This window comes from Bombina bombina, chromosome 8 (assembly GCF_027579735.1).
Source record: "Bombina bombina isolate aBomBom1 chromosome 8, aBomBom1.pri, whole genome shotgun sequence".
Classification (NCBI taxonomy): domain Eukaryota; kingdom Metazoa; phylum Chordata; class Amphibia; order Anura; family Bombinatoridae; genus Bombina; species Bombina bombina.
The window spans coordinates 271689298-271752711 of NC_069506.1; the positions used below are offsets into that span (position 1 = coordinate 271689298).

At 39.1% G+C, this 63414-nt stretch overlaps 1 protein-coding gene across 1 annotated transcript; it reads left to right on the plus strand.

The window, feature by feature from the left end:
- The first annotated feature begins 4025 nt into the window (after nt 1–4025).
- On the plus strand, nt 4026–47810 carry C2CD2L (C2CD2 like). Its single transcript, XM_053691357.1, has 14 exons — nt 4026–4563; nt 23172–23267; nt 23592–23711; nt 23916–24023; nt 27852–27962; nt 28039–28141; nt 39805–39925; nt 40078–40142; nt 40233–40360; nt 40672–40843; nt 42587–42685; nt 42878–43011; nt 44349–44616; nt 46434–47810. The coding sequence occupies exons 1-14, from the start codon at nt 4282–4284 to the stop codon at nt 46640–46642; spliced, it is 2016 nt and encodes a 671-aa protein (XP_053547332.1). The 5' UTR covers nt 4026–4281; the 3' UTR covers nt 46643–47810.
- Nucleotides 47811–63414: the final 15604 nt, after the last annotated feature.

Below are 63414 nucleotides of genomic sequence, written 5' to 3' on the forward strand. Positions count from 1 at the left end.
AGGGAAACACATTTGCAAACTATAATAACACTGAACACTTTATGATAAAACACAGATGTAATTGTGAATCTACTTTTACAGCGTATCTTTTAAGGTACAAATGTGATTTAATTTATATTGAGCGAACCAAAAGAAAGATCAGGACTAGATTTAGCGAACACCTTTATAATATTAAGAATAGTTTTGATAAACATAGTGTACCAAACAATTTCAGGGATGTACATGGGAGTGATCCTAGGGGACTTTACATACAGGTAATTGACTGGATACCACCTGAGAATAAAAATAAATTAAAGGGACATAATACTCATATGCTAAATCACCTGAAACTGATGCAGTATAATTGTAAAAAGCTGACAGGAAAATATAATCTTAGCATCTCTATGTAAATAAGGAAGATATTTTACCTTACAATTTCCTCACAGCAGAGTAAGTTCTGTGTAAAAAGTTATACTCAGTTGCAGCCCAGCTGCAGGTAAAAAAAAAAAATAAATGAAGAAATGAACAGCAGCCAATCAGCATCAACAGTGCTGAGGTCATGAACTCTTTTACTGTGATCTCATGAGATTTCACTTAACTCTCAGGAGATTTCATTGTAAACTTCCTTAAACTGAATAGGGAAATAAGATGAGAGTGCACGTAAGCTCACTCCTTCCGCTGTCCCGGGACAGACATACCAATTTGCTGCTTAGAAGTCCTTTACAATGTGATGTGGCTACTGAGAAACTTTTGAGGTAAAATATCTTTTTTTTTTTACATAGAGATGTTCAGGTGATATTTTCTAGTCAGCTTTTTACAGCTATACTGCATCACTTTCAAGTGTTTCAACATTTGGGTATTATGGCCCTTTAAGAGCCCTGAGACAAAAAGAAACAGAATGGATTTTCAGATTAAAAAGTTTGACTCCACTAGGGCTAAATATGGATCTAGATGTACAAGCATTTTTGTAAAAGTTGCCCTATGGATATATGATACAAAAGATATCTCTACCTGTGTCTCCATGTAAATTTTCATGCCATTTTTCATAAATTTTCATGTTGCTTTTCATTAATTTTTTTAGGCTATCTCTGATGAATTTTTAAAGATATTATTGATTCCGTTTTAAATATATTATCTGTTTTTAATATTTTTTTTTATATTTTTAGACTATAATTATCTATTTATTTTATTGATTGTATGATAAAATTGCTGCTTTTGTAATATAAGGATGTTGAACTTATATTTCTAATTTCTATTATGTAGATAATTAATTGTGTTTTAACCGAATGTACTATTTTATACTGTCTGCGTTCTGTGAATTCAGGATAAAGAATATACTGTAGCGAATGGACTTTAAAAAGGTAATGAAATATCCTGTAAAGTAAGTGGGTTAACCATTAAACGAATAAGCCAATCAAGAACGAGGAAGTTACGTAAATAATATGACGTCCTCGGGTTTAACATTGCTCTTGAGAAAGCCTGGGCGTACTCCGGGAGGAACGTGTTGAGCTAGTTATGTCATACACAAGGACCCGTAGTTGACTGTTGCTGTAATAAGAGTTCCTATTGGTGTAAGCGTGAACGTGACCGGACATCAGGAACCAAGGCGAATCAACTGAACCACATTTGGGCGCCTGTGTTTTTATGTGCACTAAAGAACTTACGTCTAGTAAGTGTGTTATTCGTTTGTACGTTTCAAACTTGTTAATAAAACTACCTTGAATTTGGGTTGTGCTTTCTCCTTTTTGTTCCACATCTTTTAGACTACCACTTTTGCCCGTGGAGGAGAAACCCACGGGATTGGAAACAGCTGCAACCGTACTTGGAAGTCTGGCTATCCTGATTTGCGTGATCCAGATCTTCCTGAGGATCCTATTAGGACTTTATTACACCCACTGAAATTACTGATCTCATATATTCCAATCGTATTGAGACTGTTGTCACCTGGGATGTTTTATGACCATGGGGTTTGTATTTAAATATTCTTTAAAAAAGTATATATGTTTGTAAGTGTAAGCGCTTCTCTTTTTATATATTAAACTTGCCTCAAATATTTTTGTGGACAGGTTTTGTTGACCTAAGTCAAAATGTACCCTGCCCCTTCTTTACCTTACTTCTTGGACTGTATATGTAAAAAGGCAAACCTTGCACATTTAGGACAGCTTTATCTTGTTCTCTTTTGTTGAAAAGCACACCTAGGAAAGTTCAAGAGCAGCCATGCACTACTGGTTGCTAGCTGCTGATTGGTGGCTGTATGCATATACATCTTGTCATTGGCTCGCCAGATGTGTTCAGCTAGCTCCCAGGAGTGCATTGCAGCTTTTTCAGCAAAGAATACCAAGAAAATGTTGCAAATTTAATAATAGAGATAAATGGGAAAGGTCTTTAAAATTGTATGCTCTATCTGATTCATGAAAGAAAAAAAAATGAGATTCTATGTCCCTTTAAGTTTACAAACAACTTTGGAATGTTTGAAATATGTACTCTAGGAGAAGTTGCTCTGTTGTCATTTTAATGTCAGCTTTTATAAGCAGGGGAGTTGTGGAAATTGTTATTTTTACAGCTCTTCTTTTGTTATCAACCATTTAATACTAATTTCTTAAATGGATGGTGTATTGTAATTTTTTCTCTCTCAATAATTTATTTTACTACATGGCTGTATTAAAATTGTTTACAAATAGCTCCTTTACCTCTATTTTGTCATTAGTTGATTTTGCCTGTTGAAACTGCAACCTATACTGAAAATTTCAATACTGCAGTAATGGGTAGAAAAAAGCTATAAACAAGATCTAGCAGACAAAACCACACTCCCACTGGGGGTGGGAGAGATAAGTACTACAATTTTAAATTTAAATTGTTATATCAGGAATATTTTGTGTTTATATAGAATAATAAGTTGAGATCTGTTTTCCCTGTAAGCTTAGCCCATTTAAAGGGGCATGGTACCCTATTATTTTTTCTTTCATGATTCAGAGAGAGCATGTGATTTTATATAGACGTGTGCATTTGGGTGTTTCACTGTAAAACGAATGCCGAATATGGCTGCTGCATATTCTATGCAAATCCAGAACTTTGTGTGTAGCATTTTCAGAAGAAGAAATCCGGGTCCAAAAAGAGGCGAATGCTGTTGGCAGAAGCCATATTCAGCTTTTGTTTTAAAACGAAACATCCACATGCACATTTGTTCTTTTCATATCCTTAGTTGAAAAGTTGGTAGGTTCAGGAACTGCAATATATTAATGGGAGCTAGGTGATGATTGGTGGCTACACAAATATGCCTTTTGTCATTGGCTCAGCAAATGTGCTCATTTAGCTCCCAGTAGTGCTAAGCTGCTCTTTCAACAACGGATACCACGAGAATGAAGCCAATTTGATAATAGAAATAAATTGGAAAGTTGTTTAAAACTTTATGCTCTATCTCAATCATAAATGGAAAATGTTGGGTTTCAGTTTCATGTCCTGGGTTATGGATTCAAACAGCAAAGACAGCTATTTCATATACAAAAGTAAACACAAAAGAACAATTTTCCATACACTTTGCAGCTGGTAATTTTACAGTACACTGTCCCTTTAATCAGCACTAAAGGATGTGCGCATATCAGGAAAACACAGATAACTACAAAATATAGTAAATACAGCTGGTAAACCCAGTAGTCGTACTAATAATAGGCGTGGTTATATGACAGTGGGCGTGGTTAAGCATTAGGGGCGTGGTGGTGTTGACAGGACATGCTTTACAAAAGGGAGTCGGTATTGGTTATAACGGGGTTATACCAGGATGCGGAGTCACGTGTCACGGAGGCGTGTCTATACTGATTTGGGCGTGGTTATATTCACGACATGGTTATAATGACATTGACAAGAGTACAACCAGTGTGTGGAAACTTGTCTTATGCCTACGTCAACACAGGCGTGGTTATGCAAATTACAAGGCGTGGTTTTAATGACATAAGGCGTGTTTATTATTATAGGGGCGTCTTTACTTAGCTATCTTTTGAAGTAAAGAATAGAAGGGGGCGGGATATGGTAAGGGGCGGTGCGCTCGGTTAGGGTGTGCGGTCAGTGTTAGATGTAATAGTGAAAGCGGAGGTGTAAAATGACCGGGCTGAGTCAAGTCCTGGAGGTGTAGGACAGGCTTCAGCAGCTGAGTGCTTTATATTCGTTCTCATTACTTCCTCGGCTGCAGTCCTCATATCCAGGCCTTACACTCAGCATCTTACAGCGGCCCCAGTCGTGTCTATTTCATACCCTTAGATTTATTTATAGTGACAAGCAGTTTATGGAGCTTGTTCTATCGGTCATATGATGGAGCTTCCCCCTCCGGAGCCGGGACTCCCGGCCTCTCCCCCTACCCTCCCCGGCATGTCCTCTCTGTCCTCCGCCGTGATGCTTGTGCTGTTCGCTGCTTCCCTGTTTACAGTATTGGCCTGGTTAATCCAAGTGACCCGCCGCTTCCGTGCTGCTGCACCCCCAGCCCCCGGTGCTCGGAGCCTCCTCACTGCTCTGTGCGGTTTCCCCTCAGTGCGGGACAGCTGGGGCCGAGCCTGGGCCCGGGCACTGAACCAGGAGGCTGCTAGAAGTCGGGTAAGTGTGTGCCTGCTCACTAAACCAGGATGATAACAACACTGTGTATGTGAGAGAGAGACAGATTATGGACCCTGTTACTGTACCAGGAGGTTACCCGGACCAGAGTGAGTGACAGGCTGGGCACAGAATCAGGAGGTGATCGGGAAGACAGTGAGTGTGAGTCTGGGCACTGAACTAGGAGGTTACTGGTAGTAGAATGAGCCTGGGCAATGAACCAGGAGGATGAGAGCCTGGCACGCACTACCAGGAGGTAACATGGAGAGTGAGAGCCTGGCACTACCAGCAGGTAACCTAGAGGGTGAGAGCCTGGCACTGTACCAGCAGGTAACCTAGAGGGTGAGAGCCTGGCACTGTACCAGGAGGTAACCTGGAGGGTGAGAGCCTAGCACTGTACCAGGAGGTAACCTACAGGGTGAGAGCCTGGCACTGTACCAGGAGGTAGCCTGGAGGGTGACAGCCTGGCACTGTACCAGGAGGTAGCCTGGAGGGTGACAGCCTGGCACTGTACCAGGAGGTAACCTACAGGGTGAGAGCCTGGCACTGTACCAGGAGGTAGCCTGGAGGGTGACAGCCTGGCACTGTACCAGGAGGTAGCCTGGAGGGTGACAGCCTGGCACTGTACCAGGAGGTAACCTGGTGGGTGACAGCCTGGCACTGTACCAGGAGGTAACCGGGTGGGTGAGAGCCTGGCACTGTACCGGGAGGGTGAGAGCCTGGCACTGTACCGGGAGGGTGAGAGCCTGGCACTGTACCGGGAGGGTGAGAGCCTGGCACTGTACCGGGAGGGTGAGAGCCTGGCACTGTACCAGGAGGGAACCGGGAGGGTGAGAGCCTGGCACTGTACCAGGAGGGAACCGGGAGGGTGAGAGCAAATTCTAAAGATTTGTTATAATAGTGATACCAGATGTGTACATTTAGGTTATTGAAACATGACTCTTTTTCTTAAAGGGACATTAAACCCAAACATTTTCTTTCATGATTCAGACAGAGAATACAATTGTAAACAACATTCCAATTCACTTCTATTATCTAATTTGCTTCATTCTTTAGATATGCTTTGTTAAAGAAATAGCAATGCACATGGGTGAGCCAATCACATGAGGCAAATATGTGCAGCCACCAATCAGAAGTGACTGAGCCTATCTAGATATACTTTTCAGGAAGAAATATCAAGAGAATGAAGCAAAATAGATAACCGAAGTAATTTAGAAAGTTGTTTAAAATGGTTGTCTCTATCTGAATCATGAAAGAATATTTATATTGACTCTTTGTCATTCAAGGGCGTGTTCTATATAATATCATACATGGAAACACTTATATACATACACAATTATTTAAATGTAGTTTGTGTTTTGTTGATTCAGTTTAATTGTCAGAATCTTTGCGGTTCTGTTTAGTTCTCACAATGAGTCATCAGAAAGTACCTGTGCAGTGCAAAGTGCACAGACAGTTCTGTGTGTTTATGCACACTAGATGCCATCAGTCCTTTTTTTTTTTTTTTTTTTTAATTTCTTACTGACATTTAATTACAGTCTGCTGTGATTTAGAAGTGTTTCTCTGCATCCCATGAAGTGACAGCTTTCTGCATAAAGTACTTTGTATTAGTATCAAGGTAATTGTGAATCTAGATGCGAATATGAATCTGGGGCACTGAAATAAGCTATAATAAAGGGGGGAGGATTGTGAGTGTCTACATTGTCCCGTGCTTTAAAACACACAATGCAACAGCTCAATATGAAAGCAGCAGCTAAAACAACTCTCCAGACCTTTTCTGTAATCCTATTGTGCAGTGCAACTTGACTTTAGTGTCCCTGGTAGCTGTCCAGTAATTAGTGGGCATTCCTAGACAGCTCGACTAGTACAATCTCCAGATAAAGTAACTGCCCAGTTTAATAATGAAAATATACTTTATTTAAAGATTAAAACACAAAATGAGCAGGAGCATGTTTGAGTCTCTGTGTGGGTACAAAGCAGGAGGTGGTCAAGGAAAGGTTGAGCCTGAGTCTATTTTGCGTGAGGGGGAAAGGACTAGCGCCTACTCTATACCCTAAAAGCCTGAGGGGAGGTGATACCTAGTAACCACCAATAGAAATAGAGTGAAAAAGTGGAAATCCCCCAGGCGCCTACCGAACCGGAGGAAAAAAGGGATTAAACGCTGTAAAAACTTCCAATCTAGTGCTCAGAAGAACGATGATAAATTGGTGATATAATTACATAAAATCACTTATTTAATAAACATAAGCATAAAAACACGATATATATACAGTTCATGGATCCATGAAGTAAAAAGTTACAATAAAAATGAAAATGATACAATAAAAATGAAACAATAATAGTAACAGTAGGTATAAAACCAGATGTACAACAACACAGATCGATTGAGATGGAATGTGCCTATCTGTAAGTGCACACGAACAGGTAAGTGTAACCTGTGGGAAATGTGAGTCCAGTGTGCTAAGTATATAAAAGCAACTGGAGTAAGTAAGTCAACGGATGTCCAAAAAAATTAATAAGAAATGTTCAAAGGATCAATGTGAAAAAATCTGGTGAGTCAATAAAATTTTTCCAGTGCAGTAATCAATAAAAACTCAAAAAATTGCAATAATGTGAGTGGCAAATCCTCTTGAAAATAACAATAGAAGTAGATAATGAAAAAAATAGTGAAAATAATAAGTGAAAAATACAAATACAAACAGTTCAGTGAAAAAATTCCAATAAAAAACAAAAAGAGAGTAAAAAATAGTCACCCGGATCCTATATGGATCAGGTATTTCTTGCAATCATCCCAAAGTGTTACTGTATCCTTGAAAATGTTGAGAGAGAGGATGCTTTGCCCACAGGTGTGTGAACCAGATAGTCAGAAACCAGTAAATGAACCAGGATGGCCCAAAGAACGATATCCACCTAAAAATGTATAAAAAATATATAGTGCAGATAACTTCAAACCAATATTACATAAATGAAAATAGGCTTACCAATGCTCAGTTGACGTGTTACGGCCCTAGTATAGGCCTTTATCAAGACCCTTGATAAAGGCCTATACTAGGGCCGAAACACGTCTACTGAGCATTGGTAAGCCTATTTTCATTCATGTAATATTGGCCTATACTAGGGCCGAAACGCGTCGACTGAGCATTGGTAAGCCTATTTTCATTTATGTAATATTGGTTTGAAGTTATCTGCACTATATATTTTTTTTATAAATTTTTAGGTGGATATCGTTCTTTGGGCCATCCTGGTTCATTTACTGGTTTCTGACTATCTGGTTCACACACCTGTGGGCCCAGCATCCTCTCTCAACATTTTCAAGGATACAGTAACACTTTGGGATGATTGCAAGAAATATCTGATCCATATAGGATCCGGGTGACTATTTTTTTCACACTCTCTTTGTTTTTTATTGGAATTTTTTCACTGAACTGTTTGTATTTGTATTTTTCACCTATTATTTTCACTATTTTTTCATTATCTACTTCTATTGTTATTTTCAAGAGGATTTGCCACTCACATGATTGCAATTTTTGGAGTTTTTATTGATTACTGCACTGGAAAATTTTTATTGACTCACCATATTTTTTCACATTGATCCTTTGAACATTTCTTATTAATTTTTTTGGACATCCGTTGACTTACTTACTCCAGTTACTTTTATATACTTAGCACACTGGACTCACATTTCCCACAGGTTACACTTACCTGTTCGTGTGCACTTACAGATAGGCACATTCCATCTCAATCGACCTGTGTTGTTGTACATCTGGTTTTATACCTACTGTTACTATTATTGTTTCATTTTTATTGTAACTTTTTACTTCATGGATCCATGAACTGTATATATATCGTGTTTTTATGCTTATGTTTATTAAATAAGTGATTTTATGTAATTATATCACCAATTTATCATCGTTCTTCTGAGCACTAGATTGGAAGTTTTTACAGCGTTTAATCCCTTTTTGCCTCCGGTTCGGTAGGCGCCTGGGGGATTTCCACTTTTTCACTCTATTTTGTGTGAGCTTGTCTCCTGGCAAAGAACCAAGAGATGCCTCAAAGCATAAGTATTGGTAAGGATTTGGGCACCAAAACCAGCAGTTTTAGCTGGGGCCTGCGTTATGGAGCAGGAGGTGGTTTGGGGTGGATGTGTGTGCTCACTGGGTTGTTAGACAGACAGACACACACCAGCAGTTTGCACTGATCCACACTTAGTCCATACTTTAGTGTTGAAGCAGGGTGAGTGTGAACCAGGATATGACAGTGTTGGTGTCTTAAGAGTTTTTGATCAGTGAACCCTGATTGGAGAAATATAAAACCTTGCATAACCATGCATAAAGAGAAAATACAGATTTAAAGATACAATTATTTGAGGGATCTTGTAGTACTGATAAAGTAACGATTTTTAGATAATCTTGCCAGAACACAGAGCTTTAGAGAATCTGGCCCTGGGTATAAATATTGAATAAAGGAGGCTGCTAGAGTGTGGATTTGAGTGGAGCTATGGGTATAAACAGAATGAGTTGTGGGTCTGACATGTTGGGTGTAAGTAGATCTGTTTGTTTGTTCTGTGTATGTATTATGTCCGTACATTAGGGTTACCAGCTGTCCCTCACAAAAGTACTGGATCATCTTTCAGTGACTGGGCAGGATGGCAGGGAGGAGTCACACGATAACCCCCTCCCCCTTAAAGCTCTATCTTTGTCCTCACTCTTGATCCTATGATGTATATTATCCACAACTGTGCAGTAATTTATACCCCTTGGCTGCCAGTAGCACAAAAAGCTCTAATTTCACCTCTTTTGCTGCCAGAAACATTTATAAACAGAAATTATTTGACCCCCTTAACTTCTACACATTTCCTTGTGCTCCATTTTTGTAATGCATTTAGGCATATGAGTCCTTTTTATATTTAGCTAACCCTTAGGCTTAGCGACTTAAAAAAAACAGTATTTTTGTGAAGATTTTTACCGGACAGCTTGCTAAAATATTGGACTGTCCAGATGAATACCGGACATCTGGCAAACATACCTTACATATATACACAGGTGTGACTGTGTCGTCCGAGCGCTCAATGGAAGAGAACGCTGTAAAGGTCAGTGAGGTGGGCACTCCAGTCTCCCGCTGCAGCACACTGGCTCAATGGAGAGTGGGTGTGTGGAAGTAATAGACTGTGCTGTATGCAGCCAGGGCAAGTCTGCTTGCTACGCCAGAAAAGTATTGAGAGAAATCCAAAGTAGGTGCACAACAGAAAGCAGCGAATTTGCACTCCCGTAGTAAAAATGCAAAAGTTTATTGGGCAAAATTAAAAGCACAGAGGGCTCAAAAGCCATAAAGCACACACAAATAAGAAATGAGTCTTTATATTTACAAAATAATGGCTAAAAAAGTTGCCAAATAACTGTTTAAACATTTGTTCCTTCATTGGATGTATTGTAATTATTGTATAGTTGTAACATAACAGTGTAATTATTGTATAGTTGTAACATAACAGTGTAATTCTTGGCAGCCGACATCTGGTGTAACAAGTAAAATGTATGTATTGTCTCTTTAAATTCTCCTGATAAATGGAGGTGTGTCAGAATACCTGTTATGCAGTGAGCATGCTCACAAAACGCGTCTGCGGAGCATTCTGACACTCGCCATATGACTTTTTTTTTATGTGCTTTATGGCTTTTGAGCCCTCTGTGCTTTTAATTTTGCCCAATAAACTTTTGCATTTATACTACGGGAGTGCAAATTTGCTGCTTTCTGTTGTGCAACAATATTTAAAATAAAAGAACGGTGCGCTAGCAGATATGTTATGGTAGACAATGTAAGAAATTATTCACAAAGATGCTAGTCATACATAATGAACATCGACAAAATCACAGTGACTGTCAATGGTGATATAAAGTCCCAAAAAAACTTATTTTAAACCAAACGAACTCAGTAACTTAGCGGATACTGATGTGTAGGTATTCCCCAATGGAACCAATTATAGTTCAAAAAGGTATATTCTCAATTTACGTCGATGGGTGGCTCAAAGCTTCTTCAAGACTTTTGTTGGTGTCCCAAAAGGAAGGAATCTGTAGAAATGTGAAATAAAAAAGAAGGCTCCACCATAGTGCACGATCAGTGGAATAAACAAGCCCCAAATGCGCAAGTATAGCTGGTACTTACAAGCTCCCAGACACTTAAGAAGTGTCACAACCGCCTTCTGGAACCTTTAGAGTCGTCGAGCTGACTCACACTCTCGCAGAGGTCAATCCACTGGGGTATCAGGAAGGATACCGGCTGTGTTTCTCTCCCAACAGGACCACAGGTCGCAAATATGGTCTTAACTCTAGCAGGCTCTTATCCTGTATTGGAGGTGGCCTAACCCGGTAGGCTGAATTACACAGTTATACGGGTTTTGGTATCACACTGTGTAAAAAAAATCCTCAAAGTGTGATCCAAAATAGATAAAAACAAGTTCGTGGGAACAATGTCTTGTAAAAATAAAAATGACTTTATTTAACAACACAACGTTTCTCGGTCTTAGGTGACCGTTTCATCAGGTACATTTCTGTTGTGCACCTACTTTGGATTTCTCATATACACACATGGCTGGAGAGATCTGCTAGTTCACAGATGCTGTATACAATAATTTGGATCCTTATGTGTAATATAGAACAGTGTGATAACCTCTCCCTTTGATAGGTTTGCATCAGTAACATTTTTGCAACCCTGGCTGTAAATCTATAATTCTATTTATTTGAGAGCAAACATACTTGCACAGATCACTGCTCTCTCCTGCGTGAATTTGTTTAACAAATAAACCTGTCAGATCTCTGCTGCTTGATTTGTTTTCATGCTAAAATCTCTCTGTTCATAGTTGTAATGTTCTCACCTGGCCCTAATGTTTTTACATCATTATCCTCTTGTGCTAGGAGGCAGCTTACCACAAATTCTTATTAAATCTGCTTGTACATTGAAATGGGTGTGGGGCACAGTTAGCAAATTGGAAAACTATGTGATAATATTCATTTGCCGTTAAGGGAGCTTTGATCGGGGGTTGCTACACCATTAGCTGAGGTTTTCATCAGTCACTGACAGGAGCTGTTATAGATGATTGGAGAATTGCTAATGCAGTAATTAAAATAGAAAAAAAGTGACATTTCAGGCAGTTACAGACCTGAGTTTGATTTCAATGGTGAGAATATAAAAAATTAATGCCAAAATGACATGTTCCTTTAACATCATCGACCCTAGTTTATTTTTTTTTTAACCCCCACAAAGGGGTTTAAAACATATGCAACATCCTGCTTGCGGCACCTGAGCATACATATGCCACTCCTGATTGGATGGCTGACTGTGTTCTGCGCAGGAGCTACAATGCTTGTGGCTCAAAAACAGGACTTTTATCTTTTGTGGGGTGAATAATAAGTAGGGGACTGTAATTCAAAACGGCATTTAATTTTACTTATTTGTGGTCCACCACTGTCTTTCCCATTCTGGAAGCAGAGCACTGCAGCCTGCTGCAAATTGTATCGCAAGCTTCTGTAGAGAGCATAGGCCAACCCTCACACTGCCTTGCCTCTGCTCAAGTGTGGGAAGGTGGAAGAGTAAGGTAAGCAATGTTCCCTCTAAATTTTTTTACAGCTGTGCGGAGCTGCTACTGCAGTGAGCAGAATTTTTTTTTTTTTTAAACACAATCTCTTTCTCTCTTTCTTTCTCTCTTTCTATCTCTTTCTTTCTCTCTCTTTTTCTCTTTTTTCTCTCTCTCTTTTCTCTCTTTTTTTTTTTCTTTCTTTCTTTCTTTTTCTCTTTCTTTTTCTTTTTCTTTCCTTTTCTCTTTCTTTTTCTCTTTCTTTTTCTCTTTCTTTTTCTCTTTCTCTTTCTCTTTCTCTTTCTCTTTCTCTCTCTCTCTTTTTCTCTCTTTCTTTTTCTCTCTCTTTCTTTTTCTCTCTCTTTCTTTTTCTCTCTCTTTCTTTTTCTCTCTCTTTCTTTTTCTCTCTCTTTCTTTTTCTCTCTCTTTCTTTTTCTCTCTCTTTTTCACTCTCTTTTTCTCTCTCTTTTTCTCTCTCTTTCTTTTTCTCTCTCTTTCTTTTTCTCTCTCTTTCTTTTTCTCTCTCTTTCTTTTTCTCTCTCTTTCTTTTTCTCTCTTTCTTTTTCTCTCTCTTTCTTTTTCTCTCTCTTTCTTTTTCTCTCTCTTTCTTTTTCTCTCTCTCTTTTTCTCTCTCTCTTTTTCTCTCTCTCTTTTTCTCTCTCTTTCTTTTTCTCTCTCTTTCTTTTTCTCTCTCTTTCTTTTTCTCTCTCTTTCTTTTTCTCTCTCTTTCTTTTTCTCTCTCTTTCTTTTTCTCTCTCTTTCTTTTTCTCTCTCTTTCTTTTTCTCTCTCTTTCTTTTTCTCTCTCTTTCTTTTTCTCTCTCTTTTTTTTTTCTTTTTCTTTTTTTCTCTCTTTTTTTCTCTCTCTTTTTTTCTCTCTCTTTCTTTTTTTTTCTCTCTCTTTCTTTTTTTTTCTCTCTCTTTCTTTTTTTTTCTCTCTCTTTCTTTTTTTTTCTCTCTCTTTCTTTTTTTTTCTCTCTCTTTCTTTTTTTTTTTCTCTCTTTCTTCTGCACAAGGATGTAGATACCACAGGATGATAATACAATCTATATATCTATATGTTGTCTGGGAAATATGCCAGATCTCTACACCTCCACTGGATATGTCTTGGGTCAGTATTCATTAACAAATCTTGTAGATTACGTCCCCTTTTATAGCCCATCCTAGGGGGGGGGGTTTCTTTAAATGGCAACTCTGGGTCCGATGCCAACAGGTCCCAATAATCCTTCACTGACTTTGCAAGAATGTCAACAGTTGGTGAATACATAGTAATGCATGTCATACGTTTCTCAACAGGTTTAACATCCCTGGTCTTAAAGGACCAGTCAACACAGTAGATTTGCATAATCAACAAATGCAAGATAACAAGACAATGCAATAGCACTTAGTCTGAACTTCAAATGAGTAGTAGATTATTTTTCTGACAATTTTAAAAGTTATGTCTTTTTCCACTCCCCTGTACCATGTGACAGCCATTAGCCAATCACAAATGCATACACGTACCATGTGACAGCCATCAGCCATTTACAACTGCATACACACTTTTTCTTGCACATGCTCAGTAGGAGCTGGTGACTCAAAACGTTTAAATATAAAAAGACTGTGCACATTTTGTTAATGGAAGTAAATTGGAAAGTTGTTTAAAATGGCATGCTCTATCTGAATAATGAGAGTTTCATTTTGATTGAGTGTCCCTTTAAGCAGTTGATCCCTTTCTGTTCCCTTGGCTATTCTATGTGCTTGTTGAATAGCATCATATGTGTAGCCTCTTCGTAGGAATTTACTAGACATCTCCTCCAATTGCATATCAGCCTTCTCTTTTACAGAGTTATTTCTCACTACTCTATATAGTTGTGCCAGTGGTATGGCTTTAATAAGAGATCTTGGGTGACTACTACTTGCCAACAGGAGAGAATTCCTGTCGGTGGGTTTCTGGTACATAGTAGTTTCCAGGTGTCCATTACCTTTAAAAATTCTCAAGTCAAGGAAGTCAATAAGACTCTTTATTGGCCACCATCTTAAATTTAACCGGATAAGTAAGATCATTAAGATTTTGTACCCATGTGTTCAAGTTCTCTTCTGTTCCTCTCCAAAGAAGTAGAACATCATTGATGTACCTCATGTATTTAATCATTTCAGGACGATCATATACCATCATTATGCTGGACTCAAAATTCTCCATATACAAATTTGCATATGAGGGGGCCATGTTTGACCCCATAGCAGTCCCCGTAATTTGTTGATAGTACTTTGATTTGAACCTTAAGAAGTTCAATGTTAAATATAGTTGAAGAATCTTGATGATATAATCACAGTCGGGTCCCACATACGGGTATCTCAGTAAGGCATCTTTAACCGCCATCATCCCTTCTTGATGAGGGATGATGGTATATAGGCTTTAACGTCCATTGATACTATATAGTCATCCTTCGAAATATCATGTATTTGTGAGAGTTGCCCCAATACATCAGTGGAGTCACGTACATATGATTTCATATGTCTGACTAGCGGCTGTAGAAACAAATCTATCCACTGTGCTAATGGACTAAGTAGGGATCCTCTCGCAGACACAATTGGGCATCCAGGGGGTTTATCCAAGCCCTTGTGCACTTTGGGTAGAGTATACGACATATGGGGTATTGTACTCGTAACCATTCATATGTCTCCTTATTGATCCAACCATTTGTCAAGCCTTCCAGCAGTGTTGTCTCAATCAATTCTTGGAATTGGTTCGTCGGATCCCTTAGTAGTGGGAGGTATACCTTGTTGTCCTCCAGTTGAGAGAGAATTTCCTCTCTATAATCACTGTAATTCAGGACCACGATTGCCCCACATTTATCCGATTTGCGAATCACGATGTTTGGATCTTGTGACAAGCTCTTGATTGCCATCCGTTCATCATTGGAAATATTTTGTCTGAACTTTTTCTCCGGCATTACTGCAATATCCTGCAAAACTAATCTAGTATATCAATCACTATTATTTGCTTTTTGTTTTTTTATACCATATATACCTGGGAACGATTCTTGAAGAGAGGCAGCTGTTCCAAAAGACATTGCGGCACAATCTACAACTGTGATCCCAAGGGACTCCCCTTGCACTGCGCAGCACTTACCTCATAGGATTGAGGTGAAGGAGTGTAAGTAGACTCCCAAAGGGACCAGTAATCTTAAGTTGTCTACCTTTCCACATGTCTTTTTACTCACAATTGATTTTCTTAACACCAAGAAGATATATATATATATATATATATATATATATATATATATATATATATATATATATTGAAGTGACTCAACTTGTTTTTCTTTATGTGAGATTCTAACATTTGAATTTTATTAGATTATAGATACTTATACTCTATCTTGTATATATTGGTTTTTGTATACTGTACTGTATATTTGAACATTCTAACCTATTGCCATATTATTTATATGTTCGCATAATACTGTATTGGTATCTGCATGCCACAACGTATGATTGACTATATACACGGTTATCGATATTTAATAGCCTTAACAGCTTTGAGATATATATATATATATATATATATATATATATATATATATATATATATATATATGACTTTTGTATTTTCATCCATATATTGAGATTATCTATCTATATACTCTGGAACTATTGAAGCGCACGATAGAAGTGAACCGGCCCTAAGAATAAATAAAATATACTAGATATATGGGACGAGTGTATGTATATGTGTGTATATATATATATATATATATATATATATATATATATATATATATATATATATATATATATATATATATATATATATATATATATATATATATATATATATATAAAAATAAATGCACACTCTAAGTAGTGTTAAATAAACAAGAAAAAAGACATAAACAATGTATAAAAGAAGTAAATTAGAACATATATATGTGTGGACCTCCCAATAAAAGCTGCTAGGAGCACAGAACCCCCAAGAAAGCGAAATATCTTTTCCAAATATTTCTAAAGTGGAGTAATATATAAAAGAGGGATATGGGGGAAGTGCTAGAAGCGCTAATACTTGGTGGTCTGATTATAAAGGCATAAAAATCTAGATGATAGATACCTAATAACTCTAAAAAGTTAATATTATAAATAGAAATTAAAGTGTTAAAATTATATATTGCACTATAATATTATTATCCTCTTATGATCACCAAAATCATACAACAATAAATACAGAGATATATATAGATATATATATATATATATATATATATATATATATATATATATATATATATATATATATATATATATATATATATATATATATACCTCTCAAGATGCACATAAATAATACAACATAGTGTCAAAGAAACCGAATGTACAAAAACACTGGGTAGAGTGCGTCCTTGGTTATACAGGGAGATAAGAAATAGTCTTTATGTCTGTGGGAAACCCAATATGTGATGACAGGTTTTGAAAAAAACAGCAATGCAGTTGGTGTGTTTTCTTTCCGCACCCTTCAAAAATGTTACCTCCACTTCAGGTAAAAGCCCCTTAAGGATGTATACTCACAGAAAGCTTCCTTTTCTCTTGTAAGGTGTATCCAGTCCACGGATCATCCATTACTTGTGGGATATTCTCATTCCCAACAGGAAGTTGCAAGAGGATCACCCTCAGGGATCGTGGACTCAGGAGGAGACACTCCTTCCGACAAACATTCTGGAACTAAGAGCGATATTCAATGCTCTTCAGGCTTGGCCTCAGCTAGAGACAATGAGGTTCATAAGATTTCAGTCGGACAACATCATGACTGTGGCTTACATCAACCATCAAGGGGGAACAAGGAGTTCCCTAGCAATGTTGGAAGTTTCACAGATAATTCGTTGGGCAGAGATTCACTCTTGCCACCTATCAGCTATCCATATCCCAGGAGTACAGAACTGGGAGGCGGATTTTCTAAGTCGTCAGACTTTCCATCCGGGGGAGTGGGAACTCCATCCGGAGGTGTTTGCACAATTGATTCATCGTTGGGGCAAACCAGAACTGGATCTCATGGCGTCTCGCCAGAACGCCAAACTTCCTTGTTACGGATCCAGGTCCAGGGATCCCCAGGCAGCGCTGATAGATGCTCTAGCAGCGCCTTGGTCCTTCAACCTGGCTTATGTGTTTCCACCGTTTCCTCTGCTCCCTCGTCTGATTGCCAAAATCAAGCAGGAGAGAGCATCAGTGATCTTGATAGCGCCTGCGTGGCCACACAGGACTTGGTATGCAGATCTAGTGGACATGTCATCCTTTCCACCATGGACTCTGCCTCTGAGACAGGACCTTCTACTTCAGGGTCCTTTCAACCATCCAAATCTAATTTCTCTGAGTCTGACTGCCTGGAGATTGAACGCTTGATTTTGTCAAAGCGTGGCTTCTCCGAGTCAGTCATTGTTACCTTAATTCAGGCACGAAAGCCTATCACCAGGAAAATCTATCATAAGATATGGCGTAAATATCTTTATTGGTGTGAATCCAAGGGTTACTCATGGAGTAAAGTCAGGATTCCCAGGATATTATCTTTTCTCCAAGAAGGATTGGAAAAAGGTTTGTCAGCTAGTTCCTTAAAGGGACAGATTTCTGCTCTGTCTATTCTTTTGCACAAGCATCTGGCGGATATTCCAGACGTTCAGGCATTTTGTCAGGCTTTAGTTAGAATCAAGCCTGTGTTTAAACCTGTTGCTCCGCCATGGAGTTTAAATTTGGTTCTTAAAGTTCTTCAAGGGGTTCCGTTTGAACCTCTTCATTCCATAGATATCGAGCTTTTATCTTGGAAAGTTCTATTTTTGGTAGCTATTTCCTCGGCTCGTAGAGTTTCCGAGTTATCTGCCTTACAATGTGATTCCCCTTATCTAATCTTCCATGCAGATAAGGTAGTTTTGCGTACCAAACCTGGGTTTTTACCTAAGGTGGTATCTAATAAGAATATCAATCAGGAGATTGTTGTTCCGTCATTGTGCCCTAACCCTTCTTCAAAGAAGGAACGTCTATTACACAATCTTGACGTGGTTCATGCTTTAAAGTATTATTTACAAGCTACTAAGGATTTTTGTCAAACATCTGCTTTGTTTGTTGTCTACTCTGGACAGAGGAAAGGCCAAAAGGCCTCAGCAACTTCTCTTTCGCTTTGGCTAAGAAGTATAATACGCTTAGCTTATGAGACTGCTGGCCAGCAGCCTCCTGAAAGGATTACAGCTCATTCTACTAGAGCTGTGGCTTCCACTTGGGCCTTTAAAAATTAGGCTTCTTTTGAACAGATTTGCAAGGCGGCGACTTGGTCTTCGCTTCATACTTTTTCAAAATTCTATAAATTTGATACTTTTGCTTCTTCGGAGGCTATTTTTGGGAGAAAGGTTTTACAGGCAGTGGTACCTGCCTTGTCCCTCCCTTCATCCGTGTACTTTAGCTTTGGTATTGGTATCCCACAAGTAATGGATGATCCGTGGACTGGATACACCTTACAAGAGAAAACATAATTTATGCTTACCTGATAAATGTATTTCTCTTGTGGTGTATCCAGTCCACGGCCCGCCCTGTCATTTTAAGGCAGGTATTTTTTAACTTTAAACTACAGTCACCACTGCACCCCTATGGTTTCTCCTTTCTCTTGCTTATCTTCGGTCGAATGACTGGAGGTGGCAGTTAGAGGAGGAGCTATATAGACAGCTTTGCTGTGGGTGATCCTCTTGCAACTTCCTGTTGGGAATGAGAATATCCCACAAGTAATGGATGATCCGTGGACTGGATACACCACAAGAGAAATAAATTTATCAGGTAAGCATAAATTATGTTTTTAAACTTTTTAAAATAGTTCATGTAGCCTGTGGTATCCACACCTATCCTTAAAGTTTTTGACCTTGAGGCCAAACTGTGTAAACGCAGCCAGTAGAAGAAATTACACTCCCAGTGGGTTATAAAAGAGATAAGTCGTCCACATATTCTACGGCTTTGCACAAGCCTCCCTGGATATCGTAGTGAAAGGAGTAACAGAGATTGACTCTTGACAAGGAGCTGCAGAGAGTGTTTTCGCCTATATCTTACCTCATAACGATTGAGGGTGCTTTCTGTGAGTATACATCCTTAAAGGGACAGTCAAGTCCAAAAAAAACTTTTATTTTTCAAATAGGGCATGCAATTTTAAACAACTTTCCAATTTACTTTTATCAACAATTTTGCTTTGTTCTCTTGGTATTCTTAGTTGAAAGCTAGACCTAGGAAGGCTCATATGATAATTTCTAAGCCCTTGAAGACCTCCTCTAATCACATGCTTTGTATTTGCTTTTCACAGCAGGGGAGAGCTAGTTCAGGTAAACCCTATAGATAACATTGTGAGCATGCCCGTGGATTGTGGCAGACACTGCACTAATTGGCTAAAATGCAAGTCAATAGATAATAACTAAAAGTCATGTGATTAGGGGTGGTCAGAAGATGCTTAGATACAAGATAGTCACAGCAGTAAAAAGTGTATTAATATAACCGTGTTGGTTATGCAAAACTGGGGAATGGGTAATAAAGGGATTATCTATCTTTTTAAACAACAAAATTTCTGGTGTTGACTGTCCCTTTAAGGGGCTTTTACCTGAAGTGGAGGTCACATTTTTGAAGGGTGCGGAAAGAAAACACACCAACTGCATTGCTGTTTTTTCACGACCTGTCATCACATATTGGGTTTCCCACAGACATAAAGACTATTTCTTAACTCCCTGTATAACTAATGACGCACTCTACCCAGTGTTTTTGTATTTGCACATTCAGTTTCTTTGACACTATGTTGTATTATTTATGTGCATCTTGAGAGATGTATATATCTGTATTTATTGTTGTATGATTTTGGTGATCATAAGAAGATAACAACATTATAGTGCAATATATAATTTTAACACTTTAATATCTATTTATAATATTAACTATTTAGAGTTGTTATTAGGTATCTATCATCTAGATTTGTATGCCTTTATAATCAGACCACCGAGTATTAGCGCTTCTAGCACTTCCCCCATATCCCTATATATATATATCTCCATCCACCCATACCCCAAGGCAGAACATGCAGTGATCTGAGATGTAATTGCAGAAATTGCATAATTTCTGCAGAAAGAACAAGACACATGCAGGAACTGTTAGTGCTTTAACTTTGCAGCGCTGCTCCACATCAGGCTGTTCTTTTCAAACAGAGCTTTGATCTGGCTGCACTGTGTAAGTTTTCCTTAACATAGTGCATCCACAGCAAAGTGCTATTTGAAGTGAACAGTCAGATATGCAGTAGCGCTGTAAAGCACAAGTGTATTTATTGTGACTGGCTCTCAGATTTTTTTAAAAACCTGCCCCCAACCTTTCCCAGTGTGTAAAGCTGTGACTTCTGTATGTAAAACATTTGTATGAGCAATGCACCTTTTTATTACTACATCTCTCTTTCTGTCTCGTGACAGACCATGTTAGAACAATAGATTGCAAAGCGTTTGATGCTGCCCTAGTAGTCTTGTCTGTATAGGAAGTATTCGTAAATAAGGAAGGTACATAAGCATCTCTATATATCACTAGTCCAATATGTATAATTCTGGAGACCATTAGAAAGACATTATTAGGAACTGTAGAATAATACATGATATATTTCCTGGAAAGTTTTATTTCTTACAGCATGACCTTAAAGGGACATTCTAGCATAGGAATGAAAATCTCTGTTTTGTTATAGCACTGTATTTCTAAACATAATTCCTTTTCTAGCCCTGCTGAAGGGTTGAACAGTCATTTGCTCACCCGGTACAGTGCACTGATAAGGATACAACCAGTGAGCCAATCAGGAGTAGCATACAGACTGTATCCTAATTTGGAGCAGCACATCAGCGCACCAGGTGTATGACTTGGACTGTGTAAACCGTAAACACCTTATTAGGACATTTCTGTTATATAATAACATATCAGTCAAGTCCAAACATTTTTGGAACAAATTAACATTGCTTTTACTGCATTTCTTTATCAATAACCACACTCCATCCACCATTTGCCTTATTTGGAGAAGCCAATCTGGGATTTAGTCTGCAGACAACCGGGCTAGCCACTGTCATAATGTTAGTAGAACGTGCATTATTTTTCAGTTATCTGTTAATGGCACTTAAAGGGATCGTAAAGTCCAAATTAAAGTTTCATGATTTAGTTAGGGCATGTAATTTTAAACAACTTTCTAATTTTACTTTTATCATCAAATTTGTTTTATTCTCTTGGTATTCTTAGTTGAAAGCTAAACCTAGGTAGCCTCATTTGCTAATTTCTAAGCCCTTGAAGGCCGCCTCTTATCTGAATGCAATTGACAGTTTTCACAGCTAGAGGGTGTTAGTTAATGTGTATTTATATAAATAACATTGTGCTCATGCATGTGGAGTTATTTCATAGTCAGCACTAATTGCCTGAAATGCAAGTCTGTCAAAAGATCTGAGATAAGGCGGCAGTCGGCAGAAGCTCAGATACAAGGTAATTACAGAAGTAAAAAGTATATTTCTATAACAGTGATGGTTATGCAAAACTGGGGAATGGTAAATAAAGGGATTACCTATCTTTTTAAACAATAACATTTTTGGTTTTTACTATCCCTTTAAGGACAGATATGTAGCAGAGTTAGTATTGAGAATTCCACAGGGTGCATAACAAGTTCTGAGAATTAAACAAAATCTATTTTCAGAGCTAAATTTTAAGGAAAGGTGGACAAAATAAATAAAATATTTAAAGTTGTTTCATTACGCATAACTAAACATTTGATATAAACATCTCAAGGTGCTTACTGTCCTTTTAAACATACCGTGTGAGAAAGTGAATTTGTTTAGAAATGATTTTATTTTTATACTAGAATGTCTCTCAATGATTCATTAAATAACATTCTAGCTTAAAAGTAACATCATTTCTAAACAAATTCCTTTCTCACACGGTATGTTTAATAGGACAGTAAGCACCTTGAGATGTTTATATTGATATAAAATATTTAGTTCTGCGTAATTAAACTTTATATACTTTTTTTTAAATTCCTTCTAGAAGTAACAAAATGCAATATTTAAAGGGATGAAACCCAAATTTTTTCTTTCAAGATGCAGATAAAGCATGCAATTTTACGCAACTTTCTAATTTACTCCTATTGTCATTGTTTCTTCGTTCTATTGGTATCTTTATTTGAAAAAGCAGGAATGTAAGCTTAGGAGCCGACCCATTTTTGGTTCAGCCCCCTGGATAGCACTTGCTGATTGGTGGCTAAATATAGGGCCAGCTCCTAAGCTTACATTCCTGCTTTTTCAAAAAAAGATAGCAAGAGAACGAAGAAAAAATTTACAATAGAAGTAAATTAGAAAGTTGATTAAAATTGCATGCTCTAACTGAATCATGAAAGAAAAAAAAATATTGGGTTTCATATCCCCTTTAACTATCAGGTTTTTTGGGGGTTATTTTTTTGCATGGTAAAGAGCAGTGTCAGCTTGGTATTTGATGTGCTATATGTGTTGTGTGTTGTGATTACTTCAAGGGACTGTAGGAAAGATACACAACGAGGCACCATGATTCAGGCTTTGAGACACGGCAGCAGCCATCTATAAATCTCTCTGGATATAAAAAACATTTTTTGTAAGTATAGCTAAGTAGAAAAGGAAAACAAACCTTCCATTAAATATGTAGTGTTGTCTTTCATTTAAAAGGAAATTATTATTATTATTTTTTATTTTTCATTTTTAAAGGGAAAAAAAAAATACCAAAAAAAATGTTCAGAATTTCAAATGGGACGGTAATAGGATCAGTAAAAATGAGGGTAAGTGCTTATGTAAAGAAAGGGTGACTGACTTGGGGAATAAACATTTAAAAGAGGTGGTGAAGGCAGATTAATAAAAGCTTTAAATATGCACAAGACCTGATAATGCTAGACAGACTTTAGACAGAAATATGGGCACACTAGATTGGCCTTTTGCTATCAATATTTGTGATTATTATGTGATAAACATTGGTGATATCATGTGAAGAAATGGTTGAAAATTGTAACGTTCTATGCTTTCCCTTCCGCAGGGCTCTGTGCAGCTGCAATTTGAGGAAAGTACCCACCTGCAGCCTAACCCGCACATCAGTCATGTGATCTGCACTGAACAGTCACACAACCAAATGGTAAGAATCTGATGTGTCAGAGAGAATGCACAGGAACAGCAGAGTGACTTGCCTAAATAGATGCCTGTTGTATCTTTGGTGAGGGGGGCAGGGTCAGTATAGGAAGGGTTGATGTTGCTGTGTGTGTAGAAGACACGTATATAGCAATAGTAGAGATTATAGTGAGGATTCCAGAGTTCCTGTGATGGCTGCATGTGTGCAGCGTTAGAACAGCAGAATGCTATTATGGGATTGGAATCTGTGTACAAATATCAGGATTATGTTTTCCTTTCATCTCTCCTTCATCGTGCTGTCTCTCTTACCCCCTTGTTTCTTTCTCTTTAGGCGTTTATCTGTCACCTCTCCGCAGACACAGTCAGATTTCCAGTAACTGTCACTCAGGAGTCTCCTGCTGCAGTTTCTATGGAAACGTACCAGGTCTCCCTTACACTCCATCAGGCACAGGTAAGCTGAGGTGTGTTGTGTGGCTCATAGCCTTTGTGTCTGTCATGACCTTGTGTGACAACTACACCGTGGGGTAAATTATAAAGTGTGAACATTTTCCTTCACTGTAGGCCAATTACACAGACATCTTTGTTTCCATTGTTGTGTTTAGCAGTTATTCCACCAAGTAAAAATACTCACTCTCCCATGATTTTCCCACTATAGATGGAGGTGCGGTTACAGGAGCTACCTCAGGAGGGACTTCTTATGTCCTGGGGGTTCAGGGAGCGCCCCAATATCACACTTGAAGTCACCTCCAGGCAGTCTCATCAGGTAGGAGAGGAGTCCAAAAAAACCAAAATGGTATCTGATAATTCTTGCTGTACATTTGTAATGATTGTTTTTCCTGGAAAGATGATAGAAGTCATATTCTGTAATTAAATGTTCTGACAAAAAAAATCATAAAAATCTTAGAAAAAAAAAAATAGGAATGCAGATACTGACAATTCTAAAGCCACTGATATTCAGTAAAACCCAAACTAAACAGTTATTACCCACAAAACTGGTAAGCCGGACCACTAACGCCATAAGAGGTCAGTATACTCAGAGCTGAAATCACATGCAATGGTTCATTAGGGGAGTTACTACTTCAGGAAGTGTCCTAAAAAGGTTAAAACTATTTTGCTTTAAAGATTTACACAGCTTTCTTATTAGAAAATTACTTTTAGTTATTCATACACCTCTTTCTTGGTGTGCAAAAATAAAATAACAGAATATTTAAAGTAGGTGGTAAATATGTAAAGATGAATGGGCAGTCCTAGGCTGCAGGATAAAGAGTTCATTAAAGGGCCATTAAAGTTCAAATTAAAATTTCATGATTCAGATAAAATACACAATTTAAAAGAAAAACTTTCCAGTATGCTTCCATTATCAAAACATGCATAGTCGTTTTATATGCACACCTTTCTGAGGCTCCAGCACCTACTGAGCATGTTAAAAAGGGCTTAGTATATAATTATATGTATTTTGTGATTGGCTGATAGCTGTCACATGATACAGGGGGAGATAAAATTGAAATCACTTTAAAATTTGCCAAAAAAAATATTCTACTGCTCTTTTCAAATTCAAAGTAAGTGCAATTAGATTGTCTTATTGTGTTTGCTAATTATTCAATTCCACTGTATTTAGTGGTTCTTTAACCCCTTAGTGACCAGAGCACTTTTCCATTTTCTGTCCGTTTGGGACCAAGGCTATTTTTACATTTCTGCGGTGTTTGTGTTTAGCTGAAATTTTCCTCTTACTCATTTACTGTACCCACACATATTATATACCGTTTTTCTCGCCATTAAATGGACTTTCTAAAAATACCATTATTTTCATCATATCTTATCATTTACTATAAAAAAAATTATAAAATATGAGGAAAAATGGAAAAAAACACACTTTTTCTAACTTTGAACCCCAAAATCTGTTACATATCTACAACCACCAAAAAACACCCATGCTAAATTGTTTCTAAATTTTGTCCTGAGTTTAGAAATACCCAATGTTTACATCTTCTTTGCTTTTTTTGTAACTTATAGGGCCATAAATACAAGTAGCACTTTGCTATTTTCAAACCATTTTTTTTCAAAATTAACGCTAGTTACATTAGAACACTGATATCTTTCAGGAATCCCCGAATATCCATTGACATGTATATATTTTTTTTTAGAAGACATCCCAAAGTATTGATCTAGGCCCATTTTGGTATATTTCATGCCACCATTTCACCGCCAAATGCGATCAAATACAAAAAATTGTTCACTTTTTCACAAATTTTTTCACAAACTTTCAGTTTCTCACTGAAATTATTTACATACTGCTTGTGCAATTATGGCATAAATGGTTGTAAATTCTTCTCTGGGATCCCCTTTGTTCAGAAATAGCAGACATACATGGCTTTGGCATTGCTTTTTGGTAATTAGAAGGCCGCTAAATGCCACTGCGCACCACACGTGTATTATGCCCAGCAGTGAAGGGGTTAATTAGGGAGCATGTAAGGAGCTTTTTGGGGTAATTTTAGCTTTAGTGTAGTGTAGTAGACAACCCCAAGTATTGATCTAGGCCCATTTTGGTATATTTCATGCCACCATTTCACCGCCAAATGCGATCAAATTAAAAAAAACGTAAAATTTTTCACAATTTTAGGTTTCTCACTGAAATAATTTACAAACAGCTTGTGCAATTATGGCACAAATGGTTGTAAATGCTTCTCTGGGATCCCCTTTGTTCAGAAATAGCAGACATATATGGCTTTGGCGTTGCTTTTTGGTAATTAGAATGCTGCTAAATGGCGCTGCGCATCACACGTGTATTATGGCTAGCAGTGAAGGGGTTAATTAGGTAGCTTGTAGGGAGCTTGCAGGGTTAATTTTAGCTTTAGTGTAAAGATCAGCCTCCCACCTGAAACATCAGACCCCCTGATCCCTCCCAAACATCTCTCTTCCCTCCCCTACCCCACAAATGTCCCCGCCATCTTAAGTACTGGCAGAAACTCTGCCAGTACTAAAATAAAAGGTATATTTGGGCTTTTTCGTGCATTTTTTGTTAGCATATTTACATATGCTTCTGTGTAGGGATCCCCCTTAGCCCCCAACCTCACTGATCCCCCACTAAACAGCTCTCTAACCCTCCCCCTCTGACTTAATGTGCGCCATCTTGGGTACTGGCAGCTGTCTGCCAGTACCCAGTTTAGAGAAAAAAAATGCTTTTTTTTAAATAAAATATGTCCCTTTTCTGTAGTGTAGCTCCCCCCCCCCCCCAAGACCAACCCCCCACCCCTTCCAGATCCCTTAGATGGTAAAAGTAAAAGTTTATTTCATTTTTTTTTTACTTTTACTTTTTTACTTTTCTGTAGTGTAGCGGTTCCCACCCGCTCCCGCCCCGTGCACGCGCCCGCCCGCCACCCCCCGTGCACGCGCGCGCGCCCGTGCGCGCCCCCGACGGTCCCGATCCCGATCCCGCCCCCCGTGACGTCACGCGCAACACCGATGGCCGCCCACCCGCCTCCCAATTCGGCTCCCACCCACCAACGATACCGGCCATCGATGTCCGGTGCAGAGAGGGCCACAGAGTGGCTCTCTCTGCATCGGATGGCCATGTATGGTTATTGCAGGATGCCTCCATATCGAGGCATCACTGCAATAACCGGAAAGCAGCTGGAAGCGAGCAGGATCGCTTCCAGCTGCTTTCCACACCGAGGACGTGCAGGGTACGTCCTCAGGCGTTAACTGCCTTTTTTTGAGGACGTACCCTGCACGTCCTCGGTCATTAAGGGGTTAAGCTTCAGTACATTTTGTTATAATGGGTGTCTCTGCAGCTTTTTTACTTTTTTTTTTTTTTTTTTTTTTTTTTAATGTTTTTGGTGATTAAATCAGCCGCTAGTTTGGCCATGTTTATGTATATATCCTTCTACTACCTTTCTCCATAATCACCAAGGCAATAACTCAACATAGCTATTCTCTCAGCTCTACAATGCTAATGCACTGTGGCTGAGCTCTGTAGCAATCCGAGGGTTGCAGGTTCGATCCCCGGCAAGGTCCACTCAGCCTTTCATCCTTCCGAGGTCGATAAAATGAGCAGCGTCTTGAGACCCTTACGGGTGATTAGGCGCGCTTTACAAGTACCCAATACATACATACATACATACATACATACATACATACATACATACATACATACATACATACATACATACATACATACATACATACATGCACACATACATGCACACATACATGCACACATACATGCATACATACATACATACATACATACATCATGCAGACAGACATACATACATACATACATACATTCATGCATACAGACATACATACATACAGACATACATACATACAGACATGCATACATACATACATACATATACATACAGACATACATACATACATACATATATACATACATACATACATACATACATACATACATACAGACAATATCTGTCCTATGTCATCAGAAGATCTGTTCCCAAAGTTCAGTTTATATCCCACTCTGCCTCCTCTCCGCTTTTTTCTTTTTTTTCTTCTCATCTTTTTTTGGAGAATAGTTTAGTTTACATCTCCTTCTATATTCTCACTCTCCATTATCCCCACTACACAGAGCCATGAAGGGGGTGCCGATCTATGCACTGTACAGGAACTCATAGAGGATGCTCTTCTCAGTGCGCAGCCTGCCATGGTGTTTAATCTAAAGGCCCGTGACGGAGACATGGTGAGACCCTCTTTTGTAAGCCTTTTTTGTCTCTTCCTCTTTCTTTCTTCCAGTCTGATCGGTCTCTCTTCTGCAGGGTCTTTGTGATAGGCTGCTCAGAAGCTCACCCTCTAGACCAGAGGCTCCCAAACTTCTTGTTCGCCAGTTACAGCTAGAGGATGTAATCTTACCACAAACCGGTATTTAATGCTTCTTTCGTCTCATGCTGTTTCTTCCTATTTACCCCATTTTAACAAATTGTGTAGTGTTTTATTTTGTTTTCTTTTTATTTTATTTCCCCTATAGTATTTCTCCTGTCTCTTACTGACAGCCTTTAAATTAAAGGGACATTGTACTGTAAAACCGGTTTCCCTTTAATGTGTTCCAATGACTTTTTATACAAGTTACAGAGTTTAAAAATGTATTTGAAAATGTTCATTTAGTTGTTGTTGTTGTTGTGTTTTTTTGTTGTTGGTTTTTTTTAATATGAAAAAGCTATTTCTGCTAATTGAAACCACAGCCCAATAAAATGTGCTTAGCTTGAAGGGAAAGAAAACCACATTATTTTATTTGTCTAAATATTTGCACAACATACTCCTTATCTTATTTCTCACTGTTTACTCAGAGCAATACTTAGGACCCGATTCTCAAAAACTCATCAGCTTATTTTTACTGGGCATTATACAGGGAGTGCAGAATTATTAGGCAAGTTGTATTTTTGAGGATTAATTTTATTATTGAACAACAACCATGTTCTCAATGAACCCAAAAAACTCATTAATATCAAAGCTGAATATTTTTGGAAGTAGTTTTTAGTTTGTTTTTAGTTTTAGCTATTTTAGGGGGATATCTGTGTGTGCAGGTGACTATTACTGTGCATAATTATTAGGCAACTTAACAAAAAACAAATATATACCCATTTCAATTATTTATTTTTACCAGTGAAACCAATATAACATCTCAACATTCACAAATATACATTTCTGACATTCAAAAACAAAACAAAAACAAATCAGTGACCAATATAGCCACCTTTCTTTGCAAGGACACTCAAAAGCCTGCCATCCATGGATTCTGTCAGTGTTTTGATCTGTTCACCATCAACATTGCGTGCAGCAGCAACCACAGCCTCCCAGACACTGTTCAGAGAGGTGTACTGTTTTCCCTCCTTGTAAATCTCACATTTGATGATGGACCACAGGTTCTCAATGGGGTTCAGATCAGGTGAACAAGGAGGCCATGTCATTAGATTTTCTTCTTTTATACCCTTTCTTGCCAGCCACGCTGTGGAGTACTTGGACGCGTGTGATGGAGCATTGTCCTGCATGAAAATCATGTTTTTCTTGAAGGATGCAGACTTCTTCCTGTACCACTGCTTGAAGAAGGTGTCTTCCAGAAACTGGCAGTAGGACTGGGAGTTGAGCTTAACTCCATCCTCAACCCGAAAAGGCCCCACAAGCTAGTCTTTGATGATACCAGCCCAAACCAGTACTCCACCTCCACCTTGCTGGCGTCTGAGTCGGACTGGAGCTCTCTGCCCTTTACCAATCCAGCCACGGGCCCATCCATCTGGCCCATCAAGACTCACTCTCATTTCATCAGTCCATAAAACCTTAGAAAAATCAGTCTTGAGATAATTCTTGGCCCAGTCTTGACGTTTCAGCTTGTGTGTCTTGTTCAGTGGTGGTCGTCTTTCAGCCTTTCTTACCTTGGCCATGTCTCTGAGTATTGCACACCTTGTGCTTTTGGGCACTCCAGTGATGTTGCAGCTCTGAAATATGGCCAAACTGGTGGCATCTTGGCAGCTGCACGCTTGACTTTTCTCAGTTCATGGGCAGTTATTTTGCGCCTTGGTATTTCCACACGCTTCTTGCGACCCTGTTGACTATTTTGAATGAAACGCTTGATTGTTCGATGATCACGCTTCAGAAGCTTTGCAATTTTAAGAGTGCTGCATCCCTCTGCAAGATATCTCACTATTTTTAACTTTTCTGAGCCTGTCAAGTCCTTCTTTTGACCCATTTTGCCAAAGGAAAGGAAGTTGCCTAATAATTATGCACACCTGATATAGGGTGTTGATGTCATTAGACCACACCCCTTCTCATTACAGAGATGCACATCACCTAATATGCTTAATTGGTAGTAGGCTTTCGAGCCTATACAGCTTGGAGTAAGACAACATGCATAAAGAGGATGATGTGGTCAAAATACTCATTTGCCTAATAATTCTGCACTCCCTGTATAGTAAAGTGTCTCCTTAACATAAAGCATATTAGTGAACTCACCTTAATGAGATAGTGTTCCCAAAGTAAAAATTGCCTTAAAAACAATCCCTGAGAGGCCTTGAAATACTGACGATGCATTTTACAGAATCTCGCAAGTCAGGAGAACTTTACAGAGAACAATAGAAAATGAACATTTTAGTACTTCTCTGTCACAGCCCCCACTGGGAGCGTGATTTCATTTAACCACCTTTTTTGAATAGTTCTGCAACCATTACTTAAGTTCAGAAATGTTTAGTAAAGGTTGGGAATATACTACAAATTTAGATATTTCAAATAAAATAAAGATAAACAAAACAATTCATATATTCTAACAGGTAAAATAGATAATTGAAAACACATCAAAGGGGAGAAAAAAATACAGCATACTATCTTTTTAAAGGGACTTTTGTGTAAAATAAATAAAAGTTATGCTCATCCCATGCTTCCTAAAGAGACCAACAAGCAGATTATATATCCTAGGTTTTCTCAAACTGAGGCAAATTATTTGCAACATTTTGAATAAAACCTGGGATACATAATTAGCTTTTCCTTCCTAAGATAAGGAGAGTCCACGGCTTCATTCCTTACTGTTGGGAAATACAACACCTGGCCACCAGGAGGAGGCAAAGACACCCCAGCCAAAGGCTTAAATATCCCTCCTACTTCCTCATTACTCCAGTCATTCTTTGCCTTTCGTCACACAATTTTTACACATAAAACGCTATAACAGGGTCACAGTGTGGCTCCTTTATACCTTGATAGGATCCAGGGTTAATTTCCTCTGAAGGGGGTTTATTGAAAAGTTGGGGTTAATGAATCGGTGTATTAATTATTTACATGCTGCTTTGTGTGATATATTTTTTTCCTGGGCTGATAGACTGTGTTTTTTTAGCTGGAACAAACAGGTATAACTTTTAAGTTTCACTTTCGTTTTTGAAAGTGTTGCACAGCTCCTATTACTTGCTGTACTTGTAATAACAGGGAAGTACTGTCTTACACTCCATGTGGGTCTATGTTCATTTCCTTCATTCCGGCTGAGACTTGAACCTGAGGAGAGCGTTTCCTCTGTTAACTGTCTGGGTCTAGGAGGTGGTGAGTGCCCCAGCCATTGGGAGTATAAAGGTGCACTTGTCTATAACAAAAAACGTTTTTATTATATCCTTCTGTGGGTATAACCTGAGCATTGCCCTTCTGTTTGGTCTAGCTACTGCTCCAAAAATCTTAACTAAGGTTCTGGGGGCTTTTCTAGCCGTTGCCAGAACTTGGGGTATTGCAGTAAGCCCCATACTTTGACGATATTCTGGTGCAAGCACCATCCTTTTGTCTTGCAGAAGAATTCTCTGAGTCCCTTCTCAGTCTTCTTCGATCACATGAAAGGAAGATAAACTTGGAAAGTTCTCTTATCCTAAGTACCATGGTGGAATTCTTGGGTATTATAATAGACCCCATATCCATGAGGATATTCCTAACAGACCAGAGATGTTGCACGCTAACTTCGGCAAGTCTTGCCCTCCGGACCTCCTTGAGTCCCTCTGTGGCTCAGTGTATGGAGGTGATTGGTCTCATGGTGTCCTGCATGGACATCATTCCTTTTGCCAGGTTCCGTCTCAGACCAACTGTGCATGATGAGGCAGTGGAACGGCGATCATTCAGATCTGTCTCAACAGATTGCATTAGACAGCCAGTCCAGAGAATCTCTCTCTTGGTGGCTCTGTCCAGATCATCTGCCCTGAGGGACATGCATCTTAAGACCATCCTGGGGGATTGTGACTATGTACGCAAGTCTATCCGGATGGAGAGCTGTTTGGGGTGCCAGAAAGGCATAGGGGTTGTGGACTCAGGAGGAGTCCTCCCTCCCAATTTACTATTTTGGAACTACGGCAATCTTCAAGGCCTTGAAGGCTTGGCCACTTCTGGGTTCGTCCTAGTTTATCAGATTCCAATTAGACAATATAACCTTGATGGCTTACATCAACCATCAGGAGGAACGAGAAGTTCCTTGGCGATGAAGGAAGTATCTCAGATTCTAGAGTGGGCGGAGGCCCACAGCTGTTCGATGTCAGCGATCCACATTCCAGGTGTGGACAACTAGGAGGCGGATTTTCTCAGCAGGCAATCCTTCCATCCAGGGGAATGGTCTCTCTATCCCGAGGTGTTTGCAGCGATATGCAACAAGTGGGGGATGCCGGAGATAGATCTCATGGCGTCCCGTCTCAATACCAAGCTACCCAGGTATGGGTCGAGGTCGAGGGATTCCCAAGCGGATTTAATAGATGCACTAGCAGTGCCCTGGAGGTTCAAACTCATATCTTTTTCCTCCATTACTGCTTCTTCCTCTAGTGGTGGCCCGCATCAAGCAGGAGGGGTATCAGTAATCCTGATTGCTCTATCGTGGCCGCGAAGGACGGGGTTTGCGGATCTAGTAGTTACCTTTTCGCACAGACCTGCTGATACAAGGTCCATTTGTTCATCAAAATCTATATTTTCTGAGGCTGACTGCGTGGAGATTGAATGCTTAGTCTTAGCCAAGAGAGGTTTCTCTGAGAGTATCATTAATACTCTTATTCAAGCCCGTAAACCAGTTACTCGGCGTATCTATCACAAGGTGTGGAGGACCCCCTTATTCTGGTGTGAAGAGTGTAGGTTTTTCCTGGCACAGAGTTAAGGTTGCCAGTATCTTGTCTTTTCTCCAGGATGGGCTGGAGAAGGGACTTTCTGCTAGTTCCCTGAGGGGACAGATTTCGGCCCTGTTGATTTTATTGCACAAGAGACTGACTGTGCTTCCAGACGTGCAGTCCTTTGTTAAGGCTCTGATTAGGATCAGACCTGTGTTTTAGATCTGGGGCTCCTCCTTGGAGCCCAAATCTTGTTCTTCTGGTTTTGCAACTGGTTCCGTTTGAGCCTCTGCATTCCGTTGACATTAAACTGTTATATTGGAAGGTTCTCTTTTTATTGGCTATTGCCGCTGCGCCCAGAGTTTCTGAGATCTTTGAAATGTGAGCCCCCTTATCTGATTTTTCATGCAGATAAGGCAGTTTTAAGTACTAAATTAGGTTTTCTTTCTAAAGTTGTGTCAGATCGCAACATCAATCAGGAAATTGTGGTTCCTTCCTTGTGGAAGGAACGCTGACTTCACAATTTGGATGTGGTTCACATATTTAAGTTCTATCTTCAGGCTACTAAGGAGTTTAAACAATCTTCCTCTTTATTTGTTGTCTATTCGGGGAAGTATAAGGGGCAGAAGGCTACTTCGACTTCCCTATCTCTTTGATTAAGGAGTGTTATTCGCTTAGCTTACAAGACAGCAGGACATCGTCCTGAGAGGATAACGACTCATTCCACTAGAGCAGTGGCTTCCTCTTGGGTCTTTAAGAACGAGGCCTCTATGGATCAGATTTGTAAGGCGGCTACCTGGTCCTCCTTACATACTTTTTCAAAATTTTACAAAGTTTGATGTTTTTGCTTCGGCTTAAGCAGCTTTCGGGAGAAACGTTTTGCAGCCTTCCGTTATTTATTCAGTGTCCTCTGGAGCTTGAATATAGTTTTCCCAACAGTAAGGAATGAAGCCGTGGACTCTCCCTATATATATACATACATACATACATACATACATACATACATACATACATACATACATACATACATACATACATACATACATATAGCCTGGGTGCAAGGATATAGGTGCATATGCAGACAAGAGATGCACTCACAGGACTTTTTCAACAACCAAATTTAATGTAACGTTTTCGGGGTTCACAACTGCTGATGAAGGGGTTGTGAACCCCGAAAACGTTACATTAAATTTGGTTGTTGAAAAAGTCCTGTGAGTGCATCTCTTGTCTGTGTATATGTATATCTATCCTCCCTTCCCTCCCACCCCAGTAATTCTCTTTGCCTGTGTTAGTGATAGGAAGAGGTAAAGTGAGGTGTTAGTTTAGATTCTTCAATCAAGAGTTTATTATTTTTAAAATGGTACCAAAGTGTGCTATTCTACTATAGGGTGTAGCCGTATTCCTTGTCAGCCTCTAGAGTAGAGCTACAGGTGGCTTTAAGGCACTGGGAACTGGGGGGGATTTTATTCTCTCTGTGCCTCCCATACTGTGTGCTGCCCTGCTGAATATGGTCTTAGCAGATATTATCTAAGAACCAGTTTGTTCCAACAGATTCCTGGACGAGGAGAAGGACCTCTTGCAGTGTGGGACAAGTCATGCTGTTACTCAGCATTGAGGTATGTGCAGTCCCTTATTTTCTGTTAGTTTCTCTCATGTAAACTTGTGGGTACTCATTTGGCTCTTACGTTCACATGTCTGTGTTCTAGGGCTCCCCTCATTATATGGTCTAAATTAGGACTGAGATAATGTTTATATGGGGTTTTGTTGGTGACGGTGTGCACTGTTTTAAACCTCTTTACACTTGGGCTGACGCTGGGGATCTGGCTTGGAGTATTATACTCCGGTGTGCACTGCTCTAGAATTTTAGTCCCGGCGGGGTTATCAATAGCAGTAGACCGGGAGATCGTTTTCAGAGGGGACTGGATTATTTTTGTGTCTATGCCACTGAGTTAGGTGTGGAATCTGTCCCGGTGGCTCCATTTTGTTTTTAACACAGCAATGAGCCGCCCGGGAGTTTCGGATTGATACGCCTACGATGCAGGGCGGGGCCTTTCATTCGCACGCTGGAAGAAGCCGCGCAGTGTGTTACTGGGAGTCGGACAGTGTGCTTTCGGCTCCGGTGTTTGCCTTAGACCGCGTGGTTGGTAGAGAAACACCGGCGGTCTTAGGCACTCTACTGTTGGGTTGACGTTGTCACCGTGTCATAGGGAGCAGGTAGGCGCCGCAGCAGAGCTGTGGCGAGGTGCTTTTGTTTTCAAAGTGTGCAGTAACATATCGACATATAGTTAGCTTATTTGGTATATGTAAAACACGTTTTTCTCTGTTCAGAATTTTAGTACAGAGTGCTGGGCAATAAAATATTTCTGTTTTTATTTTTTAAAGGCACAGTTACTTTTTTTGCAAACGGTCCTATGTTGGATATTTTCAAATTCTGTATGTGTTAAGTGCATTACATAATTGAAGTACTACGACCAATATCATTTTTTTATCATGGAAGATCTTCATGCCAGTACCTGTTCCATGTGTTTGAATGCCAATGTGGAACCCCCTGTTACTTTTTTTCCCTCATGCACTGACAGGGCTTTACAGTTTAGAGAGCAGATTTTCTTTGATAAAAGTATATCTAAAGATGTTTCTCAGACTGATGAGATTCAGAGTATGCCGCAACTTTCTCCCCAAGCGTCACAGCCTTTAACACCCGCTCAGGCAACACCTTGTTCTTCAACTGCGTCTGCTGCATTCACCCTGCAGGATATACTCCATCCAGAGGTTTTTGCCAACCTGATTCTCAAGTGGGGCAGTCCGGAATTGGATCTTATGGCATCTCGTCAGAATTCCAAGCTTCCGAGATACGGGTCCAGGGATCCCCAGGCCGAACTGATAGATGCCTTGGTCATTCAGCCTAGCTTATGTGTTCCCTCAGTTTGCTTTCCTTCCCCGGGTGATTGCTCGAGTCAAACAGGAGAGGGCTTCGGTGATCCTCATTGCTCCGGCGTGGCTTCGCAGGACTTGGTATGCCGATCTGGTAGACATGTCCTCTCAGCCAAGGAAAAAAGATGTAATCAGCTGCACTGGCGGTTGTAATATAAAAATCCAAAATTTATTAGTTCAGTTTAAAAACAAGGTATAAGCAGGCTAGGCAGACAGAACATCCTAACATGTTTCGTGCCCAACACGGCACTTAATCATAGGACAGGTGTTCAAGGTATGGCCCCTTCCTTTTAAAGGGGCCATATCCAATAGAATGCTAAGTACAATTTAAAAAGACAGTACTTGGGAAACCTATGCACTAAAGGGGAAACACGGGGAGACCAATATTGGGGCCAAGTATGGAAGTGAAAAAGGACATCATATGAATCACCCCATAATGTAGTACAACAATTGATAAGTAAATACATAGATGAATTGCCTTAAATAATGCTAGTATATTATGTCTAATAGCAATAATACTACTACTACTACACTGATTTAAGCCTAAGGTTCTTTTTAGAGCAACATCAATAGTGATGATGTAATAGAGTAAATGCGCAATAAAGCTTGCTATAATATGTGTATTAACTATGGTGCTTTAAGTATATACATTTGAATAAATGGATAATAAAGAAAAATAAATAATCAGTGGATTATTATTAATAAATTAAAAGACTATCATTATCTATTTCTGATTGGATACAAGAGTATACAGATATGTGTAACAGTACCTCCTTGATGGTACCCCAAAACATTAAACATGACGGTACCATTCATTTAAAGTAAGTATTGTATGCTCCTAACGAGAAACATTGTATATCAAAAATAGATAAGACCAAAACAGAAATGAGAAAAAGTCACTTATTCAAAGTAATATCCCACTCTCTATTTAAACCTGAGGGAGTTACAGTTTTGAGTTTGTGTATCCAGTATAACTCACGTTTCTGTAATAATTTACATTTATTCCCCCCTCTAATTGGTGCTTCTATTTTGTCTATCACCATAACAGTTAACAGTGCCTCATGGGTGAAGTGTATTTGATTAAAGTGTCTCGCCTCAGCGGAATCCTTGTTGTAATTCTTGGTGTCATTAATGTGTTCCCTGACCCTAGATCTAAGTTCCCTCGTCGTTTGTCCGACGTATTGAAGGGAGCAAAGATTACATTCAAGTAGGTAAACAGTGAATTCACTTCTGCAGTTGGCATAAAAATTGACCATGAAGTTTTCCCTGGTTACAGAGCTGGAGAAGCTGTTACTTTGTTTGATGACACCACAAGTAATGCAGAACCTTGCTCCACACTTGAAAGTGCCATTTTTCTTTAACCAATTGGCTGCTTGTTTTCTATTACTAGTAACCATACTGGGAGCCAGTTTGGTAGCTAAGGTAGGGGGCTTTTTAGAGACAAATTTGCAAGACTCAGAGATATTACACAGAAGTTCATCACTATTCAAAATATGGAGATTGTTTCTTAAAATCTTACAGATATCATTAAATTGTTTAGAATATTCTGTAGAAAATACCACAGAGTCTCTGTTAAATTTGCTCTTCTCCTTTTTATGACCAATAACTTCTGATTGTTTTTTATCTCTGATATTATCAAATAATTTCTGTAGCTCTTTTTCTGAATAACCCCTCATTTTAAGCCTATTGGTAAGATCCACTGACTGTGTGTGAAAGTTACTATCGGAGTTGGTGTTCCTCCTCATGCGAATATATTGAGCTCTCGGAATGGAGCGAATAAGATGAGGTGGATGACATGACTTAGCATGGAGTATAGTATTCCCTGCTGTGGGCTTACGGAAAGTATCAGTGAGTATGATACCACTATCAGCATCTCCTGTTAGTGTTAAATCCAAGAAGCATATTTTATATGGATCTATCTGTCCCGTGTTTCCCCTTTAGTGCATAGGTTTCCCAAGTACTGTCTTTTTAAATTGTACTTAGCATTCTATTGGATATGGCCCCTTTAAAAGGAAGGGGCCATACCTTGAACACCTGTCCTATGATTAAGTGCCGTGTTGGGCACGAAACATGTTAGGATGTTCTGTCTGCCTAGCCTGCTTGTACCTTGTTTTTAAACTGAACTAATACATTTTGGATTTTTATATTACAACCGCCAGTGCAGCTGATTACATCTTTTTTCCTTTGCTATTATTGCGGCGGAACCGGCCACATTTTCGGCTTGCACCCCCTGTGGCTTCACACCAATTACATTCCCCCTGTGACTTCCGGTGGCGTCTACAGCCAGCAACGGACTGGAGCGGCAGTTGTCTATGGATGATGTCCTCTCAGCCACCGTGGATGCTTCCGTTGAGGAAAGACCTGCTAATTCATGGACCCTTCCATCATCCGAATCTAGTTTCTCTGCAGCTAACTGCTTGGAGATTGAATGCTTGATCTTATCCGGTTATTGATACTTTGATTCAGGCACGTAAGCCTGTTACTAGAAAGATTTACCATATGATATGGCGTAAATATCTTTATTGGTGCGAATCCAAGGGCTACTCGTGGAGTAGGGTTCGGATTCCCAGGATTTTGTCTTTTCTCCAAGAAGGATTGGAGAAAGGGTTGTCAGCAAGTTCCTTAAAGGGACAGATTTCTGCTTTGTCCATTTTGCTCCACAAACGTCTGGCAGATGTTCCGGATGTTCAACCTTTTTGTCATGCTCTGACTAGAATCAGGCCTGTGTTTAGACCAATTGCTCCTCCTTGGAGTTTGAATTTAGTTCTTAGTGTTCTTCAAGGGGTTCCGTTTGAACCTATGCATTCCATAGATAAAGTTATTATCATGGAAAGTTTTATTTTTGGTTGCTATTTCTTATGCTTGCAGAGTTTCTGAGCTTTCCGCATTACAATGTGATTCTCCTTATCTTATTTTTCATTCCGATAAGGTAGTGTTGCGTACCAAACCTGGTTTTCTTCCTAAGGTTGCTTCTAACAAAAATATTAATCAGGAAATTGTTGTTCCTTCCTTGTGTCCTAATCCTTCTTCTAAGAAGGAGCGTCTGTTACATAATTTGGATGTGGTCCGTGCCTTGAAGTTCTACTTACAGGCGGCTAAGGATTTTCGTCAGTCATCTTCCTTGTTTGTTGTTTTTTCTGGGAAACGTAGGGGTCCGAAAGCTACGGCTACCTCTCTTTCTTTTTGGCTGAAGAGTATCATCCATTTTGCATATGAGACTGCTGGACAGCAGCCTCCTGAGCTAATTACAGCTCATTCCACTAGGGCTGTGGCTTCCTCATGGGCATTCAAAAATGATGCTTCTGTTGAACAGATTTGCAAAGCTGCAACTTGGTCGTCTCTTCACACTTTTTCCAAATTTTCCAAATTCGATACTTTTGCCTCATCTGAGACTGTTTTTGGGAGAAAAGTTCTTCAAGCAGTGGTGCCTTCTGTTTAGGTTCCCTGTCTTGTCCCTCCCTTTCATCCGTGTCCTATAGCTTTGGTATTGTATCCCATAAGTAAGGATGAAATCCGTGGACTCATCGTATCTTGTAAAAGAAAATGTATTCTTACCTGATAAATTTTGTTTCTTTTACAATACAATGAGTCCACGGCCCACCCTGTTTTTGTATGACAGGTCTTTAATTGGTTAAACTTCAGTCACCTCTGCACCTTGGCTTTTCTCTTCCTAACTTAGGTCGAATGACTGGAGTGGGAGGGAAGGGGAGGAGCTATATATACAGCTCTGTTGTGGTGCTCTTTGCCTCCTCCTGCTGACCAGGAGGCGATATCCCAAAAGTAAGGATGAAATCCGTGGACTCATCGTATCGTAAAAGAAACAAATTTATCAGGTAAGAATACATTTCATTTTTTGGCCTCTCTGGGGAGCGTGGGACAAGCATAATCATACAAAAGTATTAATATTCCTTTTAAGAAATGATGTGGCTGCTATTTATTTGTCTCTTTTTAAACATTGTCCATATCACCACATTTGTACAGGATTTTTACTTTTTTTCCCCTAATACTATATTCTCCTGCTTGTGTCCTATTTGTTCTTGTTTTCTGCCGCAGAGGTAGAGCTGAGGTGTGAGGCTGAGCTGGATTATCCTTGGCAGCGCTGTGAGACCATTGGTGTGAGAACACAGAACAGAGGGTCAGCCTGTAACCTGTCATGGAGCGAGGAGATGACATTGTGAGCAGCTGCAGGTGTAAGGGGGGCTTTGGGTTTCATTGGGGGTGACAACAAATGATGGGCATTGCTGTTCAAAGGAACCTAAATTAGTTTAATGCACTCTGAACTAGAGGGTCTTTAGGAGAACTAAAAATAACTTTGTCTTCTTGCAGTGACTTCACCGCCCAGAGTAAGGAATTGTCCTTAAAAGTATGGCAGATACGGAGCACTGAGGGCAGTAAGTAACTTGATTCTGCACCATTCTTACTATCATTTCATGTGGCAAGATCACTTGTACATAAAATTCTGATAACTTTTCTCTGGACAGACCTCCTGCTGGGACACACCTCTGTGGTTCTAGGGTCTTCCAGAAAAGAGCTGTGTGGAAGGCACATTTATTCTCTAATCCCAAGCTCTTCACAGTGTAAAATCTCCATCCCAACCATCTCACTGGAGGTGAGGAATAATGCTGCCTTAATAACCTAAGGACACAAACATCTCATTGATCTACACACACACAGAGGTCTATACCTCTCACCGTCCCCGCACAGTTCTATCAGAACATGTGCATTTCACCTTCCTCTAATAGACATTTATCTCTCGCTTCCCCTATCTAAATGGTGTACCCTTCCTCTGCCCTTCCTAAAGCACAGATAGCATGACATACACCAGTAGCCTCCTGATAGCCAGACTCCATAACACAAATCTCATACCAATTACCATAAGCCATAATGACCACACACACCTCTCATTTTGTCTCTTCACAGTTTCTTATTATAGAGCCTTCCATTCCCCGAATGACCTTGGGAGCCACACCTCAGCGGCTTAACATAACTCCCACAAAAAAAGTTGAGATGGATCGCACAGTGATGCCAGATGGAACTATTGTCACTACCGTAACCACCATCCAATCCCGGCCCAGATTAGACGGCATGATTGGTAATAAGTTCTTTGCTAAATCCTTCATCACAAAACTAGATTTCATGTCTCCTATAATATTAAGCTGGGTCTATTAAAGCTGGGGATATTAAACTCAGAATTTTATTCCGTAAGTTTTAATCGGTGGAAAAAAAACTTTTCATTATGGTTTCATTATTTATTTTGCTTTTTTTTTCTCTATCATTTTGAATCAATTTGAAAATGTTTAGTGTTTTTATTCCCCCCCCCCCCAGAGAGACTGGTGTGTATCCTGTGCAATTCAGAATTATGACCCTCTTACATACTGTACAGAAAATGGTTGATACGTAAATCTGTTCCTAATTGGCCACAGCAAAAGATATGACACACAAATACTCAAGGCTTTTTAAAAGGTGTGTCACTGGACTTCAAAACAAAGCAATGTTTGCTAACAATTTCACCATTTTAATAATGTTATTTTGTATGCAGATATTGTATTTTGCAATGTAGTAATTCATTTCTGATTCATTTATTAAAAAAAAGAGTAATGGAGTAGTGCGGTCTCTTGTTTATTGGTGAGGTCACTTTCATTGTAGCAGCTTTTCCTTTTAAAGGTATAGAAGAGAGGTCAAATTTGAAATTCATCCCAACAGCAGCAGTGCACAACTGTCCGCTAATGAAAGGGATAGTAAGGTAAAAATTGAAATGTGCGTGGGTGCATTTACATTTTAAATAGAAGCATTTTTGCAATATACTTCCATTAGCAAAAATGCTTCTAGTAAAAGTGATTACTGTTTTTCAGCGGCATATGCACATTTGCTTTGAGGGCCTGTACACCAGTATTTAAAGGGACAGTTTACTCAAAATATTTATCCCATTTAATTTGTTCCCAATGATCCCCTTTACCTGCTGGAGTGTATTAAATTGTTTACAAGTATTTCCATTACCATTATATTGGCATTTGAATTTGTTTATGTAGCCTGTTTTATCCCCACCCATCCTGAAAGTTTTTGGCCTCGAGGCCAAGCTGTGTTAACACATCCAGTAGAAGAAATTACACTCCCAGTGGGTTATAGAAGAGATAAGATAATAAAATGTTAATTTTCCATTGTTCTCTCCAAGTATTGGTGATTGGTTTATGGACAGATATAAGATAAAGAAGCAGGCATATGTACACAATGTGATAAAGTAATGAGATCTGATTATACCTACAAGCGCAACCCATTTTATTAGGTTGTGGCTTAAAAATACAAAATCAGCTCATTCGTATACACAAATAAGCCTTTAAAAAGCAAATCTCATATATTTTATACTCTGCAGCTGGTAATTGGAAATACATTAAGGGAAAAACAATTTTACAGTATACTGTCCCTTTAAGCTCAGGGAGATGCTGGTTGTGTGTATTGTGTCTGTGAAGACTTAATTTGTGACAGACAAGCCACTGCTGACTCTCTGAGAAGGTGTGGTCTTTGAATGCTGGTGCACGTGCAATCACAGCATATGTGCATACATATACAGATGAAAAACAGTATTTTTACTAGAAGCATTTTTGCTAATGAAAGTATATTGAAAAAAATGATTCTATTTTAAAATGTAAATGCACCCATGACATTTTCATTTTTACATTTCTATCCCTTTAATTATCTTCTAGTTGTGCACTGCTGCTGTTGGAGTGAATTAATTACTTTAGTTAGATATTATTGGCTTTAAACTGACAGATTATTCACACGATTTCAACCATGTATTTTGAACTATTTCTTAGCTTCCGTTTGTTTTGTATTACAGATTCTCCGTCAAGGTCTCCTTCTAAAGTTGAGGTGACTGAGAAAAAACCTGTTGTCTTGTCTCAGAGTTGCTCTCCAGTTTCTTCCCTTAGTGGAAGTGGTACGTTCCCAGTGCCTTATGGAAAATGCTGATCTATGTAGTAGGCAATGCTTATGTTTCATTGCTAATTTTAAATTCTCCTTATCATAAAGTATTAGCTAGTCAAAATTTGTAACCTCTGCTTTGTTCTTTAGACTTCATATTTCTTCTCACCTATGTAGTATGATGTATCGTCTTTTTCTCTACTTTCAGGTGGCTCCCCCAGTTCCCTTAAACTGGACCCAGTTGCTGAAACAGCTATCAGGCAGCTGACTGAGCCAAGCAACAAGCCAGCGAAGAAAACGCCCACCAAACGCAGCACTTTGATTATCTCTGGGGTCTCCAAGGTAAATACATCTATTGGTGATAGATTTTGTGACATTACACCATGATATGTATGCAGTATACATAAAGGAGTTAGGACAAGGTACCACCAAATACTCCTGTTACTCTGCAATGGAAGGGACAACATTATTTTGCATTCCATCTTTTCTAAATCTTGTATGTGTAATCTCCACATGACATCAGCAGTATGTAGGACAAACATCTAGAGAATTATGTGTTAGAGTTCGTAAACGTTTAAAAGATGTTGCTGTAGCTAAATCTTTTTTTAATAATATTTTACATTTTTTCAAGTAAAAATCATTGAAATTGTCAGAGGAAAACCAAGAGGGGGAAAACAGACATAAATGTTTAACAAAAATAGAACTCCTGGATATAGCGTACTACCACAGGGCATGAATCTTAAATGGGACATTTCATTTTTCACGGGGTAAAACCTAATTAAAGGATTACTTTCTGTTATAATTTTTAAGCTAAACAACTAACATACTAAAGTTAATAAACATTAATTAAAACCTACTGACCTATATTTTCTCCAAAACGAAGTTTCATAACGTTCTAAAAGTTATATCTTTTATTCGCCGATGATGTCACGTTATCCTGCCCACTATTTTCAGCACTGCGTGTTCAAAATACTTAAACCAATAACTTTGTGTTTAAAGCGCCATTTTGAAACCTAGTTATTGTAAACGGATTGGTACAGAGCAAAGGATACCCACGGAGTGGGTTTGGAAAACAATTACATTTGCAGACAAGATTTCTGATATACGGTAGAGATATGTTAATGAAATGCTATTGATAAAAAGCGTACTTGGGGTAGTTAGTTAGTAACAGGCATAGAAAATATTTACTTACAGTGGCCCTTTAAATTGAATATAATCTAATAATATAAACAAAATAACATAAATTAAAAGCAATACAAAATAAAATGTCATCAGTTCTGAGTTTGCAAGGATCTTATGAATTCGCATCAGTATCATGGATTTTTTGTCACATTTGATATGTAAAATGTATTGCATATTTTATTTCAGTAGCTTGTTAAATTTGTTGTGTATGTCTATTATTTGCTAATAGCACCTTAGGAAATCAATTGGTGGCTTCCATCAGGGACAAGCCAACGTTTCTGATTGGTTGAGCTTAGTTTAATTAAGGAACAATGGTGACATAACTTTATCTATGAATAATAAATGCGTCAGGTAGCCGCTCCATGTACCCCCTGCATGTTTGGCTTTTTAAATCTATTTTAATTTTTTATTTCTTACCCCAGGATCAATTATTGAATTAAAACTTTGGAGTAAAGATTGTTCTGCCCTGAGGTTTTCTGTGTCCTTCTTCTTATCAGGTCCCAATTGATCATGATGAAATGGCACTTTCCCTTGGATATGCTGCGTCTATGGATGCATCAATGCAGAGCTGTTCCATGCAGGGACAGGACCCACTCTTGCATGCCTCCTCTGACCCTCTCTCCTCAGAGATAACTACCCCCTATGGGCCAGACACCGATGATACTACACGATCAGATGTTTCAGACCGGCCGTCTGTGGAGGATCTAGAGTCAGAAACTGGTTCTGTAGGGACCTTGGAGACGCGTAGTCTGAAGGATCACAAAAGTGAGAATGAATATAGTCATACAGTTTTTAGTTTTTAATTAAAGGGTTATATTAAAGGGACACTGAACCCAAATTTTTTCTTTTGTGATTCATATAGAGCAAGCAATGTTAAGCAACTTTCTAATTTACTCCAATGATCAATTTGTCTTCTTTCTTTTGCTTTCTTTATTTAAAAAAGAAGATATCTAAGCTAAGGAGCCAGCCAATTTGTGGTTCAGAACCATGGACAGCACTTGTTTATTGGTGCTGTCCAATCAGCAAGGACAACCCAGGTTGTTCACCAAAAAGGGCCGGCATCTAAACTGAAATTCTTGCTTTTCAAATAAAGATACCAAGAAAATAAAGAAAATTTGACAATAGGAGTAAATTAGAAAGATGCTTAAAATTGCATGCTCTATCTGAATCATGAAAGAAAAAATTTGGGTACAGTGTCCCTTTAAAGACATTATCAACAAAATGCATGAATATTCATAAATTAATTGCAAAAACAAATAATGAAGTAATCTTCAGTTTCCCGCATTTGGTTAGTTTTCAACACAAGATATACTAAAACTAAAGTGCAACTCAAAATGTGTTTGAAAAATGTAAATATGGTATCAGAACTGGTAAAAAGGTATAGCTTTGTTATTTGTTTGCACTATGAATTAGTTGAACATTCCACCACTATCCCTGTGAGCAGAGACAGGTTTTATATGCAGGACACAGAGCGTGTGTATATCTGCTGCATGTTTACGCAAAGCATTTTTGCTAATACAGATATATTCTTGAATAAATGTAAATATGCATATTTCAGAATTCTTATTCATTTTGAATATTGGTGTTTGGCAAATTAATTCACTGCACAGTAAGATAATTGGCAGGACAATCTGTCATATTGTGTATCGTTTGTTACTTCCCTTTTTCTATTACTTTAAAGGGAGCATAATGTCAACATTTAACTTCAGATAGAGTATGCAATTTTAAACAGTTTCCAATTTACTTCTGTTATCTTAATTGCTTTGTTGAACAGTAAACCTAGGTAAGCAAAGTAGCAGTAATGTACTACTGAGAGCTTGTTGCTTATTGGTGGCTGCACATTTAGGCCTCTTGCCATTGGCTCACTCAATGTGAATAAATAAAATTGGTGACAAAAAACATACAACTGTTAACACGTTTATAGCTCTTTCATGTGTGGCAGTAAACACATTGAGTGGGACAAATATTGCTGCAGTTCCTCTGGTGGACATGTGACTTCATTAGATGTGTCATTTACAAATGTGGCTAGGGTTCGCTGTCTCTTAATGGCTCACCTGATGTTTTCCGCTAGCTCCTAGTAGTTCATTGCTGCTCCTTCAACAAAGGATACCAAGAGAATGAATCACATTTTATAAGAGAAGTAAATTGGACAGTTGTTTAAAATGTTATGCTTCATCTGAGTCCTGAAATAAAAAAATGTGGGTTTCATGTTCCTTTAAATTTTGCTTCAAAAGTTAACTACACTACGTCAGCTTGATCGTTCAGTTGGGGATTAGCTGGACTTTGCTCTCCTTGCTGACTGGCAGTGGATCAGCTTGAACCTGCTCCTTTAATAGAAAATCCTTAAACAATGAAAATTAATTCTAGAAAATCATTGTTGCTTTCACGTTACACCTTGCTTAAAATGGAAATAAAGTTTATTCAGAGAGGTAGAGGCCTCAAACAGTAGGTAGTCAACGAAGTTTTATAGACCATTATTTTGTTTATCTTTTTACCCTAGCTCTGGTATTTTAGGTTAATGTAATATGTATTTTGTTTATTGGCTTTCACCTAGTACTGTTTTTGCTTTTGTTTCCTTGCAGTGGGATTTCTTCGAAGTGGGACCAAGCTCCTTTTTCGTCGCCGACACCGGGACCCAGGCCTTAGTCAGTCGCACAGTGACTTGACAGACACAGCCTCTGCCTCTCTTAAGAAGAGTGGGAGTTTTTCACGCCGTCTGCTCAAGCGATTCTCCTTAAAAAGCAAATCCAAACCCAATGCCAATGGAAGTACCATAGTAGGGGACAAATGATGTAAATAGGTTACTTGTCTTTGTGTTGCCACCTAACTACCTCTGTTGTAACCCCTTGTAGCTACCCTCAACTACGGGAGGCTGGTCTTTCCAATTAGTGAGTGTGGCTGAACTATCCACACTTGTCCGAGTGCTCTGAACAGGACTCTGCACTGCTGCGTCAACAAAGAAAATGTTCCAAATTGCATATGAATATACCGGTCTCCTCATACTCTTTCCTTAGTGAATATGAGGCCAACTCTCTCTGGCTGCAGATAACGGTTCTTCTGTCTTCCTTGTCTCTTCTGTACTCATTCAGACACAGATCTTCTAGTTTACAATTCTGGTTTAGATGCAAATATTGTCTGTTACTATCATCTTTAGGGATGGCACAGACCTACATTAGAACTTCCGCACTAACATTAGAAGTCTGTATTTTCCTTTGCTAGAAAATTGAAATTGCAGCTTCCATGAGACATAAGGTGATAACGTGTTAACCCCCCACCACCACCACCAATTTATCCCACATTTTTACCTGTCCTTGTGCAGCAGGAAAATGCGTAAAGACCCTACGTGATGCATATATACATGAGATATACAGCTCACCACATCCTATGTTGTGTGTATTGTCGAGTTTATTATTATCATGGAAATACATAAAACAAAACCATTATCCATTAAATTGTGCCAGGGAGCATGATGGTATTTGATCATGGGTTTTTTTTTTTATATAAAAAAACCTACTTTCCGTGGCCAATAATGAGTTTACGACTCAATACATAGAAGTGTGTGTTTTTATTTTGTTTTTTTGTGTTCTCCAAATAATGTAAATATGTAAATTATTATTTATAAACCAGATGGTCCTTCCCTACAACTTGTTTACAGAGGACTGGTCCCCTCAAGCTCCCTGTGTGTGCCCAACTCCACGGCTATCCTCCTGGAAAGAGTCAAATAGGCGTTTTAGAATTTGGGTTACAAGCTGGGTACTATTTCACTGAGACTTTTATCAAATCATGAGAAGAAAACCTTTTATATTTATATGTTTGAACCTTCTCTGCCAACGTTGCATCCCTCTTTAGCTAAGAATGATGGAAATATGAAGTAAAATATTCAATTTAAAATAATGTGTTGATAATGTTTTAACTTATTAAAATAAAACGAAATCCATTGTGTATCAGTTTGTTCAAAAGGGGTGTTGTGTTTTCTGTGTATTACCAAAATAGCTCTAGGGGGAGTTCCTGAAGGAACGTTCTACATTTTTTAGTATTAAAAAACTACACTTGTGTTATTTAAAGGGATAGTCTAGTCAAAATTAAACTTTCATTATTCAGATAGGACATGTAATTTTAATCAACTTTCCAATTTACTTTTATCATCAAATTTGGTATTTTTAGTTGAAACTAAACCTAGGTAGGCTCATATGCTAATTTCTAAGCCCTTGAGGGCTGCCTCTAATCACATGCTTTTTAAATTGTTTTTCACAACAAAATACTTGATAGTTCACGTGGGCCATATAAATAACACTGTGTTCAGGCACAGAAAGCTATTTAAGATCTAGCACAATACAATGCTAAATGCAAGTCAATAGATAATAAATAGTCACAGTCATGTAATCAGGGGGCTGGAAGAAGGTTTTTAGATACAAGGTAATCACAGAGGTAAAAAGTACATTAATATAACTGTGTTGGTTATGCAAAACTGGGTAATAAAGGGATTATGTTTCTTTTAAAACAATAACAATTCTACTGTAGACTGTCCCTTTTAAAAGGACATTTTAGTCAAAATTAAATTTTCATGATTCAGATAGGGCGTGCAATTTTAAACAACTTTCCAATTAACTTTTATTATGTTGCTTTGTTTTCTTGGTATTCTTTGTTGAAAGCTAAACTTAGGTAGACTCATATGCTAATTTCTAAGCCCCTGAAGGCTGCCTCTTATCTCAGTGCATTTTAACAGTTTTTCACAGTGAGTCAGCACTGATTGGCTAAAATGCAAGTCTGTCCAAAGAACTGAGATAAGGGGTAGTCTGCAGTCGTTTAGATACAAGGTAACCACAAAGGTAAAAAGTATATTAATATAACAATGCAAAACTGGGGAATGTGTAATAATAGGATTATCTTTTTAAACAATACAAATTCTGGTGTAGACTATAACTTTAAAGCAGGGGTGCACAATAGATAGATCGGGGTCTACCAGTAGATCCCGAAGGCGCTGTTGAAAGATTGCGGCCGATGTGATCAAAATTATTATCTACTGCAGTGTGTGAAGGTGGCAGGTCATTAAACAGTCTGATGGTCGGACACGAAAAGTGCTACAAGATTGGATCTTGAGGGACTTCGTTTTCAACCAATCAATGTAGATTTATTTTTGAAAGACAACACAATTGGCCTATCAAAAGCATGGTTAAGTGAGTACTCTCCCAATTGATATGGTGGTATAGTATAGTTAGGAGGGTAAGCGTATAGATGATTGACGTCTGGCAAATTAACGAGTTGCGCCAGCAAGAAATGGTCTGCATGGCGCACTATTGAAATTTATTTGTGTAAGCCTCACTAGGTCATATCAGGCCAAGCCCACGGTGCAAAGTAAAGGGGGTCAGCGGCAGTAATTTGAATGCAGTGTTTTGTAACATGGTACAAGGGGTTGCATTGCTCCAGTTAGTGCTACTTTTGTTGTCAGGCTTAATCTGTTGTATCTTTATGCTTTTGCACAGCCATGTGTTGCTAAATCATAAAACCTAAAAGGGATATGAAACACACATTTTTTTTTTCATGATTCAGATTCATATAACATGCAATTTTAAACAACTTTCTCATTTACTCCTATTATCAATTTGTCTTCATTCTCTTGGTATCTTTATTGAAAAAGCAGGAATGTAAGCTTAGGAGCCGGCCCATTTTTAGTGGGTAGATCTCGTTGAGCTGGTCATTTGAAAAGTAGATCCCAACACAAAAAAGTGTGGGCACCGCTGCTTTAAAGGAACATGGAAGTCAAAATTAAGTTGACACTTTTTTTTAAAATTCACTCAAGTAATCAAATTTACTTTATCTTGACAGGATTTGTTGAAAAGCATATTTACATATTCTCAGAATCAGCAATGCACTACTGGGACGTAGCCGGTGATAGTCAAGTCCAAAAAAAAAAAAAGTTCATGTTTCAAATAGGGCATGTGCTTTTAAAAAAACTTTCCTATTTACTTTTATCACAAATTTTGCTTTGTTCTCTTGGTATTCTTAGTTGAAAGCTAAACCTAGGAGATTCATACGCTAATTTCTTAGACCTTGAAGGCCGCCTCTAATCTAAATGCATTTTGATAGTTTGTCACCACTAGAGGGCATTAGTTCACGTGTTTTTCATATAGATAACATTGAGCTTGCACGTGAATTTACCATGGAGACAGCTCTGATTGGCTAAAATGCAAGTCTGTCAAAAGAACTGAAATAAGGGGGAATAAGGTAAAACGTGTATAATTATAACTGTGTTGGTTATGCAAAACTGGGGAATTGGTAATTAAGGGATTATCTATCTTTTAAAACAACAACAATTCTGGTGTTGACTGTCCCTTTAAATAGTTATATATTTTGAAGGGTATTGTATGTTCCATTACAATACTGGAATAATGTGACGATAATGATGTTTGAATTTTGCTAAAACAACAATATCACAGTGCCAGTAATTCCACTTCATTTTTAAATTGTATACAATGTTCTAGTGTCTCTCCCAATAGTACTGTCAGTTGGCAAATTTACTTCTAGCATAAGAATACTATTTTTGTCACACAAATGCTGCATGCGACATAATGAAATGATAGTACCATTGTTGCTACATTTTGGAGGCTGTGAATTTGTTAAGCCAGTAGCAATTGGGCCCGGATCTGTTTTTGTGCTAGCCAAGGCTGTACATTTTACAAAATGTTTGTAGCATATTCTTTCCCCTTTTATTTAAAGAATCCATAAAGCTGCCTTAACCATAAAAGGAGATTTCATTCTGCTGTTGAGAGTGCAGCGTCAAGGATATCCTATCTGAAAACAGAAGCATTAATAATACTGCATAATCTTCTCTCACCTAGTAACATACAAACAAAAGTTAATTTTCTCTCACTCTTCTTGCCTCTCTCATCTTGAGTCGCCACATTTTTTGCTATCAGGCATGATGCTCACTTTAACCCTGTGAAACGGTGGTGTTAATATTAATCTGTGTATGCATTATTTTATCAATAATTTTATTTTTGTATTAACAAACTCCTGAGGAACTGTTTATCTGCCGCTTTTTGTTATGCCAGGCTTGCAAGAAAAGAAACTGAATATTGAGTATACAGGAATGAAGGTTAGAGAATATATATATATATTTTTTTTTTGTTATTCTTTTAAGGGGTGGGGGGATCTATTAGTAATAGGGTGTCCTTCGATGTTGGGGATTGAGTAAGAATTCCTTTAGATGTTAGTGCAGGTGTGTGTTGGGGGGTTGTTGGGTCTTTAGGTTTTTGGGGGTATGTGTATTTAGGGGATTGTGTAGGTGCATCACTGAGGTGTGAAATTACTTCAGCATCCAGATATCTTAGAATGTTAATGTTACAAAGATGTTCATTATCTTTTTCATTCCACTTTTATCCTTTTCATGTTAGTATCAAGTTACCATGAATATTATTAGTTGGTATCTGAAGCCTAGACGCAGATGTAAGCAATTATGTACAACACAGAAATGGCTGATTATAGATATACCATTAAAGTATTACCGAGTAGCACGGGGAAGGGTGTATAAGGCTACCTGCAGGTCAGAACAGGGTGAGTAGAAAGTGAGTTGGACTAGATATGAACTGCAGATTAGTGGATTTGAGATAGTTGTGCAAAGTAACAGTAGGTGCAGGAATAGACCAGTTATGGTTGAATAAGGAACAGGGGGGTAATGCAATAAAAGGCTAGAAGAACATATTACCTAGAGAAAAAAACTAATAAATACTAGTCACATTTGGGAATGGTATCTCAGATGATGCCCATCAGAGGAACCACAGCAATATTTTCCCCATTTGTTGTTTAGCAAGAATGTTTTTGTTATGGTCACAACTAAAGAGCCTGCTAAAATGTATATGGTTTCTATCACCAATTTTAATTATTCAATAACCAGACCCAAATCCAAAGCTTAGGTCCACCACACATGACTATATGAGTATGTTTAACCACATCCTCAAAAGCACAAATTTGATTTTATGGTGGAGAAACAAAGCACTTCTAGTTGTAATTTATTTCAACATACTTGATAATGAGGCCACGCTGCTTACAAAATCTTATTATTGGTTTAGGGCTGACAATTATTTAAAGCGATCTTAAACTCTCCCCTTTAGTTAAACAGATCCGGAATGTTAGCAATATTTTAGGTGGAGTTGAATTGATCATTTTTAATGAAGTTGCGCTATAACTTACTTTTTAATATAGATATAAAATTTAAATACCCAGCGCTCTGCCTCCCTCTTCAAATTTTTACTGTTAGCTAAAGGTTTGAATTGTTGTTGTTCTATCAGCGCTCTAGCTACAACAAAAGATGCCCAAAGGGGAGAGATCTGATTGGAGCACAGTTCAAACCTTTAGCTCACAGAAAAAAATACTTTTGAAGTGGATTGCGGAGTGTGGGTTATTTCAATTTCATACCTACTGTATATTAAAAAAGTAAGTTACGGCGCATCTTCATTACAGCTGATGAATTAAACTCCATCTAAAATATCACTAACATTCCAGATCTGTTTTTATAAAGGGGAGAGTTTACCTTCACTTTAAGGAAATCAACTAATTATACAGTATTTATGGGGGGGGGGGGACACTTTAATTTACAATTTAATACAGTTTGGTACAACAAAATTCTTCATACAAATCATCTTCATCCGCACAGTCTAAAGACATTTGTGATGGACTCTGGATACCCCGACTGGGTATCTCTGCCAAAACGATTCTTCTTTACCCTGGAAACTGGAGCTGTATAGCGGGAAAGTGAAGATAGCAAGTACCCCCCTAATAATCAGAAAAGACCAGTATTAAGGTGAAACACAAACAGACGAGACAAACACACAGCTTATACACACATTTGCCATCTGATAAGAGCCTTATCTGATCAAGAAATGACCGCCCCTCCAGACAGGCTGGCGCCTCCATAGGAATGTAGAGATCCCACAAGAGCTAGGTCGTAGTTTCGGAGTGATCCAGAGGGAGCGGCATCTATTCCAGGGTATCATTGGAGAACCCCAGACCCCCAGATGTCAGTTCAAAAAGCGACATGATCCGTGGCTGGGGGTCGGAGCAGCAGCCTGGCAAAGGTTTACTCAGGACCAGCATGAGGTAGCATGTTGTCTAAAACCCCAGGTTTCCGAGTGAGCTCCCTCCTAGGAATCACCCCAACCCATGCGAGGTATAACAAGTCCCCAAAAGAGTGGAGTGCTGGGGCAAAGGGCCTCTAGAGTGACCTATGATAAAGTTCAGCTGGGTTCTTTAGCAAGCCCAGCCAGCGAGTAGTTCCATAAGATTCTGGCTGGGCCTCGGCAAGTCAGGAAGGAGCCAAGCGGGGCAGTGATCAGCTCTTTCAGGGCAAAGTGCAATCATGGTAACCATAAAAGGGGAACTGGTGGGAACACAATAATCCACAGGAGGAGAGGGAGTTGGCCTTGGCAGCCTGGTATCCGTGACAACATTAAACTGTCATATACATCAAAAGGAATAACTAGAGTACAATAGTACAATATTAACATTTGAAATGAAGACTTACAAAAAATAAGGGAGAACGATGTTACAATATCAAATAAATAAGGGAGATCCCTGGAAAGAAGGGACAGTTTACAACCCTATATTGGATAGAGCATCTGCCATTCTGTAAAGCACCTTACTTATCTATTTCTATTTAAGCAAAAGGAAAGCACATAGTCACAAGTGCGTTGTAGCTAATAATATCTTCATGTTCTTTGCTAATAGATTTTCCTTAGGGTATGTCTTCAGTTCCTTCCTGAGCAGTCCGTGAGTCTGGAAACATAATTCTTTAAGAAATCTTTTTATCCTTAAACGTGTGATTTAGAGTGTTTATCCTTTTGCTTATGAGAAGCTGTTTATGATCAGAGCTACGTAACAGAATACAAGTCCGTTATAAATTATCAAATGGCTGGACCTTCCTGTACTAAAGATGACATGCACTACATCAAGAAGAAAATGTCATAAATAAGTCATTTTATTGTAAGCAATATACAAAATAGCAATGAATGCACCCGCCTCTTAACAGTATTTCATAAAAATTAAAGGGACATTAATCTCCTGAGTGCAACTACAGTATTAGGGTTATTCTCACCATGCTATTATTTCCCCCCCTGTGCCTGTAGTTCAAAACTTTTCTCTTATTTTAATCCCTCAAAAGTGCTGGTAAGTGAAGTTCTGCATCTTCATGCTGGGCACCACCATCTTCACATTTACATATTCTTGTACCCTATTATTATTATTATCGGTTATTTGTAGAGCGCCAACAGATTCTGCAGCGCTAAATATGGCAGAAGTGGTGTACAGTGAGAGATCAGTGATATTTATGTCTTCTTAAAGGGACAGTAAAGTCAAAATTAAACTTTCATGATTTGCATAGAGCATGAAATTTTAAGCAACTTTCCATTTTACTTCTGTTATCAAATTTGCTTTGTTTTCTTAGTATCTTTTATTGAAAAGTAAAACTAGATAGGCTCATAAAGAGCTCAGGAGTGTGCACGTCTTTAGTACCCTATGGCAGCAGCGGTTTCAATATTATTTGTAGCTTTGTTATACAATGTTGCAAAACACAGCTCCCACAGAGTACTAAAGACACGTGCACACTCCTAAGCTCTTATGAGCCTAGTTTTACTCTTTAATAAAAGATACCAAGAGAACGAAGCAAATTTGATAACAGAAGTAAATTTGAAAGCTGTTTTTATCAGTTTAATGTCCCTTTAACGTTTTGTATTGTTTTTTTGCTTTTTATATTTTGTATATTGGTTCAAATACTCAATATATTTTGTTATATTGTAAGTCATTTTCTAGTTTTTCTATAATTGGTGTTACCTTTAGTTTTCATGTGAGGGTCTGAAGTGTGAACTGAGCACCTCAGTGATGCTTTTCTCCTGAAAAGTATAAAGAAAAACAATGGACAATAAAAGACAACTTGTATAATGTCACCAATAGGTGAATTGCACAGCAAACGTCTAAAAAAACTTGCTGATTTTCTCAATAAAGTATTTTGTAAATCATAATAGAATGTTGTCAATTTGAGCTGAAGATTTTTTATTTTTTTCCAAAAACCCAGATAGGGCTAGATTTGAAAAACCTTCCCATTCCAGTGGCTGTCTGATTATCTCCTCCTCAAGTTTGCTATAGGAAGTAGCCAGCCTTTGCTTGCCTGGCCATTCTGTTAAGCCTGTTAAGTTGCTGAACTGACTATCTTCTGGATTAACCCTTTGTACCTGGACCTTACTAAAAGTTGCCAAACTTTGCCTGCCAGTGCCTGTCCATTCTCATCTTTTCAGATTTGGATGCTTAAAGGGACAGTATACACCCATTTCCATATAACAGCATGTAATAGACACTACTATAAAGAATAAGATGCACAGATACTGATATAAAAAATCCAGAATAATATTTTCCGGGGGGCGGAGCTAAGCCACGCTGGATGATGGCTGTGTTTTAATAGAGCTCTTCAACCCTCAAGCAATACGATGCCTATAACCTTGATAAAAGTTCCCCTTTATATTATTTTCTAATAATGCTTATTTGGTGGAGCATCGAAGCAACTTTCCCACTTATCACAGGTTTGAACAATTAAAGCAAGAGCGCTGACAAGATCGTGAGGTCGGAGGTGACTGAAGCGCCATCTTTTTTACTTCAGTGTCTGCAGTGTCAGCTTATATCTTTAGCGGCAATAACCCTCCGATCACCATTACCGGACAATACATAGAGGCATAGAGTAGTGCGGCGGCACTTACCGGACTCTCCCGAGGAATTGTAAACAAGCTGCCAGTCTGAAAGGTGAGCTGCTGGCCCTCACGGGCATCCTTAACACGCTGCACAGTTTTTGAACAGGCCTAAGTGCGCCACACAACATCGCGCTAGAGGGAAATACACACAGGCTTCTTAGACCGCCGCAACCCGGCGCATCCCACTGGCAAAGCACACTCTCTCCTTTATTAGAGGCATAAACTGGGGGGAAAACGAATTACATGAAACAAGTATAACATACAGCAGACAATCCCTCGCCGTTAACCTAACTTATTAAGGAGGATTTAATTAGACTTGCGCTCTCGGCTGAGAGTATTGCAGGGCGTCACACCTACAGAGCCCTCAGTATACGTTAAGCCCTCACACTTCAACATTCTTTTAAGTCTCCAAACAGCAAGGGCTCACAACGCTTATTGTCTTTTTAACATAGAGAGTGATAACGTGTTGTATTCAAATAACAAGCTAGCTACCACCTGGACTCTGTATTAGCACTAGCTACACATCTGCAGGCTACCATACAAAGCATATAATAACCCTGAGCCACAGTTGTTGCTCTCCACCACAAAAAGGAGCTTACCCAGAGGTTGCCCACAGGGAAAGAAAAAAAATAAATAAAAAAAAATAACAAAGAGGGGCAAAACACAAAAGGAACAGAATTCTCTATCAAGTAATGTACCCCATGCAGAGACACTTTCATTGACATTTGCTATTCACAATCTGCTGGCAGACTAAAGGGATGCCTTGCAAAAGACAACAAAGAGAAGTAAAAAATACTCCTACAGGCTCCTTAAAGAAATATCTGAAACAGATAGATTCATTGACCCTTGAAACACCGGACAAAATGGAAAACAATTCACAAGTAGATAACACCCAACAAAAAGGCCCAAACACACAGGCCCAACAGCTAATTACAAAAGAGGACTTGATGCACCTTTCCTCTAAAGAGGACATTAGGGATGCAGTGCAGGAAATGCGAAATCTCTTCAATGAGCTTAGGAGAGATATCACAGCCTTAGACACAAGAGTCTCGCAGGTGGAAGCAAAACAACAAGAACATGTAGCCACTGAAAAAAATATTAACACAGAGATCCAAAACCAATATGAAACAATCCAACAATTGAATGACAAAATAGAAGACCTTGACAATAGGGGGCGAAGGAACAATTTACGTTTTAGAGGGGTACCAGAATCCGTCCATCCCCCAGCTATAGAGGGGTACTTGCAAAGTCTGTTTTGCACATTAAAAGAGTCTCCTTCATCATCAGTCATAACCTTAGAACGCGCTCATAGAGCGCTCAGAGCGAAGCCCCCTCCTAAGGCCCCCCCCAGGGACATCATTGTTCGGTTCCTAAACTATAGGGACAATGAAGAAATCCTCAAACATGCTCGCCTTAAACACCCAGTGCACCACGCAGGAGACGAGATACAAATTTTCTCAGACCTATCACCAACAACACTTCAGAAGAGAAGGGAACTGGGCCATATCACGGCCAAACTGCGGGCCCACAAAATACAGTACCGCTGGGGTTTCCCTGTTTCAATAGTGGCTACCCATCAGAATAAGTCTGCAGTTTACCATCCAGGAATGGACGAAAAAATCTTCTACTCTGGATTGTCTATCGATGTCGACCATCCTCCACGGCACACTATACTCCCTCAAGATCCATCAACCTCACGTTCAAACGTCTGATCTTAGGGACTACTCCTTTATAGAGGAGTTTAATACCTCTATCTATGCTGACTGATACCGTATCCTTTTTCTATTTGTTACACCTTTTAGTGGTGTCTGTTGCCTTTATTGGGTATTGTGAGGGAAGGGATCACCTTTGGGAGGGTCCCAACTGGACGGTCCTTTCTCACAACATTAAGCTCAAAGTGCCCTATCTGCTTAAAAAAAAAGAAAAGAAATAAAGAAAAAAAAAAAAATGAAAAAAAAAAAGAGGTTCTAGAGTTACTACAATTGTTGGTTAAAAATGTTACATTATTTTTGCATTATTGAAGGATCTAAATATCTGTTTGTGTTCCTATGTGTCAGACTAGCTTACTTCTTGCTCTATTATATTTATTTATTTTCATATATATATATACTTTTTCTCTCCTTTATTCATCTATAATGGGAGCCCGTGAACAACACACCACAAATTAGTAACTATTATATGACATCCTCCACTCCTTCAAAGACTAGCCTCAGGGCACATTTATATCACACATTTAAAACTTAAGATAAACCTCTAACCACCACTTTCACAAGACGTCCTACTCCTCTTCCTTCTCCTATGCATTCCCTCCCTCTTCTATAACCCTTTTTTATTTATCTTCTCCTATTTCTCCTCCACCTCCACCTTACATCCCACTACCCCCCTCTCTCCTCCCAATCATACTTACCCTCACACCCCAAACCTCACATACCAGACTCATCTCTTTTCCTAACTCTCTCACACTTCCCTTCTGTAATTGTACACAGCCGGCTTTATATTCCTTAATATCTCATATCCATTCTCATCCCCAGACTTTCCTTTCTCCTCCTCTTTAATCCCCAGCCCCCTCCATCCACAACACCTTTGCTCTTTGCCCTCCCCTTTCCTCTCCACATAACACAAGTTGAGCCCTTCTCTCCTTACCTTGCTCCCCCAACATCCCTTCCCATATATACACTAATTCCCCGAAGGTATAACTCTGCTTGCCCACCTGCATAGGCTCCACCACCTTACCTCAATCTTGACGACAGGGGATGCAGATACACTTCTTTTTCTTATTCGTATGTGCTTGAGGGTTACGACCCTGACCAAAACCTTACCACTTCTATCTATCTTGGTTTTACTTATATTGCAATTCAGCTGTTCATTGTAAGATAATTCTTGTTTTATTTAGTGAATTGATATTGCATAAGATAGCAAACCGGATTGTTCTCTCCTTTTCTCTACTACTCCCCTTTCCTCCTAACTCTAACTAAAACCCCTTCTCTCCTCTAATCTCCACGTGACCCTCTTTCTCCTCGATCTCTTGTTACTCCTCCCTCTTCTCTAAATCTCTCCCCCCTCCCATTTTTTTTTTTTTCCCCTTCTCTCCCTCTCCTCCTATTTAGAATGAATCACCAGCCGAGCAGATCACGCCCACATGACCTGGTGATGACCACCATCAACGCCAAAGGCCTAAACAATGCAGGTAAAAGGTCTATAGCCTTTCGAGTGTTAAAAAATCTCCATAGCCATGTGCTGTTTTTCCAGGAGACCCACATCCAAAAAGGGAGGGAACCGAAATGGTTCAATCCCCAATATCCAACAGCTTTTTTTGCCTCAGGGCAATCCAAAAAGGGCGGAGTGGGCATCCTAATACACAACTCAGTACCTCTAAAGATCTTGCATGTTGAAAAAGATCCAGAGGGCAGATACTTGCTCATCATAGGGCTCCTCTACAAACATCCAATAACACTAGCCACTATATATAGCCCAAACACAGAGCAGCACACATTCATATCTAAAATCTCAAAACTTATACTTGACCATGCGAGGGGCCCGGTGTTTCTCTCGGGAGACTTTAATCTCCCGATGGATGTCATGCTGGACACATCAAATGGTGCCTCGAGCACCTCTCCTAAAATAATTAAATCGGTCAAAAATACAATTACAAACCTTCAGCTTCACGACATATGGCGCACATTACATCCCAGACTCAAGGACTTCACATACTTCTCTCCCCCCCATAACAAATACTCCCGTATAGATTATTTATATACAGATTCCAATGGTTTAGATATGATTAATGACTGCAATATAGGACATATAACCTGGTTAGATCACGCACCAGTCACATGCTCAGTTCAATGGCCTGATTTCCCTCCAACTTCCTACATTTGGAAACTGGATAACTTCCTTTTAAGTGACCCCATCAACACTGCAGAAATCCAAAAATCACTCACAGACTACCTAACACACAATGACCCCCGACATACTTCGCTCACGAACGTTTGGGAAGCGCATAAATGCGTAATCAGAGGGGAATTTCTCAAAATTAAGGCACGTATCAACAAACAAAATAGACTAAAACACACTAATCTTCTACACACCATAACACAACTGGAAAATAAACACAAAGACAATCCATCTGACAAAGATACTAGAGAAGCCCTAGACACGGCTAGAGAGGCCCTTAGAACACTCCTTCTGGAAGCCCACAATCGTAAAACACTTAACATGAAACAACAATATCATGAAGGCAGCAACAAACCTGGCAAATTACTTGCCAGAGCTGTACGCAGAAAGCAACTGAAAACATATATACATTCTTTGCAGAACCCAGACGGAACCTTGCTAAAGGGTAGCAAACAAATAGCAAAATCCTTTCACTCTTTCTATCAGTCCCTATATAACATTAACCAGCCTTCAGGCACCTCTCACCCTCCACTAGATATTCACACTAGGGGTCAACTGATAGATCAGTACCTAGAGACTCTGAATTTACCACAGCTAGACTCTGACCAAAGAGACAGGTTGGACTCCCACATTACTCTAGATGAACTCCTACAGGCCATTAAGGATTTCCCTAGCGGGAAGAGCCCAGGCCCAGACGGCTTCTCTCTAAAATACTACAAGACTTTCAAGGAGACATTGGGTCCTCTCATGCTCCAACTTTTTAATGACTTCATAGATCACCCAACGCTACCGGCAACAATGCTGAAAGCACATATCACAGTCTTGCCCAAACCGGGCAAACCACCCAACTCCCCATCAAACTTTAGGCCTATCTCCCTCTTGAATATAGACATCAAGATTTTAGCCAAAATCCTTGCAAACCGCCTAAATAGACACCTAACAACTCTGGTACACACTGACCAAGTGGGATTCGTGCCGGGCAGAGAAGCCCGCGACAACACCACCAAAGTGATACAAATACTTAATTACGCACAAGCGGAGGGGGTGCCTATGGCACTATTTTCGACCGACGCGGAGAAGGCCTTCGACAGGGTCGATTGGCTTTTTCTGCGTCGGGTCATGAAGTCCATGAACTTTGGAGATTCTTTCCTCAACATGACCTTTGCACTTTACTCATCCCCAAATGCACAGATTAAAATTAATGGTACTCTATCCGATACCTTTTTCATATCTAATGGCACACGCCAGGGCTGCCCCCTGTCACCATTATTATTCGCACTTTCCATAGAAGCTTTAGCTCAAAAGGTCCGCCTCAATCCTAGGATTAAGGGAGTCCACATAGGAGACAATGAACATAAACAGGCATTATATGCTGATGATGTTCTTTATACCCTTTCTAATATTGAAACGTCGATACCAGAACTCCTTAGAGAATTGGATGAGTTTGGAAGGCTCTCCAATTTCCAACTAAACTTATCAAAATCAGAATTGCTTAATGTTAACTCCCCCCCCCCCGAAAATATCCAACTTCTAACATTACACCATAAGGTTCCAGTCTCACCATCCAAATTAAAATACTTAGGCATATACCTCTCAGCCTCCCCCTCTGATTTATTCAGAAACAATTACATTAACCTAAGAAAAGAAATAATTAATGACCTATCCTCTTGGAGGAATAAATCTTTATCATGGCTAGGAAAGATAGGTCTCATTAAGATGAATGTCCTACCACGAATATTATATGTCTTGCAAACCCTCCCTATTCACCTACCTAAGGACTACATTACCAGCCTTCAGAGAACACTAGAACAATTCATTTGGTCAGGAATAAAACCTAGAATACCTAAAAAGACACTTTACCTCCCCAGAGACAAAGGAGGTTTGGGCTTTCCAAACCTAACACTATATAGAAGGGCTATTCTCCTTCAAAGGGTGATAGAATGGGCACACAACACACATCAAAAACAGTGGGTTAGAATAGACGGCCAAATTCTTCAGTATAATAATGTGGCCTCCATAGCCTGGATTCCTCCAGCTCAACGCCCCAAAAATGTACATAGATTTCAATTGATCTCGGAAACCCTACTAGAATGGGACAGAACCATAGCGACCAGCACTCACATATCTACCAATTCATCGCCGTTAATTCCAATCCTAGAAAACCCCGATATTCCCTACTTCTCACAGGGCAGACGCTTACATAACCCACACAGCCTGAGACACGTTCCATTTACTCTGCACTGATTGACGGTAAACTTAGGCCCCAAAGAGAAATGGCAGAATGTTACGGCAGTATCTTCACACCCTGGTTGAGTTATCATCAACTGCATCACTACTTAACACATCACAAATACAAAAGTGATTTCTGCAGGGAGCTCACCCCATACGAATCTCTCTGCATAAGCCCCACGCCACCCAAACGAATAATCTCAAAAGTGTATAAACTGCTACTCACACCACCCAATACACAGTTACCGACATACACTGAAGCATGGAATAACGACCTGCATAACACAATTGGGGAGGAGGAATGGCTGAAGTCATTCTGCTTGGTTAAACGCTCTTCCGTTTCGGCAAATGTCCAAGAAATACAGCTCAAACTACTTACCAGATGGTACTATACGCCATCTAGATTACATCGTCTTTTCCCATCTGCCCCAGCGACCTGTTGGAGAGGTTGTGGCGGGACAGGCACACTTCTACATATTTGGTGGGCATGTCCCAAATTAACAAACTATTGGACGACAGTTATTGAGGCAATGTCAGGGAAACTAAATATACAAATACCAAATACACCCGAAACCCTCCTCTTTCTGCACCTTCCTGAACAAATGGAGAGGCAGAAAAGGGCTCTTCTCTTGATTATGCTCACAGGAGCAAAGAGACTCATCCCTAGGCTATGGAAATCCTCGGGGATACCATCTATCTCTGACTGGCGAAGGGCGGTAGAGGAGTTACTCGTGCTGGAAAAGCTACATTACTCAATGAGCAATCAATTATCCTTCTACGACACAATGCTGTCCATGTGGAAATAAATTAGTCGTATTACTCTTGGCTGGCTGACTCTGGTTATATCCCTTCCCCTCCTCCCCTTTTTTTTTTTTTTTTCTCCCCCATTCTCCCTTCCCTCCTCCTCTCCCTTCTCTTCCTACTACTCCTTTCTAAACTAGCTTTTCCTCTTTACCCGGTGTACATTTCTCAATGTTGATGAATAATTAATGTTACGCATATACTTTTTATGCATGCTCATTAATAACTTTTTGTTGGAAATTCAAGCTAAATATTGACAGAGAGCCATGTGAACATGCTCAAGGGCTATTGGAATTGAAGTTTGTTGGCACGGGGAGAATCCAAGCAGGCCTAGCTTCGGGCCCTCCATGAACTCTTTTCTTAAAAACCAATTGCCCCCCGTTGCCAAGGACAGTATGTTTACAAATTTTTCTTTTCCTTTACCAGATGATTGTACTTGAATGGCTTTTTGCATTTGTAATGTTAATTATTTTTTTCTTTAAATAAAGCTTGTTGAAAAAAAAAAAAAAAATCCAGAATAAAACTGTTTAAAAACTTACTTAGAAGCTCTCAGTTTAGCTCTGTTGAAAAGGTAGCTGGAAAGCCCACTGTGGGAAGTGGGAAATAAGACACTCTTCCCCCTCCCCCTGCATATGAAAAGACCTTTTATACAACCAGAAGCAGGCTGGGGTAGGTAACTGACGGTATTCTCATAAACCTTTGGGGCTTGGTTAGGAGTCTGAAAATCAGAGCAATGTTATTTAAAAATAAGCAAAACTATACATTTAAAAGAAAAAAAAAACTTTACGGGCTATATAAATATATCATCTACTACAAAACATCTATGCAAAGAAAAAATGAGTGTATAATATCCCTTTAAAATTTGCTTCAGATACCATGATGCTGACATGATCAGTACATTTATGCA

Excerpts from the sequence above, each read along its gene's own strand:
- C2CD2L (XM_053691357.1), top strand. The coding sequence starts at position 4,282 with ATGATGGAGCTTCCCCCTCCGGAGCCGGGACTCCCGGCCTCTCCCCCT. Across the intron at positions 40,143-40,232 it reads GATACGGAGCACTGAGGGCA|ACCTCCTGCTGGGACACACC; the intron begins GTAAGTAACTTG and ends TTCTCTGGACAG. Across the intron at positions 42,686-42,877 it reads TTCTTCCCTTAGTGGAAGTG|GTGGCTCCCCCAGTTCCCTT; the intron begins GTACGTTCCCAG and ends CTCTACTTTCAG.